This window comes from Aplidium turbinatum, chromosome 5 (assembly GCF_918807975.1).
Source record: "Aplidium turbinatum chromosome 5, kaAplTurb1.1, whole genome shotgun sequence".
In the NCBI taxonomy this organism is placed as follows: domain Eukaryota; kingdom Metazoa; phylum Chordata; class Ascidiacea; order Aplousobranchia; family Polyclinidae; genus Aplidium; species Aplidium turbinatum.
In genome coordinates this window covers 32,390,888-32,446,674 of record NC_137476.1, presented here as the reverse complement: position 1 = coordinate 32,446,674, position 55,787 = coordinate 32,390,888, and the positions used below count along the sequence as shown (strand labels likewise).

Sequence of the window (55,787 nt, the reverse complement as noted above, 5' to 3'; positions counted from 1 at the left end):
TTCCACACGTAAAAACTGATCATTATGCGCCATAAATCAGAAATAAACATTGACGAGTATCGAAGGTGCACTTCTTTTGTGAATAACTCTTTGATTCAGCTGTTAGCTGTACCTCCACTTATTCTTTTTTCCGGACGTGAACTATTGATCGTAGGCTATATTCGTATTATCGACAAGACACAGCGAGAAACAACCATTACTTTTCTACTGTAGTTGCAAGTCCAAATTTTGCGACACTGCTGGAGAAATTTGAGGGACCGTTTCGGTCCCCAAAGACACCTTAAAAAAACACTGCACGCAAAAGATGATTAAATCTATAGCCTAGGGTGGAAAAGCAGGGGGTGGAAAAAAGAGACCACCCCTAGGGGTATAAATTTATACACTTTGCACTTAACAATGTAAACTTGGAGATAGTCTTGATTTGTTGCATTCTACAGACTTTTAAAGATTTTGCCAACGTTTGGCAACTGTTTGCATGAAATTGTCTAAAAACGATATTTTAACGTTTTTTTTACTATCTTTCTAAGGTGACAAATTGAATTTTAACATCACCAGGCTTTGAAAAAGAATGACAATTTGATTAAAAAAAATTTAGTGACAATTTAATCAGACAGGAGTAGTAGCGGTAATCAAAATATGCAAAATGCAACAAATCAGGTCTCACCTCCACGTAGCCATGACACGTTTCTTCAAATAAACAACAACTCACCTGCTGTTCCACTATTACTTCCGATATTCAATCGATAGTTTGTGCTGGCATCTCCTACAATTATGGTACTGAGAAAGTAAGAAGAGTGTCACTGTATAGTTCTACTACCAAAAATTTGACAATGCAATAAAATTTAGTCTTGTTTTGGAATTGCAAGTTGAACGCTTCAAGTTCATTGAAATTATTATTATATCAGACGTAATGGCATACGAGGAACATCAACAAGTGTAAAAAAGTTCAAGTGATGTGTCATATGTGTGTGTATTGGCGATAGACAAGTTCTGATGGCTTTCCATTTTTACGATTACAGTCTCATGTTATCTCTTAAATGTAGCGTGTCCAAAACTAAACTTCGACTTCTTGCCAACTGATATAAAAAAATTCAGGCTAAGTTAACACAGGAACATGATTTATGGAGCGGTTTTAATATTGTTGGTACAAACATTTTAGTCGAACGTCAGGCGCCAATGATGTACACATTTTACAGTGTAGCTTACACCTTATTTACGCATGTACGCCAAACATTCAGATTGCACTGAAAAGAGCATTGTATATCTAACCACAACGTAATATTACGCGCTGTATGAACAAATAAGTGTACAACACTGGCAACACATATGTTATCGCCGTATATCTACGTTATGCACGGCAGTCAACGTGTGAATACTAATATTTCATCAAATATAGTCCTTCGATAAAATACCGAACTGTGACATTTTGTAAAATAAAAACTTTATCCAAAGTTATATAGCGTCAGACTAATAAAATAATGGCGTAACTCACTTTTTGACGAAATTGAGATATTAGTGTTTTGTAGGTCCCTAAAATGTAGCGCATCTGCCACATAATTTTCTAAGACCTACGTTAACGGGAAAGCGGTATTTTCGTAAAAATGTCAAATGGCCTAACTCAAACGCATGACTTAGGCCATTTTACCAATCTTTTTAATCGTTTTCTGGAAGTAAAGCTTTCCTCCAACAGAGCAGATGGTCAGAAGACGACGATCTAAATTGTATAGAAATAGAGCTTCCACTTTATCACAAGTCAAGACGATTAATTTAACACAAAACAATTATGTTTTTTCTATTCTATGTATCGTAATCTTAGCCATTTTTCAGTAACCACCCTACTTAAATCAATCTGTTTTCTCTCTGTTCCTTTGAGAAGCTTCATTTTCCTAGCACTCTGGTTGTGCGACTTATCACCTCACACTGTGATACTGTTCAGATCTTCTCAATGCGCCGTTTCTCGGAGTCTTCTCGCACCCATGGCAGGTTTTTGTAGCAAGTCATTGTTGGATACGGTACCTAATTAATTCTCAGCTTAATATCACACTTAGCGACTTCATAAGCTCGTTGCTGAGTTCTTCGCCATCATTCTTGAGTTTCACAGATGGGAGAAGGAGAACATAGGAAAACATAGATTTTAAAACGTTTGAATTGACTTTTATGTGTAGGTAGCTTAAATGTGCCAAAGTGGGAAAAGAGGAAAATCACTTTTTGGCAAAATTTCTCAATGACTTGCCTACTGTAGATTCCTATTACTGTAGAAAGGTCACAATGTACAGAAAGAAGAAATTCTTGTACCCTGGAACTATACCATAACCCAACTTCATCGGCAATACAAAGAGCTTGCTTCTTCTTCTCTCGTTTGACTTGTAGTAGCTTAGATTGGCAACGCCTCATCGTGCAGCCATGATACGGTAGTTGGGTCCAGTTTTCGAATACCAATGATTCCACTTGGGGGCCGTAAGATGGGGCATTCGTGGAGTATGTGTTGCATTGTTTGTTCTACCGCTCCGCAGACACATATCGGCGTATTATGCAACCCCCACCTAAACAGATTAGCTCCAGTGCAGCCAACGTCACATCTGATCCTGTTCAATGTGACCCATGCCTTTCTTGCGAGGTCTGCTCCAGGAGGGATGGAGAGTGCTGGTATAACTGAAAACTGGGGAGGGATATGTGGCAGCTCGTTCCATTCCTGGGCCCATATCTCCATGCAGCTGAAGTTCTTATCCACAAGCTAAAGAGCTTGTGAATCATCAGGAATACTACCATTGAGCACAGCCTTTTTTAGGGAAGTATTTCATAATGAGAACTTCTACGTTTTCATCGTCGGCTCCAGCTCGTGTCCGAGCATTGGTTGATCTTCAAATTGAGTTTAGATGGTGATGTCGTATGTGGCTTTGGAGGCCCAGTCTGTGATGGAAAAGACGTGGGCAAAAGGCACTGGGAGACGATCATCATATATCGGCCGCCAATATGTGAAACCAGGCTGGAGGCTTCCAACTCTACCAAGCCTGTCCCCGTTACCCGTGATATCATCGCCATTGGGCTTTGCTTGGTCCAGGTCCAAATTGAAACAATTTAGGCCATTTGATTGTATGTTTATATACGGTGGTCGTAACTACGCGAGGGCCACGCACACACTCTTGGCCAACTCCATGTCCACTGCGGCCCAATAACATCAAAACGTGCAGCTTCAGGGGAACTGGTTGCGACGGGCTGCCGAGTGCTCTGTTCATACCACGTAAGGGTCAGTGCGACGTGCGTGTTTCATTCAAATACAGTGTTATTACCAAGAAACAATACGATGACTATATCAAGTTGAAGATTGAAGCTTGAGATGAGAAGACGAAGACAAAGAGTCCGCTAGCACAGTAAAATCCGTATGGACAATGGATTTACAGGCTGTACTTCTGTGTCCTAAAACTAAGGCAAGCAGTAGCCTATTTATGTAGCCTACTATAAAACCAAGCTGCAGGTACACAATTTTACACTATTCAATCTTGAATCAAAAGACGCTTATTGCTCTATTTGGAATGAAACAGAAAGTGATTTTTGCTGTGAAGTATTCGCTTTCTTGCAGTTAAATCATTTCGGGTGGGTAATTTGTGGAAGCTCCGGTCTGGAGGAGATAGTTATTTGGAGTGACGGGTGTGGATATCAAAATAGAAACTCTAATGTCTCTAGTGCCTAATGTACCCTTGCATGGAAGCATGGCATCACTATTACTCAGAAGGACCTCGTGGCTGGTCTCACTCAAATGGAGTGCAATAGCATGCACAGTACTATTGAGCGAAAATTGGTAAACAACATTTTTACGACGCGAGATTACGAAATTATCATCCAGAATGCCAGGATCAGACCGCATTCCAACAATGTACAGAGGATGCAACACAGTGATTTTATGACAATCGATGGATGATGCTTGTTGAGTATTAGGCCTGGAAAGAAAGCTGGAGATCCCACGGTTCATGATCTTAGAGGCCGAAATCATGAAAGCAGTGAAAAGGCATTGTACAAGGTCCCATTATGTGAGGCTGCACAATGGGAGGATCTGCCACAGCGGTCAAAAACAAACTTAGACGACACTACATGGATTCCTATTTTTTCAAGCCATCATCCAATCAAATTGAGGAAATACAATGATCTCGAATCTATGAAACATGTTATGCCAACATTGTGCCACTCCTTTTTTGATAATTTGCCTCATTCCTGATAATTTATTCAGCTTGTCTTGCCAACTCTAAACTGTTTTTGGGCGAAATATGCAGTCTAGCATGAAATATAAATTGTATCGTTAGATTAGAGTTGCTATTAGGGATTTTCCTATTAATTCTAGTCGTATTATCACTGTTATTATGTCACCGTTAAAAAACTCATATTGATAAAGTCAAAATATCAAATGGCCTAAGTCATGTCAGTGCATTCAGAAAATGGCCTAAGTCATGCCAGCCCATTATGGGATGCAAAATGAAACAAATCAAAGTATACATGCTCACGGTACTTGTGTCGACATGCTATCTTCGTTTAACTGTACAATAAGTATGATAAAAACAACCGTGTAGACAGTTTTTTTCGATTATCTCAAAACAAGAAAAAATAAGTTACGCCATTATTTTATTAGTCTGACGATAGAATAGCCATGCAACATTGTAATTTTTGAACCAGGTTTTTGATTACTTGTACTCAGCATATGCAATGTTTCCTTCCCAGTCTTCAAGATCAATGCGAAGTTTATATGAACCAAAACTGGTAATGGCATGGAGATTATCCAAGCCTAATGAAAAAAAAAGCTAGAAAAAATTGTGCTGTAGCTAAATTTATTTATTGTGATGCTGGAATTTAAACTCAAAGTAAACCACTTCTAGAAACTTTGTGTATTGCGATTTTCATTCATTTTTTTCACTTTTGCACTTACAAGATCATAAGTGATAAAATATTCTGGACTAGCCTACTTCGTGTACGATGTAAGCTAAGTAATCGATTAGTGCTATAAGTGTCACAATTTTTAGGTTTTGATATTGAAAGTTTTAGTCTGCAATTCTTTTGAATTTTGTTGAGATTGTGCTGTGACATAACTTGCTTTAATAATAATAATATAATAATAATAATGTTAGTTTTTATATAGCGCTGTATCCAACGCAGAATGCATTGCTCCTCAGCGCTTTACAAAGCAGACAGTGTCAATGCAGCCGTATAGAGGCGCAACTGAGTACATTATTACCCGAATCCACTCCATTGCTCAGTGCCAAGCGGTAGCCACTTTAACAAGTGGAAATTCTGCCACTGAAATTGATTAGAATGAAACCGCCAACCAATCATAAGCTACGGTTTAAGTGACGTAAAAAATGGCGAAAAGAAGATGATAGAAAGCAAATTAAGTGATGGATTTTTTGTCAGCTGGTTGGCTTACCTTTGGAGGTTAGGGCTAGAAAGTAGCCATTTAATTGACGCGGGTTCGATTCCCACCACTGTTATTGCTCTTTTTCTTCTGTAATTACCAAATAAAGTCCAAAACAAGCATTAACTCTCTGGCTGAGTGCTAGAAGGGTCACAATTGGACGGTAGCCTCTTATAACCTGTTCTGATTGGTTGGCGGTTGCATTGTAGTCATTCGCAGTGGCAGAATTTCGACTTGTTAAAGTGGCTACCGTGCCAAGCAGGAATTAGATTCAGTACCATTTTTAAAAAGTCTTTGGTATGACCCGACAAGGTATCGAACCCATGCCTACCGATTCAGAGGCGGGCGCACTAACCACTAAGCCACCGAGCCGGTTTACTAGGATTTGATATGCATTTTCATGCATTGCGAATACGTTTTTTCTTTTACAAAATGATTTCTGCTCAATGCAACCACAAAGCCTCGTAGGCCTACCCATGGTGTGAGTAAACCTTAAAACGGAAAAACTACATCTTGAGATCTTCTTCTTGCGTTTGAGGCCGCCACAGATCACGTTGTTACATCCAGGCGCAGCAGCCAATGGATTGTATATTCATCGAGCGTTGTTTGGTCCACATGTCTATCTTGTGGTCGGTATACAGGACATTGATAGATAATGTGGTGTGCAGTTTGAAAATCTGAGCCACACGCACAAGATGGTGAATCGGCGAGGCCCCACTGGAACATGTTGCTACTAAAACGGCCCATTCCAGTCCGCAGGCGATTGAGCTTCACCCATTCCTTCCGGGGTAGTTCTGCTCCAGGTGGGGTGTTGGTATTGGGAAGGACTGTGAATTTGTTTGGTTTCGCAACTTCTCTCCATTCACGGTTCCAAACTTCGGAAATGTGGAAGTTCGATTTGCACATAGCAGCAGCATGTCGGGAGAACGGGCGTCGAGATTTCAAGCGCTGGGGCTATAGACTTGTATTTTGAGATTAACGTGTAACTCGTGACAAAGTCGGGTGTAGTGGTATCCGTCTTGAACTCTGAGCGTTGTGCAAAAAAACAAAGAAAAAAGTCGGGCAACCTACCAAGCCAAAATTCACCACTTTTGTTTCCAAATCCAGCTTGATATTCAGACCAACCCAAGAAAAAATCAACTTCTCCTGAGTTTCTTCTTTGAAACACCTGGAACAGTGGAGATGTGAACACCTAAACTGTGCATTTTATTTCATTTAAAATGCTTAACAACAATAGGAGTGTATTGTTTAAGCAAAGTCATACAAAACTAATTACGAAATAAATATTCAATTATTTTTTTTCTGTTTCAAGACAATAATGCTTCTATCTATGTTTTGAAAAAACCTGGGAATAGGGATTAGAAACGTCTAGCAAATGCTTTTAAAGGAAGAAAGTAAAAACGTGACGCAATTGAATCAGAAAAACCACACAGTAAACAAAAAATACAAATTTCTTGTTCAAAGGTGGATTATTACTTTAGAATGGCGAGCTTCAAATTGTATCAGTTGAATTTCCTAATTGCTTCTGGATGATTTTAAATTGTTATCTTGAAACATTATAGTAAGCACTTTGAACCAACCTGAAAGCAAATCTATACGCAATACATCACAATGTACATATGTCGCACCCAAAAAAAGAACCTTTTACTGCCTCATCACATTTGAAACAAACAGTTAATTTAGAAAAAAATTAATGGACAAATTGAAGATTAACCCTTTGCTTTTCAACGTTTTTTTGGAAGTTAACTGCTCAAGGGGGGGCCTTTTTTGGATCAAATTCAATCAGCTGTTACGTGTTATCTGCTGATGCTATTTCAACAAAAGTTGCACTGGTGTGAAAAAAAATCATTTGTCTATAAGTTTGAAAAGTCATTATTTTAAAATTTTGTATGTTAAACTTGATATTTCAATTTTTGCAAAGGTACCCAAAAACGACAATTTTGATTTATCTTGCCGCTATTTAATTACCGTGCTAATCCGATTTCATGCAAAGTTCTGAAAAACAATGAGCTCGATCGAACGCACGAAGTGTGTGTGCGGTGTGCCAAATCATTGCATTGATAAAGATTTACTTACGACTTGCGAGCAAATCTTATTGTAAGCTACTCATTGATTCTAAAATAGTTACAATCAGAGTAATATTGTTACACGAATTTGAAAAAAAACAAAACTGCGTTTGTTGTCTTACATTTTCGTCCTAAACTAATGCATTCCCAAACTCATGGCTAGCTTCTAGTTTTATGGAACCAAATTTCTCATAAGTAACACCTTAGCCTGCTTGAATAGCTGTTTACATCTTCGTTTGTGTATTTTAGGTCTACAATTGAGTTTGTAGTATGAATATTTTTAGTAGAGAGAAGACAATTGAACAAGTTGTTGAAATTATCTGAAATTTCTAAGTTCAAATTAGGTGCTTTTGAAATAGTGGATTTGTGTCAAGTCGCATCACAAATATCATGCAAGCTACATCATAAGTCATTTCGCTTACGGGTGTTTATAAACATGACTCATAAATTACATCCACCAACAATACAGCATTTACATCAACAAAGCTAAGTTCGAAGCTAAACTTTTTATTGAAGATTGTGTCAATCAATTTGAAATAACATTTTTAGTCCGCCAGCGTCGAAACAATGCAACAGCGAATTGAGGAACATGCGTAAACAAAGGAAATGTGAAATAACCCACAGTCAGCAAAGCTACATAAATTTAACGTTTACAAATGTTGAATCAATGTAAAAGGAATGGATTGCTGCCTGGGTCGTCATTGTTTGAAGCACAAAAAATACGCGTAAATGCGACAACATCAGCAAGGCAGCGATTATGTTTCTGGCCAAAAAAAAATTAACATTTGAATTCAAAGATAAAAATGATTATAACGAAGCTTCAAAGTTTGTCGTAAAAAATATTGCAGAGATACAATAAACATAATCATTTTGTGCCAGATTGTGAGAAGACTTCCTAGATTCTTTCCAAACATTTGCAGGATTGCAAATTATTTTTTATAATTTTATATTGCCAAAAAATGGCTTCTTTGTTGAAACAACGTGGCTACAATTCTATAAAAAATTCTTAGGCCTACTACATTGAAGTAATGAAATTTTTTTTTGTGATTTTGCTGATGACGTTTTACAATATCCGAGAAGTAAAAAATAATAATGATGAATTATTTTACAAAACCGTGGTTTGCAAGCGCTTCACAAAAAATTGTTGGGGGAAAATTTACCATTAGACGTAAAACGTTTGTAAAAGAAAATTGTCGGTTTACGTATTTATAATGTTTATTGCCCTGTTCGAATTATAAACTGCCTGTATTGTCTACCTTTGTGGTTGCCGGCCAGCTTAGAGCAGCATGCAAACTACGCGTTTATGGTATTTGCATCGTGTTATGATTCTCGAAAATTTCCCACAAGGTCTTTATTTTTATCGTGACATTTTTGTGCATTTTCTGTTCTAAACTTGAAGTCATTGTGCAGCACAATCCACATCGGTTTTTAGACTCAGTCTTCATTGAAAATCTTTTGTGTGGTGCATCATTTCAAGTAGTGTCTTCCCCTAAGCTGTTACACAAACCGCCCAGAACCAGGTTGATTATTATGTATCTTACAGCCGTTGAGAGCCCGTTATTGTATGTGTGGAATTATTACTGAAGATGTCTGACTACATTCATGCCAAAGTCGAGCAAATTCTGCTTTCGGGATCCTTGCCGTTATTTACGGTATTTTTTGTTGATAAGTTTAGGCAGCATTTTTCAAAGATAAATGAAGACATCGGTATTGTTCATCACTTAGATTTAGTTTTCTCAGCATTGTTTATTCATTCTTTGATCCACTAATTTGTCCCACTTTTGGTATAATCGGATCGTTTATAAATGGCGGGTCTTCACAATAGCCGGCCTCTTATACATTGGCGCAACGTATTCAGATGTTGAATCAATGATGAAAAAAGCTGATTTGTTGTTTGTCTGATGTGACGCCTAGCTTTATGCCTCTTCTACATTACAAAATATTTAGTAATGTAGATGAGGCATTATCATCTTCATTTTGCGCTCTTTGGAACAACACACAGTGCACTGTGAAACAAAAATGCAGGACATAACAACAAGTAGGCGACATAAAGCAGGGAAGGGACATATTGTAGCCATCGAGTTAGCTGCTACGTGTAAATGGAGCCTATCTCATAATTTTGAATGTATCTCACAATTACTGTTTGCAAAAACGCCATTTCTTCGGCCTCTCCCAAAAGCATTTGCAGTGATACATTTCCTCAATTGCAAGTTTTGTCAATGAGAGCATTTCCATAGAACGTTTATTTCGAAACCAGGTTTTCGTGCATTTACCCAAGAGAAGATTTCTTATTGTAACGTTTTTTATTCGTCAATGAATATTATCTGCTTGAAACAACTGTTTTGAATAGTTTGTGGCCTACATAGCCTACTATTTTGATCGTGGATTGTTATTCTTCTTTGTAGAGCTGATAACGCAAAAAACGTTTGCTATTATTGTTTCTAATTAACAGCTTTGTGATCACTGGCTTTTCTTTTGTGGCATAAGAAATAACGCGCTTTGTATTATTGAGGTCAAACCAAACAAAGGAAACCAAGAGGATGTTTCTCTCTGCTCGCGCATATCGATGCACGAAGCAATTATGAGCTTATGGCTTGTTATCGCAATGTAATCCATTTCACGCTTTGCTGGAAGTGAGCTAGAAATAGCAAAAATTCACCAAAATCTTGAATTTACAAGAAAACTACACAACTTTTAGCATCAAATTTAATATCATCAGATCCGCCTGGCAATTTTAGGAAAAGTCAAGAAAAACCAAGTGCATGGCGTTACTGTGCTTCAAATAATCAAAGGAAATATGAGGGGGGGGCCAAATCTGGCCTCCCTTTGAGGAGCAAAGTGTTAAGAAGACAAACTTATTGCATAGGATAATTTTGGAATTATTCATCAAGAATGGGATGCAAAAATTTAGCTTTTGCCTCTTACCCAAAGCCTATCTCATGCGATCCTAGATGCCTAGATCAAAATTAAGTTTCCTACTCTTTTTGTAGACTCATACAAAAGCTACTGAACATGAAATACGTGTCTGAAATGTAAAGCAAAGAAAGTAAAATCGAAGAAAAGATGAAATTGGGTTAAAGTTTTATTTACCAACCAGCTTCCTTCATCAGATTCTAAATCGCAGTACACATCTAAAAACTTTCCTTTCACTAAAATTGTGTAGACTCCATTAGCTGTGTGTCCTTGCTTGGCTACATCATTGCAGTCATGTCTTTGAAAGGAAGTCGCTTTTATTTAAAAACAACATAATTAGACTCATAAATAATAATTAAGTTTTGAGCAAACAACACGTTTGAACTAAATTGAGTTAACCATGTAGTTAACTTGTTTAGCCCTTAAGTTATATTCATTTTGAAAAACCAAGATTAGGGAAGTGGTAATAGGGGATGTCCGATGACCCTGATGTTTCTTCGGTTAAATATGATCTGAAATGGTCACCACTTTTCAATGGCACAAGTTGAATTTCCAAAATGAATGGAAACTGATGCACCCCAGTGCAAATCATATTCCGAATCCGTGTGTTATTCTTGCTTGTTATTGCATGATTCTAATTTTTAAGCTTAAAGACCAAATTGGTGTCGGAAAAAATATTTTCGTGTAAGGATTGAAACTTTTACATCTGTACATGCTGTACAGTTTTAACACGTACTGTTTTAACACGTACTGCTTTAACACGTAACAATTAACTCAAATGAGTGTTTTTATTTTATACGATGTACCTTTTGGCCTGTTTTTCTGACTGGACGTTTTGTAGTTCTGCATCTATTTTTTTCCATTTGTTTTGTGCTGATAATGCAAGTTACAAGAAAAATTAGCTCTTATTACCATTAACGGTCAACTGATTGTTATGGTAGTTCTAGGAATCTAGGTATATTCATTACTTTTTCGAAATTTTCTTTGGTATAAAGCGATTACCTTGATTGAGCTCGTTGTTCATATATAACTAAAGGTTTAGACGGAATATCAGCTAAATGCGGTTATCTATAGAAAATATCGTTAACACAAAATTCCCTACCGGTTAATTGACTTGTATGATAGTGCTGATGTTAACAAAACCTGCATAATTTTCTACTTTCCGCTCCAGTGCAAGTAACTTGTTTTGCAACCTCTCCAACCCAGCACTGGTGTCATCAGCTTGTCCTCTTTCACCTTTCATACCTTGGTCACCTGCATTAGAAAAAAAAGTTTGATGTGTTACAAGTGAAGTGACAGATCCAGTCCCTATGCAACACAAACCATCATGATGACTTTCCAATTTCCTTTGCAGAGCAACAAACTTCTTGTACATGCCCAAGCTGAGAGTAGAGCTTACTGATGTGTGTACATACTTGTACTTAGCTTAGGTACATAATGGATCAGATCACAAAACCTAAGCATGAAGCAACTTTGTTTCCTATTTGACGTTTTAGTTGAAATACGAATAGGCTAGCTCAAACAATCTCTACAAGAATAAATTTTAAAGGATCTTTTAAGAATCTGAATATGTTCATGTAATTGATAAAATTCCAAGGCAGGAACTTGTCAAGCAGATCAGTCTTTTCATTGAATAAGCGTCTACTCTACAGACGTTAAACCAATGTAAAAACGAACTGGTTTTCTGGCTTAAAATGGATGTCATGAATATGAAGCTGCAAGCCAGCCCAAGTAAATACCTCATTTTACATCTAATAAGATGCACCAATGCATGCATTTATTGAGAAATGACAAACTGATACCTTAGTAAGCTCAGTCAAAGGAAGAAAATAAACCTACCTTTCAAGCCTGGCAAGCCCATTGGACCCTTCTTGCCAGGGGGCCCTGACAATACCCTTTCATCTCCACAATTGTCGTCCGGTCTAACTCCACAGGAACAAGTCACTTCTCGCGTAGCCTTGACAACCAGCCAACAAATGGTCAAGATGTTCACGGTGATGAACAATTTTAATGTTTTCATGTTTTTTGGAAATCCAATGGCAGTGAAGAGAATGTTAGTATAATTATTAAAACAGATTTTTTTTAACAATAACAATATCTTTACTTTGAACCCTTTGTAATATCACAGTGTTTGCTGATTCAATGTAAAAGACAACAGGAAGCAGCAAAGAAGCATATAGTTATCGAGTATGCAACTCTTTTCTATTTTGACGTTTTTTTTTACTGTTTTGTCAAGACGCAATTGCGTGCTTTGGAGCGGTATCGAACTGACGTTCTTTCGAACTTCGTGCAGGAGATCGATTTTATTAGCATCGCAAAAGAAATCATAGTCATCAATTGCGAAAGAAACGAACTTGACTATAAAATTTACAATAACCGTTTTACACACGCACCAAGATAGGTGAGATATCGATTATTAATATTTCAATCTAATTCTTAGAAGATAAACTAAACTTTCACTCGTAGCTTAATAAGCTTTTTAGCCTTTAATATTCCTTTTCATACTAAAATAATTTAATTAATGAAGAATGTTGCTGAAATGCATTTTATTCGAAAAACACATTCAAATATAAGAATCGGTGCATTTAACAGTCTGTGCGAAGATTGTGATTTTTTTGATTCAACAACTCATGAATGTGGTGGAAGAGTATTGGAAAGAGCACAGCGAATATCTGTTTTGTTTTCATTTGCAAGACTTGATAAACCTGATTCGCATAGATAAGTGGAATCAAACGGAAGGATATTTCCAATAGCTTTCCTCTGCCACTTTGGGATAAGAATTACACATTAATAGCCAAAACCCAGTGATTGATTTTTCTCTGAATAAGTCCCTTGGGCGAGAATCTGTTTTGAGTTCTAAAAATTCATCCTGCAATTTATTGGGAAGTTTTTTTCATCAACAATGTAAATGAATTTCGTATTAAATCAAGCTCATCGTCATAAATTTCAGGAAAATATCGTATGAATTCCAATTCTAATGCTGCTAGATGTTGCAAAATCAATTCTTTTTCCAACTCTGGAAGAACTAACTTGTTCTTTGCTGTGAACAACCAGCACCGATGATAATTCTTTAAACATGGCAACATGTTCAATTGTTCATTCTAATTTTTAATTCTCTTTCAATTGCCAAGCTTTCTGGTGAAAGCTTCCAAAGCATCTTTAAATGCTGAGGGGTATGCTACTGGCATCTGCTCCTGGAAGGGCCACCCAAGCCAGGCTGGTCGAAAGGTAGAAGCCAGACAAAACGTCGTACCCCGCGACCAGGACAGCAGAGCCTTCTAGTACCTTAAGAAAATCTCCTAATGACATCAATATGTCAATGGCTCATAGATACAGATAAGCCGTGTTGATGTGCAATCTGCTTTAAACGGAGGTGGCGATTGAATATATACCATATATTGGTGTTATTCCCTTGCAGTTTCAGATTTAGTTTATACAATGGACCAAACATATCAACCAAATAAGCAAGAAATCTAATCCATCTGTCATCACTCAGCAATCAAACAAATTCCAATTTTATTTAACGGTCAAAAATAATTTAAGCTCGTCTCTGAGCTCAAACACTCGCTTGGTTACGTTTCCTCTTGAAAGCCATCGAATATTTGAATAAAATAGAAGTAGACCTATGTGATGGTCTGCATCCATGTCAGTGCACAGTTGCGTAAATAATCGGGAGTTAAACTAAAAATAATTTCCTCGTTAACGCTCTAGTCTAGGCCAACTTACCAGGCTTAAAAAGGTTTACAATCCTAAAACCAAATTCCCCTCTCAAAATTCCCCCCTAGTGGGGAATTCCCCCCGGTTGGGAACCACTGCTCTAACCGGTATCCGGACAATTGCCCACGGACAGTTGCCCCCCGGAAAATTGGCCCCATAGAACAATTACCCCACAGAAAATTGCCCTCAGATAATGAATATCACATGAATAATAAAATTTAAGCATGACTTGGTGAAGTTTATTCATAGCTCGATGACGATTGGTGGCAACATCGTTAGTTGTTACACCGAACAAAGGAAAGGCAAGCGGAAGCATTGCAAAGCCAACGTCAGCCAGCTGCTGACTTTGGTCTGAAAATTCGTATGCTTCCAGCTCTGGCTTTCATTCGACCAAATAACGTAGTTAGTGCGTTTGAAACACTTCAGGATACCATGCAAACAGAAACTGACTTGACCGTAGATTACTTTGAAGATGTCTTCATCGGAAGAAGGCTACGCATCAACAGACTATCACTCTGTTTTCCGCGATCAGCATGTGGAGCATGCATGATCGTGAAGTGGAAGATCTTCCCGCACAAACAATTCATTGGAAGGATGGCATATCACCCTTCAAGCTAACATTACTGCATGTTATCCAAATGTTTGGAAGTTTATGGACGCATTAAAGAGCGAGCAGGTTTTAGCAACGGTAACAATTAACGAAATGGTTGCAGGATTTCCTTCACCACTACCAAAAAAACGCAATCAAGACTGTTCAGCTCGCATTGCACCCATTGTAGAAGACTATGAAAATCGCAATGTACTTGACTTTTTAAGATAAATCCTTCATAATTTACATTTCTAGTGGCGATGTTTATATATATTTCTGTCGCAAATAAAAATCAAACCATTAGCGCTAATTAAGAAAAAACTTTACTGCACTTTTTGATGGAGTTGTGCAATTGCCCTAGAACCGCTCTAACCGTAATCAGCTCCTTTGAATCGCTGGTCCACAAATATACTTCGTTTAAACTGATTAGATTAGTTGACCAGACAATTAAGTTTATCACCTTCTTAAAAAATTGTCTGTTGGTGTCACTAACTTTTAAGCGTCAACGAGCTAGGCCTTAATGTTGTAGCTTTACCATCATGTCGCAGCACGTAATCAATACCTTTACTATAATTGTTACAACAGTTGTTAATTCAATTCCATGCTGCAAATTAATTGGAACAAAGCAAGAGAGCTCTTATGCTCAGCCGGGTTAATTAAAGTAGGCTATTAAGTCTCTGTTTGGGATAAAACGTTCACGCAATTTAAATTGAAAGCTACTTCAAACGTTCGCATTAAAACATGTTTTCTTTAAAGGCTAAGCGTTTTGTTTGCTAATGTGACAATTATAACCCAAAAATTAAAAGAATACAGCAAACTGTATCGTATTTTTGCAAAGCTAATTACAATTCTATTAATCCATCACGTTTGCCATCAAATTTAATGATTATTGGCATCAAGACATAGAAATCATAATTAAAAGCAACAAATTATATGAAACTAATTAAATTGTAAGAAAGATTTTAAGCTGTAATCTATTATATTCTTATCTGTTGAGTTTTTAAGCTAAAACATTCTCCTTTTTAGGCAGATGTTCCTGATGCTAGAAAAGCAGGTACATTTACTTTTATAACAAAAAGCTAGTTTTATCAGAAATGTCTACGATTTTTCACTACACCTGTCATAGCTCATAGAATTCTTTCATGGTCTTTCGCTGCCATCGTTGCTGTGCGAATTATTTGTGTTTTGTATATATATTTTTTTATTCGTCAACAGAACAAAATAAATTGAACTGATGTTTTTCTATAAAGTTGATTGAAAATTAATAAAATCTTAGCGACCTTTAAAAGGAAGTTTCTTTGTTTTCATTTGTAATCAATATTTCGTTGTAATCACAGCCATGGCAAAACAATGACTGCTGATAGACTGCTGACTAACGTTTGCATTTCTAAGGTAAGCATTGATCAACAATCTTCTGTCTCAAAACTAGTTGAACATACATAGCCTTATAAAATATTTAACTTTAAGCCGAACCTTTGTGCGATGTACTTAAAATTTTCAAACGGCGCATAGTTTAGGGATCACTGCAGCACACAAATAAGGCACAACCAATATTTAAATATCAATCATGCTGTAAACTCGGAACCTTTCACGGACTTTGAAAACGTTTCGTGGCCTCCTTACGGGCCTGCTGACACCAGGTTGAGAACCGCTGTTGTAAAGTGTTAAAATATTAAGTTGTTGTGTTGGTGCCAGAGAAATACTTGTAAAAAAATCGTGTCACCGTTCTCTTGTTTTTTTGACAACGCTGTTTTATTCAATAATTAAGAAAATGCGTATCAGAACAAAAAATTGTCACGACATTGACTTGTTATAAAATGATTTTAAACAAACAAATATATATTTAACATCAATAGATATAGCACGTCGAAGATGATAAATTAAGACGGCTCATGATTATATTGCATAGATTTAAAGAACAGAACAGCTAAAGATCATGGATACGCAAGAATAAAAAAATAAACAAACCATTCCTTTTATTCACACACCACTGTTATCCGACTGTTCCTTCACAATCCATATTTCGAAAGTTGCATCGCTATCAATGATGAGTCACAAAATGTGATTGTTTCAGTGATAGATAAACTTAATAAGCCTACTCGAATTCCAACAGGACTCAGTATCGATAGAACTGTTCGATTCTCTACTAAATGCTACTAAATGTCTGCTGAATCAAGCTTGTAAATCACTTAATATATAAATTCCGTTGTGAAATTAACAAAAGAAATGTTATTTAAACAGATATAAGTACAGGTTACTCCTTGCAAAACATAAACAGAACACTCCATCCACCAATTATTGTAAACATTTTCATATGATCTTTAGTTATATAATCCAACCAAAGCTACAATATCACTCTTGAACATGAAAAAGTCAGTGAAGATATACGTCAAAGTGAGTTTAAATTAGAGAAGTACCAAACGGTCTCTATAAAACAAGTATTGTTCATTACATTTCTACACAGTACAAGCTCGATTTAGTTGTTTTTATGTTTTCATCTGCAAAGTACGTAATAAATTTTGCCATTAATTAACTAATCAATATTGCAAACAATAACAGCCATCAATTGAGAAAGCCATGGAATAAGTCAAGTGTTCTACATCACCAAACTGCACTTCTCGCTGGCATTTTGTTGCTCAACAGCACACTTCGAGAGTTAAACAAATAAACAATGGTTACTTGATCTTACCGCTTTATCATTTGAAGGATCGATTGTTTACTAAAAAACTTTCTGAACAAACAACAATCGTTAAGGCCAATCGGTGTTTGCTATGAAAATTAGATGCACTCATCTCAAAATATAATAAAAGACCTATTGCTTTTCTCTATATCTTTTGACGTCTCGCTAAAACAAAACTAATACACCTACATAAAGCTTGCATACCAAGACATCTTTCATGAACTCTTTTAGTTAGAAAGCTCTGGAGATTAAATTTGAAAAAAGCAAATATATATTGCATAATTTTGTTTGGCTACAGATTGATTTCATTTGCAGATATGCCACAAACAGCAATTATTGAAAACTAATATGCAAACTCTTCTTCCACTCACAAGTGTATGATTTGAACAGAAATGCTGAATATATCACGATCATAATGTATTTCTGCCAATTTACCCACGTACGTTTCTTGGAAGATATAATTTAATACGCTTATTCTGAATATGTTTGCATGAGAAAATGATTACTGGCTTGACGTTTTTATAACGTTAGCTTAAATCGTTTTAATCGTATAGTTTTTTCAACGATCGTTAGCATGCGGATTATCTTCTTTACTCTTAGCTGTTAGTTTTAAACAACAATTCTTAACTTGCAGTTTATTTCTGGAGGTACATTTGCTTATTCTTGATTCATGAGGGAAGATCATTTGCAATAAACCATCAGTACCGGCAAATAATGGCAATCTTGCACTTTTCACTAGTGCCGAAGCTGCTTGTACCACAGTGAAATAGGATTGCTTTTTATGTAATCTTTTTAAGTGCATTTGAATTAATCTGGTGACCTTGATTGATAAAGAGTTCAAATGTCCAAAAAGGCTAAAGAACCTTTTGTCTGCAATGTTGGTTTGCTTCACTTAAGTTCCACTATTGATTTGTTTGTTTGAGTATTTTATAAAGGCCATCCCATTGTCGGAGTCAGATGACAGCTACAATGGGAAGATTTTTTGATTCGTTGTCGTTCCAAGAAGGGTTATTGGGCAGTTTATGAAAATATGTTTTACTATCACGATATCAAGTCCTCATTTCCACATCAGGTCGGGAACCATCTTCTAGGGCTGTTCGAAACGAGCGTTTTCAAGTTGAACCGAAACGAAATCAACCTGTTTGTGAATATTTCTGTTCCGTAACGAAATCAAGATAAATAATTTTAGGTTGAAACGAAACGAAATTAAGTCAAGAAATTTCTCTTCGAAACGAAACAAAATATTCTTGTTTCAAAGAGCCTTAAAGCGAATTCATTTTGAAGTATGTGTTTTTGTCACTTTTAAATTCTTAAATTCTTGTACGTTTTGTTTCGAAAGCAGAAGGAAACGAAATGGCTTGGATTTTGAATTGAAACGAAATTCTTCATTCAAAATTTATTTTGAAGGGAAACAAAACTAAGACCAGGAATTTTGCTTTGAAACGAAACGAAATATTTCGAAATTTTGAAATCGTTTGTTTCAAACAGCCTTACCATCTTTCAATGGAAAAGGTTGTTTTGTATGATATTCTTGATCTGCAACTGTTTTTGCTGTGATTTATGAAGTTCTCTGCTCTTTGCTGTAAGAAAGTTTAGCCAAGGCTAAGCGTTTAAAAAATTGCAACTCGTATCTTTCTGACGTTTCTTCCTATTCGATATGTTGTTTCAACGACAGTTACCATTGAACAATTTATTTTGCTTAAAAAATAAAAGTAAGTTGTATCTGATGCCATTGCAGCTGAGCCTGTTCGACCATCAGCGAATGATCGCGTTCAAAATATTATGTTTCTTTTTCATTCGAATTATATGTAAAAATGCTTCTTTTCCACCACAGCACTTTAGTGGTTCTTAATTGTTCCAATCCGAAGTCGCCGATTTCGATGAAGGTTAATCTCGGCCTCTCTTGATCTCAGAGCACACAAAGGAGGCACGTGTTGAAAGTGTAACCAACATTAAATATAAAAACCACTGAAGTCCCGTCAAAAACCGCTGTAATAATTAAATATCCTTTAAAAGTATGTTAATGATAAGCCTTTCATTCACCTTGAATCATATGTAATACAGTTTTCAAAAGTTATAGCTCTTTTTAGATTATGCAATTTTCGCATCCACATAGTCATAAATTCAGTGTTTTTTAAACGCTGTTGTGATTGTGTAGTTCAAACATGTTCTTGTTAAACAGTGGTCGTGGGTATCAGTATATCTTGCTGTATAACCGCCTTTCGTATCCCCCGGGAGAGGGAATAGGGTCACGGCTGCTTAGGGCCCCTCTTATTTCAATTTGTTTAATGTTTTTTGGTTATTTGAAACTAAAAAAAATGTTGTTAAGGAAGCTCGATATTCAATAACTTAAATCACGCATAGCCCTGTTTACCACTTTCCAAACTCCGGTTAGTGGGCCCACATCTCTGTTTAGGAGCTCACGCATATTTAGTTGGTGGATTGTTTGCGTTAATTTTAAATAAAAAATGTGACAATACTGCTAAAAAAAAACACGAATTTTGTAGCTTAAGCAGCATCCATCGGGTTTGTATTGATCATCACTTGGAATGACTGTTTTAAGGGACTACCTTTACCGAAATTACACATTACTCCTTGCAAAAAACAAAACTCTGGTCTACCAATTATTATAAACTTTCTCAATGGGCCTTCATTTATAAAGCTCAACAAAAGCTACAGTATCCCTGCTGAACATAAAAGAGGCAGTGAAGATACATGTCAAAGTAATTTAAAATCTGATAAACACCCAATGGCTTAAATGTTTTTTTTTTTCTTCTGCAAAGCGTGCAATTAAACATTGCCATTGATCTAGATTTACATAATTACAATCAATAACAATGAATCAGAAAAACCATAAGAAATTCAGTATTTTGCTCTCCCAAACTGCTTTTTTCGCCTGCCATTTGTTTCTCAATAACACAGCCTGGGGGTTGAATACAATCATTGCTTGAATTTGATGTTTCATTGTTTGAACAGTTGTGTTTTACTGAGCTCTGCGGACAAACAATAATCGTTGATGTCAATGAATTTTTTTGCAAGGAAATTTAGATATATATATTGTATATCGAAATAAAAAATGTTTTTTCTTTCACACAACATATTGCTCCTTGCTATATCTTTTGACTTCTCGTATAAACCTAACTAATAGCCTATATCTACATCAAGACATCTTTTGTGAACTCTTTTTTGGAAAGATCTGAAAATTAAATAAAAAAAGACTACAGTGCAATGTGACATAAATACTTTATTTTAATTTTTTGTTTATCTAGAGTCTAGACGTTGGCTTCTTTTGCAGCGATGCCACAACAACAATTCCATTTTTTGTGCAGATGTTTCTCACGCTCAAAATATCTTCTGGCGAAATTTTTCTAATTTTATTTATATCTAACGACAAAGTTAAACTGCAATTGCGTATGGTTTGAACTAAGATGCTGAATATATCACGATCGTAATGTATTTCTGACAATTTATACACGCACGTTTCTTGGGAGATATAATTTAATGTGCTTCTTCAGAATATGTTTGCATGCGAAAGTGATTGCTGGCTTGACAGTTTTACAATGTAAGCTTGAATAGTTTAATAGTTTAGTTTTTTTGATGATCGTTGGAACACCGCTCTTTGATCACAGAGCTAGCAAAGGAAGCACGTGATAAAAGAGTAACTAGTATTAAAGTTGTAAAATTACTTTATGATGAACGAATGTGATAAGTCCCATGAACCTCACACTGAAGACCAATCTTTTATACTTGTGATGTGTTTTATTATCACTTGTCACAGATTAATGATTTCACAGGCTAATGATTGTAAGGCAAAAGCTCTTTGTTTTATCAGTTTGGTGCGACACTTTCTGTTTTTTTGATCGTGTAATATATTTTATAAATACAGTTTTCTGTGATGGAAAAACGAAGTACCAAAACCCTCGAAAGTATATAAAAACATCGAAGCTTCGTTGTCAAATATATACAGAAAAGACAGTCTACAAATGTTGACAACAATTAGGCTACAAGTGTTGACAGCAAGTAGGCTACAAATGTTGACAGCAATTAGGCTACAAATGTTGACAGCAAGTAGGTTACAAATGTTGACAGTAAGTAGGCTACAAATGTTGACAGTAAGTAGGCTACAAATGTTGACAATAAGTAGGCTACAAATGTTGTCAGCAATTATGTTACAAATGTTGACAGCAAGTAGGCTACAAATGTTGATAGCAATTAGGCTACAAATGTTGACAACAAGTAGGCTACAAATGTTGACAACAAGTAGGCAACAAATGTGGACAGCAAGTAGGCTACAAATATTGACAGCAAGTAGGCTACAAATGTTGACAGCAATTAGGCTACAAATGTTGACAGCATGTAGGCAACAAATGTTGACAATAAGTAGGCTACAAATGTTGACAGTAAGTAGGCTACAAATGTTGACAATAAGTAGGCTACAAATGTTGTCAGCAATTATGTTACAAATGTTGACAGCAAGTAGGCTACAAATGTTGACAGCAATTAGGCTACAAATGTTGACAACAAGTAGGCAACAAATGTGGACAGCAAGTAGGCTACAAATATTGACAGCAAGTAGGCTACAAATGTTGACAGCAATTATAGGTTACAAATGTTGACAGCATGTAGGCAACAAATGTTGACAGCAAGTAGGCTACAAATGTTGACAGCAATTAGGTTACAAATGTTGTCAGCAATTAGGTTACAAATGTTGACAGCAAGTAGGCTACAAATGTTGATAGCAATTAGGCTACAAATGTTGACAGCAATTAGGTTACAAATGTTGACAGCAATTAGGTTACAAATGTTAATAGCAAGTAGGCTACAAATGTTGACAGTTATGTAGCCAACTAAATCAACAATAAAAGCGAATTTATGTCGAATCTTTTGTTTGTGAATTTACTGAAAATGAAGTTTTTTTATTGAAGCATCAAATCAATTGGATCTTCATTTCTGTCTTTTTCATCGAATAGCTGTCTCCCTTCCAATGACGCCAATTGATTCCTTTATGACCACTCGTACGCCCTCCATCGATGTATTCTCCATTCAAGTTTGAATATATGCAACCATTATACCACCACCCACCAGGATAAATCAGTGCACAATTGCTTCTATGGCTGTCATTATCGTTGTCTTTTGTGGTGAATGGCTGATTATTGTGGTAGGTCAATGAATCACCTTCAACGATAAGAATAAATGTAGATGGAAATCAAAAGGAAATAATTTTTAATTTTTATTAATTCATCATAAAATAAGAATTAATTTTTATTTCATCAAATAGCTGCCTTCTTTCCAATGATACCAATAGATTATTTTCCCCAAGCACTCGTACGACCTTCATTGACATATTCTCCATTCAAACTTAAATAAAAGCAAGACTAAAACCACAACCCTTCATGATACTCCACAGCAGAATTGCTCGCCCACACACAAACTGTCGATTATTATTTTGGCCCTTCATCGAATTACGTTTAATTGTACGAATTAAAATCGTTTGAAATCAAAATGAATTTAGCTTGAAGACACGAAGTGATGAATTACTGTAACACTTGTTAATGAGTTCAAACATTCGCTAACAAAACTTATGTTTGCAAAAATCATGTTTAAGAATGTTTGAACTAATATAATAACAACAATAAAATAATAGTAATAATAATACAATGACAATAGTTACATAACAATACAAATATAATAGTAATAATATAAAATGGGTGGAATTAAAAAAATAGCCATGATATCCAATTTGACAATTGACAGGGCGTTGTTTACAACGACGACGAGAAATTCCGAACTGAATGCCTAACATAACAACAACAGAAACGGTTAAAGAGTATTTTTATATACTGTATATTTATTTGAGTAAAAAGCTTGGTTCCATATTTACTTCAGAAACTATATGCTGCTGTTGCTATTTTTAATGACCAAGTTTTCTGCTGACAATTCTTATGACAGGTAACTTTAGGTTGTGCATCATGTTTTCTGGAAGGTTTATGTTCTTGATATATCTGATTTGTATATTACTGTATATTTATTGGTAACTAACACAAACGTATATACACATTCAATTATTCATTCTAGAGCAGTATGAAGTTTTTTAATTAATTGAAAGGTTTTTATTTTAAACGTAACTACAATTAATACTTATTACGTTGTTCTTTGTTAAATATATTTTTATTAGGTAGTCAAATAATTTTGTGCAGTCATTGCTTGTTTGGTTGACCAAAATAGATCAGTCAATGACTAAATATCTGTAAACAAATAACAATCTTTCTCTAATAGTTAAAAAGATTGAATACTTTAAAACAAGCAAGCATGTACTGTACCACTTTATTTATAGTTGTTAAGTTAACTCTTACAAAGCAGTAGGTTGCCTACACAATAAAAAACTGTGACTGCTTGACTATGAATCATGAATGCTGACGCTATGGGGAACCGATTTGTACGTTTACAATTTATGATTGAAGACGATTTTGACAAATTTATTTCTCTTTTTGGGTTTAAATATAATCTTGTTTGAGAAAAAAAACATTCACCCGTTTATCCCGGCTTAGAGGTCAAACCAGTTATTAATTAAAAATGTATCTATCAACAGTTAACACCAATAAAGATAAAATTCACATTTATTTAGTCAGCTTGTGGAAGGAAACCCTACCACAGTTGTTTAACGCCGAAAACATAAATGTTTTTAACCTTTTGGAAAGATATACACAAAACTGTAATACAAAAATAGCCTATGACATGTTTTGCCTCTCACTACCCTAGATACCTTATTTGATATTTATAGTTTGCTTAGTCATAGGGATATGCAGTTTTAAAAACATCGTAAATTTAAATACAATTGAGCACAAGTAAAATAAAATAAAACTTGACTTGGTTTTGGACCATTATTGCTTCAATTTCGGTGTTCTTAGCAATTTTTACTTGAGAGAAATAAAAAATTCTCGACGAAACAACTTTACTCAAAACATAGCCTAACCAAGACAAAACAATTTAACGCTGAAACAAAGCGATGTTTAGGTGGCTTTAAATAATTTCTGAAATAGCCTACTTTTGTTTGCAACACACACTCTCCACATCTTATTTCAATCACTAAAAACATTTTGTTCACTTGTAAATTTTTTCAAAGTTTGCATAACACAACTTTCCATAGAATTTACTTATGTAGGTATTGTAAGCGTCATTTAGATTATAAAATGTAACCACCAGTGACCATAACTATAAATAGTTTCAAACCCTTGTGCCAAGCTGCCATTAGGTCTAGTAATAACAATTGTGTTATTTTTGATTCGCAAAATGTTTAAAGTGCCTATGATCAATTATCACATAAAAGATGATTAAGTCTATAGCCTAGGGTTGAAAAGCATGAAGAGGAAAACAGAGGCAACCACTGGGGGTGGAAACTTATACATTTTTCACTTAACAGTGTACACTTGGAGATATGAAAGTGTACACATGAAAAGAGTGTACACATGCAAGATGATTAAGTTTATAGTCTACACATGGAGATAAGCCTGATTTTTTGCATTCTACAGACTTTTAAAGATTTTGCCAATGTTTGTAACTTTTTACATGAAATTGTCTAAAAATGTTATTTTAACGTTTTTTACTATCTTTCCAAGGTGAAAAATTGAGTTTTAACATCACCAGGCTTTAAAAAAAATGAAAATTTGATTCAAAAAATTTTAGTGACAATTTAATCAGACAGGAGTAGTAGCGGTAGTCAAGCTATGCAAAATGTAACAAATCAAGTCGCACCTCCAGGTGGTAGCCATGACACTTTTCTTCAAATGAACAACAACTCACCTGCTGTTCCACTATAACTTCCGATATTCAATCGATAGTTTGTGCTGGCGTCTCCTACAATTATGGTGCTGAGAAAGTAAGAAGAGTTTCACTGTATAATTCTACTACCAAAATTTTGACTATACAATAATAAAATTTAGTCTTGTTTTGGAACTGTAAGTTAAACGCTTCAAGTTCATTGAAACTATTATTATATCAGACGTAATGGCCTACGAGAAACATCAACAAGTGTAAACAATTTCAAGTGATGTGTGTCATATTATGTATGTGTGTGTATTGGCGATAGACAAGTTCAGCTGATATCTATTTTCTGATTTTCTGAAATAATTGTATTATAGTTTATTTCACTGACATAACTTTTACATTCTGCAAGACATGGTCCACACGTATTTGCCCATGATGGCTTTCTATTTTTACGATGACAGTCTCATGTTATCTCTTACATGTAGCGTGTCCAGAACTCAACTTCGACTTCTTGCTAACTGATGTAAAAAAAATTCAGGCTACGTTGATACAAGAACATGATTGGTGGACTTGTTTTAATGTTGCTGGTATAAAAATTTCATCATCTTAATTCAATTAATTTCATTTAATTGAGCATTATCTTCTTCTTTCCAGTCAGTAAAGTGTTTGTGGAGCGAGTGTTCTCTCTTGCTTCCGCTCAGTGGATCAAGGAAAAAAACGGACTTAGTGAAAAGTAAACTTAAACCTGAGCTGTCGTGAGATGTAGCCTACAAAGTATTTTCTACGAACAAGAAGTTGTTGGAACAACTTGTTTTTGGCAAAAAATCAGGCTAAGCTGATACAGGAACATGATTTTTGGACATGTTTTAATGTTGCTGGTACAAGCATTTCAGTCGTAACGTCAGGAGCCAATGATGTAGGCTTACACATTTAACAGTGTAGCTTACACCTTATTTGCGCGTGTGCGCCAAACATTCAGATTGCACTGAAATGAGCATTGAGTGTCTAATCACAATGCAAACACTGTCAACACATATGTTATACTGGCGCCCACAGGAACATCACCGTATATCACATAATGTACGCCAGTCAACGTGTGAATACTAATCTTTCATCAAATGTAGTCCTTCGATAAAATACCAAACTGCGACATTTTATAAGATAAAAACTCCGTCCAAAGTTAGATAAAATAACTATCAAACATTGTAGTTTTTGAAACCACATTCTTGATTACCTGTACTCAGCATATGCAGTGTTTCCTTCCCAGTCTTCAAAATCAATACGAAGCTTATATGAACCAGAACTGGTGATAGCATGAAGATTATCCAAGCCTAATGAAAGAAAAAAGCAAGAAAAAATTGTGCTGTAGCTAAATTTATTTATTGTGATGCTGGAATTTAAACTTAAAGTAAACCGTTTCTGGAAAGTTTGTGTATTGCGATTTATATTTATTTTTTTCATTTTTGCATTTACAAGATCAAAAGTGATAAAATTTTCTGGAATATTTCGTGTACGATGTAAGCTAAGTAGTCGATTAGTGCTATAAGTGTCACAGTTTGTAGGCTTCGATATTGCAAGTTTTAGTCTGCAATTCTTTTGAATTTTGTTGAGATTATGCTGTGACATAATTTGCTTTACTAAGATTTGATATACATTTTCACGCATTGTAAATACGTGTATTTTTATTTACAAAATGGTTTCTGCTCAATGCCACCACAAAGCCTCGTATCTATGGTGCGAGTAAACTTTAAAATGGAAAAATCGCATCTTGAGACAAACGTGCAACTCGAGTCAAAGTCGGGCGACCTACCAAGCCAAAATTCACCACTTTTGTTTCCAAATCCAGCCTGATATTCAGACCAACCCAAGAAAAAATCAACTTCTCCTGAGTTTCTTCTTTGAAACACCTGGAATATTGGAGATGTGAACGCTTAAACTGTGTATTTTATTTTATTTAAAATGCTTAACAACAATAGGAGTGTATTGTTTAAGCAAAGTCATACAAAACTAATTACAAAATAAATATTTGATTAATTTTTTTCTGTTTCAAGACAAAAATGCTTCCATCCATGTTTTGGCAAAACACGGGAATATGGATTAGAAACGTCTATACTCTAGCAAATGCTTTTAAAGGAAGAAAGTAAGAACGTGACGTAATTGAATCAGAAAAATCACACAGTAAAAGAAAAGCACAAATTTCTTGCTTAAAGGTGGATTATTAATTTGGAATGGCGAGCTTTAAATTCTGTCAGTTTAATTTCCTAATTACTTATGGATGGGATTTTAAATTTTTAACTTGAAACATTATTGTAAGCACTTTGGACCAACCGAAAATCAAATCTAGACGCAATACATCACAATGTACATATGTCGCACCTAAAAAAAGAACCTTTTACTGCCTCATCATATTTGAAACAAACAGTGGATTAATAAAGAAAAAGTTAATGGAGAAATTGAAGATTAAGGAGACAAACTTATTGTATAAGATAATTTTGGAATTATTCATCAAGAATGGGATGCAAAAATTTAGCTTTTGTCTCTAACCCAAAGTCTATCTCATGCGATCCTAGATCAAAATTAAGTCGCGTACTCTTATTGTAGACCATAAAAAAGCTACTGAACATGAAATACGCGTCTGAGATGTAACGCAAAGCAATAAATCGAAGAAAAGATGCAATTGGGTTAATGGTTAACTTACCAACCAGCTTCCTTCATCAGATTCTAAATCGCAGTACACATCTAAAATTTGTCCTTTCACTAAAATTGTGTAGACTCCATTAGGGGTGTGTCCTTGCTTGGCTACATCATTGCAGTCATTTCTTTGAAGCGCTTTTAATTAAAAACAACATAATTAAAGTCATAAATAATAATTAAGTTTTGAGCAAACAACATGTTTGAACTAAATTGAGTTAACCATGTAGTTAACTTGTTTAGCCTTTAAGTTATATTCATTTTGCTAAACCAAGATTAGGGAAGTGGTAATAGGGGATGTCCGGTGACCCTGATATTTCTTCGGTTAAATATGACCTGGAATGGTCACCATTTTTCAATGGCACCAGTTGTATTTCAAAAATGAATGGAAAATGATGCACCCCAGTGCAAATCGTATGTCAAATCTGTGTGTTATTTTTGCTTGTTATTGCATGATTCTAAGTTTTAAGTTTCAGGACCAAATTGGTGTTGCAAAAAATATTTTCGTGTAAGGATTGAAACTTTTAACACATCTTTCCATGGTGTATAGCGGTTTTTTATCTTTACGAACAAAACACGTAACAAACTCAAATGACTGTTTTTATTTTCCACAATTGTCATTTTGGCCTTTTTTCTGCTGACTGAATGTTTTATAGCTTTGCATTTACTTTTTCTCCGTTTGTTTTGTGTTGATAATGCAATTTACAAGAAAATTTGCTCTTATTACCATTTACCGGTCAAATAATCGTTATGGTAGTTTTAAGAATCTAGGTATATTTATAACTCTTACGGATTTTTTTTGGGGTTAGGGATAGAGCGTTTACCTTGATTGAGCTCATAATTCATATATAACTAAAGGATTAGACGGAATATCAGCTGAATGCGGTTATTTTTAAGAAAATATTGCTAAAACAAAATGCCCTAGCGGTTAATTGACTTGTATGATAATTCTGATGTTAAAAAAACCTGCATAATTTTCTACTTTCCGCTCAAGTTCAAGTAACTTGTTTTGCAATCTCTCCAGCCCAGCACTGGTGTCATCAGCTTGTCCTCTTTCACCCTTCATACCTTGGTCACCTGCATTAGAAAAAAAGTTTTATTTGTCACAAGTGGAGTGACAGATTCAGTCCTTATGCAACATAATGAGCAATTTATGATGGATTTCCAATTTACTTTGCAGAGCAACAAACTTCTTGTACATGCCCGTGCTGAGCGTAGGCCTCCGATCAGTGGCGTAGCTAGGGAATGTGCCGCCCGGGGCGGATTCAGATTTTGCCGCCCCTTCAAGAAAAAGCATGTGAAAATGAAATTTTTTTAATTGACTTAAAGTGGAATTATTGTATGTTTTGAACCAGTAGCGTAGCCAGTAATTTTGAAAGGGGGGGTTTTAAGGGCCGGCGGGCGAAGCCGGACGGCGTCCTCGCCAAAGACGACACCCAGCGGCGGGGGGTCTGGGGGGCCTCCCCCAGAAAATTTTGAAAAATTACTTTGGATTTGGTGCATTCTGAGAGCATTTTCAACAAAATGTGGGTATAAATCCCCTAGTATAAATATTCCTGTAAAATGGTGCTGTCCGGTGGCATAGAAAAAGGATAAGATCATGTTTTCTTGGGAATTTTTCGGTAACTTAAAGCTAAGTATGTTTTCTTGTTGCTAATTCCTGGCTGAGATATTTGAATGTTTGGTATTGGCAAAACTCGCTCTTTTAATGGAGTTTCGTTTAAAATTAGGCAAACTTTGTTTTAGAGACATAGAGACTGAAAGCATCATTCTCAATATCGTGACGTCACATGCGTGCCAAAGGGAGGGTTGTAACCCCCAAACCCCTCCTCCCCCTTGGCTACGCCACTGTTTTGAACGTTGCCATTTTGTTGCTTTTATTTTCCGTGTACTTTTGCATTATCAACAAAAAAAAAAAAACGTCCTGTCTGAAAGTGCCGCCCCCCAGACGTGCCGCCCGGGGCGGTCCGCCCCCCCGCCCCCCCCCCTAGCTACGCCACTGCCTCCGATGCATGTACATTATACTTGTACTTAGCGCTGCTGTGATTGGGTTATCTTTTTCAACTTTTAAACCCTGCTCAATGCTCATTTATAAGCAAAAAAAAGGAAAAACGGATATTTGAACAAATAGAAAAACTGGTCATTATGGATCAGATCACAAAAACCGAGCATGAAGCAACTTTGTCTTCTATTTGACATTTTAGTAGAAATACGAATAGGCTAGCTCAAACAATCTCTAAAAGAATAAATTTCAAAGGATCTCCTAAGAATCAGGATACGTTCATGTAATTCATAAAAATTTCAAGGCAGGAACTTATCAAGAAGATCAGTCATTTTATTGAATCAGCGTCTACAGACGTTAAACCAATGTAAAACAGAACTGATTTTTTTGGCTGAAAATGGATGTGATCAATATGAAGCTGCAAGCCAGGCCTAGGTAAATAGCCTACCTCACTTTACATCTATTAAGATGCACCAATGCATGCACTTACTAAGAAATGACAAACTTATACCTAAGCTTAGTCAAAAGAAGAGAATAAACTTACCTTTCAAGCCTGTTAAGCCCATTGGACCCTTCTTGCCAGGGGGCCCGGACAATACCCTTTCATCTCCACAACTGTCATCCGGTCTAACTCCACAAGAACAAGTCACTTCTCGCGTAGCCTTGACAACCAGCCAACAAATGGTCAAGATGTTCACGGTGATGAACAATTTTAATATTTTCATTTCTTATGGAAATCCAATGGCAGTGAAGAGAATGTTGGTATAATTATTAAAACAAATCTTTTTATCTTTTTTAACAAAAGCTTTGCTTTGAACCTTTTGTAATATCACAGTGTATTTGCTGATGCAATGCAAAAGACAACAGGAAGCAGCAAAGAAGCATTACAGTTATCGAGTCCGCAGCTCTTTTTTATTTTGACGTGTTTTTTAACTGTTTTGTCAAGACGCAATCGCGTGCTTTGTAGCGGTGTCGAACTGACGTTCTTTCAAACTTTGTACAAGACATCGAGTTTATTGGCATCGCAAAAAAAATCATAGACATCAACTGCGAAATAAACGAACTTGACTATAAAAGCTACTATGTAGGCCTACCTTTTAACACACGTACCAAGAAAGATGTGATATCGATGTAACAAACGAATAAGAAGTTTATCTAATTTTAACCCTTAGGCGGTTGGGCTCCTGGAGTCTTGCTCAGTTTGGGGGGGGGGCTGTCGATTCTTCTTATGCTTTAGGAGTGATATCTCTGTTATTTTTTAAGGCACGGTTTCAAAATTTGGGATTCACTTTGTAAAACTATTCACGCAGAGCATATCCGAAAATTAAAACTATGCAAATTTTAGAACTGCTTATATACGTTGAAATGTTGATGTGACTTATGACGTTTGAATTATTTGGTATTTTTTGATAGAGTAATGAAAAACATGCATTGCAATGTTGCGATGAAATTTTTTTTACATAATCTCAATTTAAATCATTTGATTAACAAGACATGGGCCAAATTAATTGCTTTCATCAAGCTGGTGGGAAAATTTTGAACAATAGAATTAGAAATATTTCAGAGGATGTGCTGAGAAATGCCTTATATCTCTCAATTTATAACCTTTATTCGCTCAAAATTTCAGCTCAATAGAGGTGAATAAAAGTTAGGAAAAGTCAAGAAATCTCGTAGTCGCAGCCTCAGTGGTTTTAGAGATACAACTGTTGATACAAAAAAGTTGAATTGACAGCCCCCCCCCAACCTTCAAAGGGTTAATAGCTGAATGGCTAAAATCGCCAACGTTTTTAATAAATAAAAAACAATATGCGATTTTTTCTAAAATAATAACTTAGTGATAGAGAGGACATCAAATTAGATTAATGGTTAAAATTCACAACAGCACACCATCCACGGATTAAGCAAATCGACCGATTAAGAATCGAAATTAGCAGACTGTTTTTATCATATGCGCAAACCGTAATCAGCTCCTTTGAATCGCTGGTCCACAAATATACTTCGTTTAAACTGATTAGATTAGTCAACCAGACAATTAAGTTTATCATCTTCTTAAAAAATTGTCTGTTGGTGTCACCAACTTTTAAACGTCAACGAGCTAGGCCTTAATGTCGTAGTTTTACCATCATGTTGCAGCACGTAATCAATAACTATATTACAATTGTTAAAACAGTGGTTAATTTAATTCCATGCTGCAGATTAATTGGAACAAAGCAGGAGAGCTCTTATGCTCATCCGGGATTAAAGCAGGCTACTAAGTCGCGGTTTGTGGTAGAACATTTACGCAATTTAAATTGAAAGCTACTTCAAACGTTTGCATTGCAACATGTTGTCTTCAAAGGCTAAGCGTTTTGTTTGCTAATGTGAAAAATAAAAAACAGTTTATAACTCAAAAATCAAAAGAATACAGCAAACTGCGTCGTATTTTGGCAACGCCAATTACAGTGCCGGCAAAAAGTTGAGAAACTTTTGGAAAAAACTTAAAAAGCAAATTAATATATATTTTATTATTTTTTATTATTAAAACTTCAACAAACTTTATCACATATCGAACACCTTCACTACACACCAAATTGTATCATATGTACTAATATTTAGTGTGATAACCTTTGTTTTTGATGACATTTTGATTGGGCGGGGCATTGAGTCTGAGAGGTTTTTGAACACATTTTCGACAATATCCATGCACCAAATCTCTGTAATAATTCGTTTTAATTCGTCCAAATTTCTTGAATTTGATCTAGAGACTTTCTGTTTTATCAAAGTCCACAAATTCTCGATTGGATTCATGTCAGAAGAATTTCCTTGCCATTTCAGCACATTTACATCTTTGGTCTGAGACTACTTCATAGCCGCCTTAGCTTTATGAAATGGTGCAGAACCTTGTTGGAACATCGTACATCCGGGAATGTTCTTAAAGTCAGAAGATGAGCATCTAGGACACTGATATAGCGTATGGCGTTCATCGTTTGACCTTTAGGTAAGAATAGAGGCCCCTCGGCCCTTACTGAAAACGCACCCCCAAACCATGACAGACGGAGGGTGCTTGACAGTTGCTTGGATGTACCGTGGCTTCACTGGCGAAGAGCCAAGAGGTCTTCGGACGTAAGGTCTACAGTATAAGAGGAAAACTGCAAAAAGGTTGACTTATCCAAAAATCCTTGTCTTTCGGAATTAAAACGAATTGTTACAGAGATTTGGTGCATGGATATTGACGAAACTGTGTGCAAAAACCTGTCAGACTCTATGCCCCGCCGTATTCAAAAATGTCATCAAAAACAAAGGTTATCACACTAAATATTCGTACATATGATAATTGATACAATTTGGTGTGTAGTGAAGGTGTTCGATATATGATAAAGTTTGTTGAAGTTTTAATAATAAAAATATGAACAAAAACATATTAATCTTCTTTTTAACCTTATCTGTAACGACACGGGGCTTTATGAGGACGCCCCACTCTAACAGTGAAATATTTCACAGAAAGAAATATGCTAGAAATGTGAGATATCTTGACTTTTAGTTTTTATTCTTTGCGAATTTCTAAACCTAAACTGGTTATTTCATCAGAACGTGTTATAAGAGGCTACCGTCCAATCGTGACCCTTCTAGCACTCATCCAGGGAGTTAATGCTTGTTTTGAACTTTATTTGGTAATTACAGAAGAAAAAGAGCAATAGCAGTGGTGAGAATCGAACACGCGTCAATGAAACGACTACTTTCTAGCCCTAACCCTAACCCCTAAGCCAACCAGCTGACAAAAATTCCATCACTTAATTTGCTTTCTATGATCTTCTTTTCGCCATTTTTTACGTCACTTAAACCGTAGCTTATGATTGGTTGGCGGTTGCATTCTAGTCAATTTCAGTGGCAGAATTTCGACTTGTTATAGTGGCTACCGAAGAAAGCATGGTGATGAGGTGATCATTAAAAAGTTGAAATAGTCAGAAAATGATGCAGCTTCAGAGCACTGCAGATGTGTTTATTTGAAGAAATAATTGCACTTTTGTGTGTTTTCACAAAGTCTTATCAACAAATAACTAGTCTAAATACTTTAATTTTAAAGTTAACGTTTTTAATCTTAGTTATGTTACCCGAAATTTTGATGTAGCCAAATGGCTACATTGGACATAGAGAGAGTCCAAATTTCATGGAATAGAATAAATATCTGAATTTTTTTTTTATGCAGATAAGTTCTTCTTCATTACGCCGCCTGAATCATTTACAATTGATGAAAATAATGTAGTTTGGTGTTAGATGGGATATTGGGGGATATTTGTGCCCGCTGGTGACATTTCTGAGTGTGAGGATGAGTCCGATGAAGATGCGGAATGTCTACTTCTTCATCAAGGTTATCTTCTGCGAGACAGCCACAAGTTGAAGTGGCTGAGGAAAGTGTGAAAGAGGTTCAGTCGACAAAACGCTCAACCAGTAAAATCACAAAACGCCAGTGAACGTGGAAGAAGGAGGTATTTATACCCAGTTTGGGTGTTCAGTGGGAGGATCAAGGGTATACTCAATCTGAATATGAAACCCCTATGGAGTATTTTGTAGAGTTTTTTGATGATAAGCTGTTTGGAAATATTGTCCGTGAATCAAAACTCAATGCTCATCAAAAAGACGGACGTGTCTTGATTACATCTATTGCTGAAATGAAAGAGCTTATAGGAGTGCTCCTATACATCAGTATTGTAAAGATGCTTTCAAGAAGGATGTACTGGGAAACACGAACGAGATACTCTCCAATAGCTGACTGCATGCCACGCAACAGATTTGAAACGCTGTTGCGTTCCATGCACTTCAATGATAACACAAACATGAGGAAAAGAGACGAGGAAGGCTATGACAAACTATTCAAAGTGAATCCCTTGATAGAGCATCTGCAATCGAAAGCTCAGCAAACTCCTCTGGAGGAATATAATATAAATAGCAAATAGCCTGCTAAAAAATCTTAAAGCCATTTTAGTTTTCTGGTTACTCTTTGTAAATTGAATATAACATATCTTCTTCGGTTTTTGACCTTCAGCAATCGAACTTACAGGATAACTTGTATTTAAGAATTTTCATATTTGTGCATTCTGTATGCCCAATGTAGCCATTTCGCAACATTTTTTTAATTTTTTATATAAAACACAAAAAATAAAAATTTTTGATAAAAATGGATTTATTGGGTCACAAATGTCACTAAAAAAAAAAATTTTTTTTTTCGTTTGTAGAAAGTAGTCCGGGCATTAAAGGGGATAGGATTAATTTTTTTTACAAAAGGTTCTGAACTTTTGCCGGCACTGTACAAGTCTAGTAATTCATCATGTTTGCTATCAAATTTAACGATGATTGGCAGCAAGACATAGATCTGATAATCGAAAACAACAAAATGTTTGAAACGAATTGAGTTGTAATTGAAAATAAACAAACCATTCCTATTATTCACACACCGCTGTTATCCGATTGTTCCTTCACAATCCGTACCTCTAAATTTGAATCGCTATCAATGATGAGTCACAAAATGTGATTGCTTCAGTATAGGTAAACTAAATAAGCCTACCCGAATTCCAACAGGACTCAGTATCGATAGAACTGTTCGATTCTCTATGGCAGGGGTCACCAAATGGCGGCCCGTGGGCCGCATGCGGCCCGCCACGCTGTATCGCTGCGGCCCGCGGAAGGTATCAGCGTACAAGTATAACCAAAATATACTTTTCTTGAGGAGTTAAAAAGCACGAAGGCAAAAAATACTTTCCGGGGAGCATATTTTCGCTTTGCATACGATTCCACAAGCCGACCAATCAGATTATAGTTCTAGGGGGGGAGTGTTTAAAGTTATTCCAATGCGATGTCCAGCCACACTGTTCCAGTGGTTGATTAAAACGTCTGTTTTCGAATTTCGAAATTGTCTGTGAGCATAGGGTTACTTATTTTAAGTTTGCAAATGTCATGTAAACACTAGTGTGCGTTTCACCATTATTGGATTTCACGAGCAGTGTTCCTTTATGCAAGTTTGTGTTGGCAAAATAGGTCGGTGTGCCAACTCAATTTATAATAAATTGGCAAAATATTATATATAAATTTAAAGACTTTTTCTGATTGTAGCCTATTATGAAAATATTTAGCTTAGTACTGCAAAATGTTTTTTTTTTTAAAAGAAATATGGAACGCTTCACGATTTTGCGTGTCATCCTTGCGCAGGAGTCATGCTAATTTTCTCTGTATCGTTTCAATTTTAGTGTATGTACTGCCGAAGCAAGTACTGCAAAATGTTGTTAATCAACAAATTCTTGCCACGCTAATAAGCACCGCAAGTGACAGTTGTGTATAATAAAAGAAAGACGGTTTTATAGACTCTCACAAAAAGGATGAAAAACCAACTCATTGCTTCTTTAGAGGGAAGACTGTTCATGAATTAGGCTACGATAGAATTACGATTTTTCGGTGATTTCCACAAGCGTTTGTTTCATGGTGCCTGGTTTCTTTTTCCCTGTTATTGGAGCCTATTTTTCGCTGATAGGCCTATGTTTGCAGGTCACTATTGTTGCCTGTATTGCAATGTGTCAAACGTTTCCTTGTTTACTGAAACTGTTAATTGCAAGATATCTTTTGTGAAGCGAAGTGACCACGCCACTCTTGCTTGGCGATGAGTATTCTGATGAAACCGCTCGCCTCGCTATAAATGCGCAAAACAAGTGGCCTCGTTTATTAGGCATTGTTAAAATTAAGTCAAAAGTGTTGTAAAAGGAGCTTGGCCTGGCAGTAGCGTTGTTCAATTAATTTTGTTGCTGCGGTATACTAACATAAATATGAACAACATGTAACGTTGGATACTGGGTACGAAATGCGTTCTTTTCTAGCATAAGAGTCAACCTACATAACATTTTATTAGTGCGGCCCGCCACAGCTCTCCTTAGTGCCAAAGTGGCCCGCATGCAAAAAAGGTTGGTGACCCCTGCTCTATGGCTTCTACATGTCTGCTGAATCAAGCTTCGAGATCACTTAACATACAAATTCCGTTGTGAAATTAACAAAAGAAATCTTATTTAAACAGATATTACAGTAGTACAGGTTACTTCTTGCAAAAATAAACAAAAACTAATCCACCAATTATTGGAAACATTCTCATAATATGGTCTTCTGTTATAAAATTGAATCAAAGCTGCAATATCACTTTGAGCAAGAAAAAGTCAGGGAAGATATACATCAAAGTAATTTTAAATTTGGAAAGTACCAAACGGCCTCTAGAGAACAGGCATTGTTTGTTGCATTTGTATACAAGCTCGATAGAGTTGTTTTTATTTTTTAATAATGCAAAATAAGTAATGATTTTACCGCTTTATCATTTGAATGGTCTACTCTTTACTAAAAAATTTCTGGACAAACAACAATCGTTCAGGCCAATGAGTAGTTGCAATGAAAATTAGATCAACTCATGTCAAAATAAAATAAAAACTTATTGCTTTTCTCTATATCTTTTGACGTCTCGTCTAAACAAAACTAGTACACCTGCATAAGGCTTGCATACCAAAACATCTTTCTTGAACTCTTTTAATTAGAATGCTCTGGAGATTAAATTTGAAACAAGCAAATATATGTTATATTGCATTGTTTTGTTTGGCTACAGATTGGTTTCATTTGCAGATATGCCACGAACAGCAATTCTTGAAAACTAGTATGCAAACTCTTCCTCCACTGACAAGTAGGCCTACTGTGTAGATTGTCTAACTATTTAAAAACCAAGCTAAACTACAATGTGTGTTATTTGAACTGAAATGCTGAACATATCATGTTCATAATGTATTTCTGACAATTTATACACGTACGTTTTTTGGAAGATTTGATTTAGGCTAATACGCTTATTCTGAAAATGTTTGCTTGCGAAAGTGATTACTGGCTTGACGTTTTTATAATGTTAGCATAAATCGTTTTAATTGTATAGTTTTTTCAACGATTGTTAGCATGCGGATTAACTTCTTTACTCTTAGCTGTCAGTTTTGAACAACAGTTTTTAACTTATAGTTTATATCTGGAGGTAAATTTGCTTATTCTTGACTCATAAAGGAAGATCATTTGCAATAAATCATCAGTAGCCTACAGGCACATAACGGTAAGTTTGCAATTTTCACTAGTGCTGATGCTGCTTGTACCACAGACCACAGTGAAGGAGGATTGCTTTTTTTTTGGTAATCTTTTAAAGTTTATTTGGAAAAACCTGGTGGTTTTGTTTGATAAAGAGTTGAAATGTGCAAAAAACAGGCTTAAGAACCTTTTGTCTGCAATGTTGTTTTGCTTCTCTTAAGTTTCACTTTTGATTTGTTTGTTTGAGTAATTTTATAAAGGTCACTCCATTGCCAGAGTCAGATGACAACATTGCTGGAACATTTTTTGATTCGTTGTCGTTACAGGAAGGGTTATCGTGCAGCTTATAAAAATGTGTTTAACTATCAGGATATTAAATCCACATTTTTGCATTGGATCGTGAGCCATCTTCCCTTTGAAAAGGTTGATTTTTTTCTTCCGTATCTGCAACGGGCTCTGTTTAACGTTATTTATGGGCTTCTCTGCTTTTTGCTGTAATGAAGTTTTGCCAAGACTAAAATTTTGCCAAGTTGCCACTCATATTTTGTCGAGGTTTTTTTCCTATTCGATGTGTACTTTAATCACAGCTATAACTGAAAACTTTCAACTGAAATTCAAAGCCCCGGGCGATTGATTGCGAACTACATCACACAACCAATGTAATGAGTCATGTCATCAAAAAAATTTTCTGACCGCTTCACTCAATCGAGTACGCAAATGTATCAATCCCGAAATCTCAGATGTGCAATGCGGATTTGTGAAAGACAAAGGAACTAGAAACGCCACATTCCTAATCAGGACACTTGCTGAGAGGTCGATAGAACACAGGGAAGACCTGTACCTCTGCTTTCTGGACTATAGCAAAGCCTTCGACCGTGTTAGACATGGGCCACTTATGGAGATGCTTGACAGCTTAGACACAGATGGTAATGATCTCCGACTTCTCAGAAATCTCTACTGGGATCAATAAGCAGCAGTTCGGATAGATGGCGAGCTGAGCAGGTGGGCACAAATTCGGAGAGGTGTTAGACAGGGGTGCGTAGTCTCACCCGATCTTTTCTCACTCTACGCCGAAATGATCTTGCGACATCTAGATGAAGAAGAAGGCATCTCGGTAGGCGGACAACATTTCAACAACGTATGATACACGATACTAATCGCCACATAAAACTTCAGTTTACAAAACTTACTCGACATAATCATTAAGCAGAGTGAAAACCTTGGCTTAGTTTGAATGCAACGAAAATCTTCGGCATGACTATCTCATCAAAGGAAATAACTCCGGTATGCACAATCAAAATACAGAATACAACTGTTTCACTAAAAAATAGTTTCAACTATCTGGATTCTATAGTTACTTCGAATGGTTGATGCTTGAGCGATGTAAAATCAAGAATTGCACAATCAAAACAAGCTTTCATCAAAATGGTTAAAATACTGAAATCTAACTCAATCTCTTTAAACACTAGAATAAAAATTTTACATGTGTACGTTTGATCAGTTCTGCTATATGGCTGTGAATCCTGGACTCTATACCCGCAGATAGAAAAGAACATAAGCAGTGCTTAAATTTGGTTCATACGGAGAATGCTGGGAATTAACTGGATGGATAAGATCACTATAACGAAGAAGTGTGGAAACACTCTGGGTGTAGCTCTGGCTTCCCTATCACAACTATCAAAAAAGGCAAATGACATTTATCGGTCATGTCTACCGCAAACGCATATTTGAACATTCGGCAATGATGGGGCGACCTCCTAGTCAGAGGCACTGGGGGCGTCCACGTTTGAAAATCTGCAAAAATCTTTCAACATGGACAAACCAAGATTTTGTAAACTTAATAAGAACTATAGACAATCGATCGTTGTGGAGACTCACGGTAGCCAACGCCTTACTCAGGCATGGCCGAAGATGATGATGATGAGCCTACTGCTATAGCAGCTAGGCCTGTTCGACAGTTAGAGAATCATTGTGTACGAAAAAATTAGATGCCTTTTTGATTTGAATCTTATTTTGTAAAAACTATGCTGCTTATATGCAAAATTACTTTTTATGCACCACTTGACACATCGATAATTCCTAAATCTTTCCAACCAGAAGTCCCATATTTGTATGAATGTTAATTTTGAGGCTTCCTTTGATCGTAGAACACACAAAGAAGGCATGTGATGAAAGTGTAACTATAACTAAATTTGAAGACCACTGGACGTTTTTGAGACCATTAAGAACGACTGTAGTAGTGTAGTAGACAAATATATTTTAAATGTCACATCAACCCATGGACTCCTTAAGTAAAGGACTGGAATGTTGTAATCTCGGGGTTTGTAACTTGAGTCTGAAGGATTAACTTCACTTCTGGGCTGAAATGACTTCTAGAGAAGCTAGAAACATAATCTTGGATTCCGTATTAGGGATTTTGGGGATGGTGAGTTCAATAGTGTTACTTTCAAAACCATCTGAGGTCCTTTTCAAGGTCAAAATATTATATTTTAAGGTCAAATTACAGAATTTTGGTCATTCTTGCCAATTTTTGCGTCTAAATCGTAAAGCAAAACTGTTTGAAAGATGTCTGTGACGAAATATGCTATTACATAAAGATCATATGTATATTTCAACACTATGGCTATTATCTAAAGGAGTCTATGATTACAATATAATTCACAAATTGACAATACATAACAAGATGACACAATAATAGACAATGTCTATCACTAGTTGGAAAGCTTTTCTTGCCTCCAGAGGCATCAAAAAGACTTTTCTTAGTCACGTACATTGAGGACATAAGCTTTCAATAGAATGTTAGCTAAAGTAGTACAAGCAGCATTATTACTAGCTAAAGGTGCATCTACAAAGGATAACAACTCAGCAAAATTTATGGCATTAATTTATGGCATTCTTTTATGGCATTAAAGCTAGCGAAATAGGAGCTTATTTGAGCACAAAAGTGGTCAAATCTTGGATCTTGTCTGCAGCCTCTTCAGCTGTCTACACCTTTTCAGCTATTGCTTCTGCCGTAGATGGTGACGTTGGGCGTCGGGCTGATGTCACCTGCTTCAAAGCTGATTTTGGTACTCCAGAAAATATTGAAGGCGGTTCTTTGGGTCGTTTGCCGCCCCTAACTGACACCCATTCACCGTTGAAATGTGTCTCACAAACATATATCTCCTTCAAGCGCCTCAAGCTTTCTTTCGCATTTGGCATTGCCAATAGCCATCTCTCTCTCTCCTCAGGATCTTTTGGGAAGGATACGACCTTTACATAAGGCGTCCCTTCATAGTTGCCTCTGCAACCAAAGCAACTGCAACGACGTGGCATATTGTCACCAAAACAGAAAACAACACAAACACCTACGAAAACACCAGCCATACAGCTTCTGAAAGAGAAATAAACAAAATGTACATTACTAAACGATGACAAATATCAACCAATATGTGATATTATACTATAATTCAGCTATAACAAATGAAAATAACGCGTTACGATGCGTCGAAAATACGTAGGTCATGCGCAATAAAATTTTGTCATTAAGTAAGCCTTTTCCAAGTGCGTTTAACCATGCGTTTAACATTCAGATCATTCAGACTCAAGTTACAAACCCCGAGCATGGGAGGTTCCAGTCCTTTACTTAAGGAGTCTACGCATTAACCCCACTTTGAAAATTAATTTTAATATCGTTGACATTTTTTAATTTCACTTGTCGCAGATTAATCGTTTTTATAATATAATTACACATTCCAATGCACATATGTAATATTTTACATTCTCTGGTAGGAATTTTCTGTCAATCAAACACTTTAGCTGTGTTGCTCAAGAGCACACCCTGAGAGTTGCACAACCACTGCTTGAGTTTGATGTTTCATCGTTTACAGAGTTGTGTTTTACTGAGCTCTAAGGACAAACAATAATCCTTGAGGCCAATGCGTTTTTGCAATGAAATTTAGATTTATATACTGTACTGTACATCAAAATAAAACATTTTTTTCACACAACCTATTGCTCCTTGCTATATCTTTTGACTTCTCGTATAAACTAACTAATAGTCTATATCTACAGCAAGACATTTTGTGAACTTTTTTAGAAAAATTTGAAAATTAAACGAAAAAAGTCCAATGTGCAATGTGAATTAATTATTTTATTTGTTTTTTTAATGCAGATTGGATTCTTTTGCAGAGATGCCACAAAATCAATTCCATTTTTTATGCAGATGTTTCTCACGCTCACAATATCTTCTGTCGAGATTTTCTTGATTTATTTTTATTAAACAACAAAGCTAAATTGCAATGTGTATGGTTTGAACTGAAATGCGGAACATATAACGATTATAATCAAATATAGTTATTACTATCTGAAGCCTTTACAGACTGTTTCACCTAACCGATCATCAGAAGGTCTGAAAAACATGCAAAAGTAATGAATCGATGATTCCTGAAAAGATATTAAATATTATAACTGTAATTTAATCTGCAAAAAAAATTTAAACCTGTAATTCCTGAAAAGATATTATAGGTTACAATATTTAATATCTTTTCAGGAATTACAGGTTTAAAGTTTTTTTTGCAGATTAAATTACAGTTATAATATTTAATATCTTTCCAGGAATTATAGATTCATTACTTTGGCATATTTTTTAGACCTTCTGATGATCCGTTAGGTGAAACAGTCTGTAAAGGCTTCATATAGTAATAACTATATTTGATTTAATTTGCTCTGCTTTGCCTTTTAGCTTAGCATTGAGCACTTTTTGTAATATTAATAGTTTTCATTGTTTTATCACGATTATAATGTATTTCTACCAATTTATGCACGCACGTTTCTCGGGAGATATAATTTAATATGCTTATTCTGAATATGTTTGCATGCGAAAGTGATTGCTGGCTTGATAGTTTTGCAATGTTAGTTTGAGTAATTTTAATCGTTTAGTTTTTCGATGATCGTTGAAACACGGGCCCTTTGATCACAGAGCAAGCAAAGGAAGTACGCGATAAAAGAGTAACTAATATTAAAGTTGTAAAATTACTTTGTGATGAACGAATGTGATAAGTCACATCAATCTCACACTGAAGACCAACTTTTGTGATGTGTTTTATTATCACTTGTCACAGACTAATGAATTCACACACTAATGATTGTGTGGCAAAAGCTCTATAATATACTTTTTTTTATCACTTTGGTGTAATGCTTTCTGCTTTTTTAATCGTGTAATATATTTTATAAATACAGTTTTCTGTGATTAAAAAACAGAAGTGTCAAAACCCTCGAAAGTACATAAAAACATGAAAGCTTCGTTTCCAAATATATACAGAAAAGATGCATAGGCTACAAATGTTGACAGCAATATGTTTCTAGCTGAATAAACAATAAAACCACATTCATGTCGTATCTTTTGTTTGTGAATTTACAGAAAATGAAAAGTTTTTTATTGAAGCATCAAATCAACTGGATCTTCATTTCTGACTTTTTCATCGAGTAGTTGCCTCCCTTCCAAGAATACCAATGGATTCCGTTACGACCACTCGTACCCCCTCCGTCGATGTATTCTCCATTCAAGTTTGAATCTAAGCAAGATTGAAACCACCACGCACCACGATGATTCACAGCACAATTGCTCCCCCACGCGTCATTATCGTTGTCTTTTGTGGTGAATTGTCGATTATTGTGGTTTACCAATGCATCACCTTCAATGATCAGCATAAAAATAGTTTAAAATCAAAAGGAATTAATTTTTAATTTTTATCAATTAATCATTAAATAAAAATTAATTTTTATTTCATCAAATAGCCGCTTTTTTCCAATTATATCAATAGAATGTTTTCCAAACACTCGTACGCCCTCCATCGACGTATTTTCCATTTAAGTTTGATTGAAAGCAAGATTCAAACCACAACGCTTCATGATGCTCCACAGCAGAATTGCTCGCCCACACACGAATTTTCGATTATTACTTTGACCTTCATGGAATCACCTTTAATTTTAAGAATTAAAATCGTTTGAAATCAAAATTAATTTAGCCCGAATACACAGAGTGACCAACTGCTGTTATATTTCTTCATGACTTCGGAAACTCGACAAAATGTATGTACGATATTGACAAGCCCAGCCTCATGAGCGAAACACGTGTCTATAGCTGTAAATGTTTGCTGCAATTGCCTACCGAGAAAGATGCAGAAATACAATTTGAGAGTGTTTGAAGTATAATAGGAAATGGGTGAAATTAAGACACAGTCATGACATCTAGTCTGACAATTGATAGGGAGTTTATTATATCGACGACAAAAGGTTCCGAAAGAAAGTGTCAGAATACAATAACAACACCATAAACTGTTGTTTGAAGACTATCGGTATTTTATTAATAATTTGAGAAATGAGCTGAATGGCAAATCTATTTCAAACACAATATGCTGCAGTTGTTAATAAATGTGTTTAACGCAGCAAACATAACCAATAATATAAACAGCACAAGCAAGCAAGAAAAGTTATATCCTACTTAAAGTTTCATGAACAATTGTCGGAAGCAAACTTGTTCAAATAGAATATTTTTGATTGAATGTATTTATTGAATACGTTTGCTTCTGACAGTATTTTTCTTTTGATTATTACTTGGCTGATTACATAGATATAAACGTATGTACCTTAGCAAAGTATTTTTTAAATTTTTATTTTTTTTTATAAAGTAAGTTTACAAATATTATTGCAAGATGAATTAATTAAAATCACTTCAGAATTTTTTTTGTTTAAGATGAAGTTTAGAGTAGTTTTTAACGGATAACATTTGGACAACCACTGCTTTAAAATGGCATTTTTGCTTGAAATTTGAAAAGACATCTGGCAACACTTTGTCTTAACACACCAACTTCTTGGCAGTTAACGTAGCTTGGTTAGAAATCCTGTTCTTCTGAATCCCTGGTACGTACACATATTTATTCTAGAACAGTATGAAAAGTTATAACTAAATCAAAGAATTTTTTATACATTATTTCAAAAGTATTTATTATGCTGTTTTTGTTTTTCTTTAATTGTTTGTATTGGGTACTAATTTTTTTGAGATATTGCTGGTTTGGTTGGACCAAAACAGATCAGTCAAAGACTAAATAGCTGTAAACTACTAACCATTTTTCCCAACAAGTTAAATAGATTGAATTATTCAAAACAAGCAAACATCAGCTTACTAAAGTTTAAATTAGGAACTTTAAATTTAAGCGTAGTACAACATATCCTGGTACGTACAGGATCAAACAATAGTGACTAGTTGGCTTAGAATAATGAATGCTGTCACTATGGAGAACGGATTTGTCTTGTACGTTTACATTTAAGGATTGAAGACTATTTTAACAAATTTTCTTCACTTTTTATTTGTAAATATAACTTTTTTTGATAAAGGACTAACAAACTGACCCGTTTTATCTCCACTGGGAAAATCAATCATTTAATTTTTTTTGAAAATGTTACTCTAACACCTGTTTAAACTATAATTCATATTTTTTTCAGTTAGCTCGTTAAAGGAAACTTTACCAGAGCTTTCAATTCAAAAAACTTTAATCATTTTCACCTTTCGTAAAGATATAGACAGTAATACCAAACTGCAGTGGCGTACCTAGGTATGGCAGGCATGGCTCGAGCCATTGGCGCCAAATTGATAGGGCGCAAAAATCTGTTGGTAAAAATTAAAATTTGTGACTTTCTTCGAAATCTAACTTGAGCCCATTACAATACAAAGATCAAAAAGGAATCTTTCTTTTACTGTAGCCATTGCTAAACAATAGAATTGTGACGTTGCAAAAGCAACATTGTGCCTCTCCTGGCACATCTTGTGTTCAGTCAGCAACGATTGGAACTTTAGGAAAGTCGCTAAGTAGCGATTAGTTGAAGCTTAAAAGTAGCACCAGAACTTATTTATTCATTTTTATAAGAATTTACAAATCTAATCTGTTGTATGACTTCGATTTGGCCTGACCAGATAAACTTGGCTTGACCTGATAAAAGCCCATACGGACATTACTACATCATAGATCAGACAACTTCTAACGACATTTATTCTACGCTGATTGTTTTTTTGAAAACCCAAACGAAACTGACACCATAAAAGTAATCTGCTTTGTGTTTTGTATGAGTTGTTTATTATTCGGCCTAAAAACACTAATTTTATCACTGCACAATTCTGGTTTATCACTGCACAAAATGGTTAACACTGCGCCTTAAAATTAGGTATGCTAGAGATTCACAATTTACTTGATCATGTACATATGCAATTTTGAAAACATCGTGAATTGAAATACAATTAAGCACAAGGAAAATGAATAAAATTTAACTTTGTGTAGGATCACTACTCCTTCAATTTTGGTATTTTTAACAACTTTCGTGTTGCATTGATTCATTTATCAAATTTTCTTTTCTTTTTTAACTTTTCCGAAGTTTCAAAAATATGACTTCCAATATAATTTATTCATGCAGCTACAACAGCATCATTAAATCGTGGTGTAACCACCAGTAATCATAACGATAAATAGTTTCAAACCACTTTTCAAACCCTTGTGCTATGCTTTCTATAGGTGTGGTAGCAACAATTGTATTGTTTTCGGCTGATGAATGTTTTATTCTTCATCAAGCAAAAGATATACACTTCACACAAATGAACAGCAACTCACCTGCAGTTCCACTATAACTTCCGAAATTCTACCGATAGTTTGTGCTTGCGTCACCCACAGTTATAGTGCTGAAAAAGTAAGAAAAGTTTCACAATCTAGTTCTACTATTAAACATTTAACCATACAATAATAAAATCTAGTTTGGTTTGAAATCGCAAATTATATGTTTCCAGTTCTTCGTTCTTATCATACCAGATGTAATGGCCTACGAGAAACATCAACAAGTGTAAACGAGTTCATTCGATAAAATACCGAACTGCTGCATTTTATGAAACAAATATTCCATTTAAAGTTATATAGAATATCCGCCAACATTGTAATATTTAAAACTAGGTTTTTGACAAGTAAACTGAGTTAAAACATTCGAAAACATAAAGTAGTGATGGTTGTCACATGTGGACCAAACGCAACAGAGGTTGGCTATATGAGACAATTAAAAAAATCAAATATTCACCTGTAGCCTACTTAGCATAAGCAGTGCATTTTGTGAAAAAAATATTCCATCCAAAGTTATATAGAATATCTACCAACATTGTAATATTTAAAACTAGGTTTTTGATTACCTATACTCAGCATAAGCAGTGTTTCCTTCCCAGTCTTCAAGATCAATACGAAGTTTATAGGAACCAGAACTGGTGATGGCATGAAGATTATCCAAACCTAATGAAAGAACAAAGCAAAAAAAAGATTGTACTGTAGATTTATTTATCGCGATGATGGAATTTAGATTTAAAGTAAACAGTTTCTAGAAAGTTTGTACATTGCAATGTATTTACACACTTCGTTATCTGGGACTTCATTTAAATGCTTGATTGATTATGCAAGCTTTGAGGATTGTACTGTTTATTCTTTTTTTACACGTGCGCATTAGCATAATCAATTTAATCATTGAATAATTGGAAAATGACTAAACAAGTGGAAGTGATTAATCAATCTGGACTACTCCGTGTGCGATGTAAGCCAATTAGTCGATTAGTGCTTCAAGTACTACAATTTGTCGTTTTCTACATTAGAAGTTTTAGTGTGTGAACTTGGTTGAGAATTGTTCTTTGACACATTTTGCTTCACTAAAATGTGATACAATATTTTTTGACTAAAATTCAATTGGTAAAGTTCAAATTTATATCTTGAATAATTACAAAAGTAAAAGCAAGAGTTTTAGCATCTCAACCTCATTTTTTCCTTACCAAGCCAAAACTCTCCATACTTGTTTCCAAATCCTGCTTGATATGTCACCCAATCCAAGTAAAAGCTTACTTTTCCAGAATTTCGTCTTTGAAACACCTAAGATAAGCAGATTAATTTTTGTACTTCATCAACTAGATGTGCATTCTAGCCAGGGATATCTAGAGAAGGGGATGTGAGGGCTCACAGCGATTGCCTTATTCTTATGACACTACCAGGGCGGTATTTGTAGCGCGTTAAACAAGCAGTTCTTCTCAAAATTGCAGAAAGTGTTTTATAGTGTAGCTGGTACAGTCAGCTACAGAAGACAGTTAGTAAATGTTACATAGACCATATTCAAACAATATTTCTTTAAAAAGACAGTTGAAAAGTTACCAGTAAGCTGTTTTTCTTAACAAAGCCTTTGCAGTAGGCTATATGTAAAGCAAGTGTACGGGTAGTTGAATTAACAAGTATCCAGGAGCATGCAATTAACATCAATGGCTGCTGCTAATAGCACAATGCAGGTTATCATAACAAGATTTATTAAACTACTCTATCGGTGCCTATTGTCATATTACGGTAAACAGAGATTATTTACGATAAATAGTAGCCCTTCTATTGTCAGACTATTAAAAGCCTTCATATCCCCTTCTTTAGATATCCCTAATTCTAGCTTATGCATACATGAAAATGTTTTTTAAACCAAATATCGATCAACTAGAAATTGATGAATAATTTTAAAGAAGCGTTGCAAAAATATGCAAACAACGGTTATGGGTTTAATGATAAATGTGTTTCAAATTTGCAGTCTTGAAAAGTAGTTTTCGAATTGGTGAGCCGACAAATGATATATTTGTCTTATTCAAACTTATATTCCCTTTATCTTCACAAATAGCCTGAACATTAACTAACGTTGATAATTCCCTTACCAGCCAACTCCCCTCTCCAGATTCCAAATCGCAGTACACTTCAATAAACTTTCCTCTTGTCAAAATCGTATAGACTCCGTTGGTTGTATGACCTTGCTTAGCAACATCATTACAGTCTTTTTCTAAAATTATTTTTGTTAAATAATTAAATCCAGAAAACAAATCAGTTGTTGCAGAATATGGTTTTGCGATTATTTAAAACAGCAGTAATAGCCCCAATGTTATATGTGCGTACATTTTAAAGAAATACTTGAGGGATTACAAAGGTTTTATTTTGTAAAATTTTTTAAATTGTAGCTTGCAAAAAATTAATATTCAAAGCAAGTAGCATCATAAGTTTAGTATTATTATTACTTTCAATATTTAGCATGAGGATGAATCAAATTTTTGAGAAAAATGCCTGAAACAGTTGTAAGGAAACGATGGAAAACAAAGATAATTTTTTCCTAAAGATTGATATGTGAAATATAAGATGCGATATTTCAATGGGAAAAAATATAAATGTTTTAAAATTTTTTTTAAATAAAGCGTACTTTCCAATTTGTTTTCCAGTGCTTGTAGTTTATTCTGAAGCCTTTCTAAGGCAGCTTTGGTGTCATCAGCTTGTCCTTTTTCACCTTTTAAACCTCGGTCACCTGCAAAGAAATGAAAGCTTACAGGTAGATTGTTCATAACGATTTGATAAAAGTTGAATCTTTAAACGCATTAGATCATATGTCCTGAGTATTGTAAAGAAATTTTTGACGTCAAAAATCTGTTGAACAACGCGAGAACCAATAACGTAATTGGAACGTTAACGTATCGCTAATAAATATGAAAGAAGCTTCATTCCGTTACTGGTTAAAATGAGTACAAAAATATGTACAAATGAAAACGCATTCATGACATTTATTGTAATAAATTTAACAAATTAAATTTAGCTTATTCACAAAAATGTGAATTTAAAGCATACAACAGAACTTTAAAATTAAACTGAATATTGACTAGAACAAGAGAGGAAAAACATACATACATGTCGGTACATGATGTTTTAAGGTAACGTTACAGTGATTGATACCAAAAACAAAACATCATTAAGTCCCCTTAGTTGGTTAAATAAAAACAGAATACAAACCTTTAGTTCCTTGCAAACCCTTTGCACCCCTCTTGCCAGGGGGTCCAGGTAAACCCTTTTCACTGACGTCATCACCATCTGGACCAACCCCACAAGAACACGTCACTTCGCGAGAAGTGACAACAATCGGCCACAAAATAGCAAAGATGCTCATCACAATTAAAACTACTACTTTGCTCATCTTTTTTTAGATTGCTGCAATAACAGAAATATTCAACTTTTTAAGCTGCTGCATCTGATGTGAAATGAAAATAATTAAATATTGCAAACACTTTACTCAATATAAACTCGTTGATAACAGTCTTGACTTTTCCAAGATAAAATGAAATAAGGCTGAGTATATTCCACACAGTTTACTATAAGCAACATAGGCTATTTCTTGCATAATTAGAAACATTATATAACATCGTTTTTCTTATCAAGAATAAACTAACATCTTCGCCAGAAATTAAGTAAATTTATAAACAGAGAAATCTGGGTTTGTGACTGTAGGCTATAGTTACTGAAGGAGTTACTGTGAGCACTATTATACATATACGTTATATTACCGTCTTTTCACTATAACTCGTGTAGGTTTGTATGTATGTTATAAAATAAATAATGTAAAGTTTCCTGCTTGCTTCCTGAGACCTCATATTTCAGAGTTATGAGTAGGCTATGCATCAAACAGGAAAAGTCTCCCACACCAATTATGCCTCATTGTACTAAACTTATACAATAACTGTTTGTGCATGTTAAATTGAAAATGGCCACACTTGCATTAAGAGTTACTATGACTTCTTGCCTGCGATATAAGTTACAGCAATTCAACAGGCATTTTACTATCTAGTGGCGAATGCAGAAGTTATCAGAATATATTATTATCTTTCGTTTATGATAAGTAGTAGTTGTTAACTTGTTTAATTCTTAAACTTCAACTCAACACAAGTAAAAACAAAATTTCACTTTTATGTTATGTGGAAGTGCACTGACGATGCACTGACGATGTAGTAGTTTGTTGTGTGCCTTGTTGTTGAAAAACGTGCTTTGTTAAAAGCAAGGCACGCGATTTTGGTGTAGAATAGGCTAAACTATCACAAAGCATTGTAAATGATTGTAAGTGCTGCAAGTGATTACCAGTTGCAAGGCCTGTTGATGGTTTAGCTTATTTTTTGAAACAGAAGAGCCTACTATTTTTTCTCTAAATTGTCGAGGAATTGAAATTTTTCAGGCTTTTGTTGCAAAACGAACACATCTCAGGATGATGCACATTGAGGCACAGGTGCATTTCTGCAGTATAGACTGCTATGTCGCTTCTGTGAAATATACGCATATCATGCTATGCTTGGAATAATCTTCAAAAGATAAAAGAAAGTCGAGTAGCACTAACCAGGCATGAAGTATAATAAATGTTATTTCATCAACTTAGTAGATGGAATAGCGCTGACAACACTTCAGCAATCGAAAACTTCACTCACTAAAACTCAATGATCAAGTCTGCGTCAGTGGTGCAAACCTCTACAAGTATCCAAAAAAATGTCAGGATTAAGCTCGCAATGAAACTTTTCACTTGGAGGATAAAGATTCCATCAATGAATCGACATGCTTAGAAATTACAAAACCAAAAGTTCTAAAAATTTGTCTAAAAACCGTTAAAACTAATTGGTAGTTTAGGATCACGACAAAAACACACAAATTAAAATTACTTTACTGGTTGTTTAAAACACACAAGTGTTTGTCGGCAGTCGAGTGTAGCAAGAATTGACAGTGATAGACACGTATTTCGCCATGTAACTGGCTCATCAGTATCGCACTACTAATTCATGCCACATAGTTCTCAACCGCAGTCAATTGAATCCTTACCTTTGTGGAAAGAAAACAACTAAACTAACTGTCGCCAAGGATATGCACAGTTGAGAAGGAGCGATCGTCCTGGTGTCAGCACCACCTGACTACTCACTGGTTGTTCTGCTTTTAATTGTTTTTTGTTTAATTTTGATCGTTATTTTAAAATACATCAGACTTGAATATTGTGATATCTGCACTCCTCCCAGCAAACATTGTACTTCGGCCCAACGTAGTGTGACAGTTGGTAAAATAATGCTCCTCCGTTGGCACTACGTTGTGGCTGAAGTTGACCCAACGTATCTTGCACCATTCGTCGCAGTTGGGACAACTTCTTTAAAATATTTGGGCCAACGTTGTCCCAACTCTACACCCAACGTAGTTAATCGTTGGTACCCTACGATGGCCCAACGTATTTTGCACCATTCATCGCAGTTGGGCCGACTTATTTTAAAATCTTTGGGCCAACGTTATCCCAACTCTACACCCAACGTAGTTCATCGTTGGTACCCTACGATGGCCCAACGTATTTTGCACCATTCGTCGCAGTTGAGCCGACTTATTTTAAAATCTTTGGGCCTACGTAATCCCAACTCTACTGCCAACGTAGTTCATCGTTGGTACCTACGCTGGCCAAACGCACTTTGCACCTTTCGTCGCAGTTGGCCATACATATTTTGCACTAATCGTTGTAGTTGAGCAACGTTGGTTACACTTAACCTGCAATTTCAAGTTGACACTGTCCTGATGATCCATATGCCAATACGATGACCATCTTCTTATACTGAGCAAATTTAAGTCAATGATGTAAACAAACGTAAAGTTGTTGAAAAATACATTTATTCGAATGGTAAAAACCACCACCCATGCACAATTCACAGCTACGACAAGACATGCATAAAAGTCTAAAAACACAGTGGACTGAGGTACTTCATGCCTCATCAGAAGACTGCGCCTGGATGTAACAACGTGATCTGTGGCGGCCTCAAACGCAAGTACCTATAAAACAATATGCAACATATGTAAAGAAAATATACTGTACAGTGCAAATTAGATCGTGTTTACAGCACCGTGAAAGAACAGACTCTAATTGCTACATATCTCATGGATATGTGTATGCAACACCCGGTTATTTTACAATAACAAGCATTTTTTTAATACATCCTAACATTCCTCAGTATGTTCTAATTCTGTAATTCGTAGCCTATACGATGGGGTGGGGAATGGGTATACCGTTATGTTCTATTAACCTCTAACATTAATGCACATTCGTTAATCGTGTTAATGCAGTTTGCCTTCTCTAACCAGTGCAAATTATTATTGTTATCGTTTGATAGATCTTCGAAGTCAAGTCTTAAAATGTGTGCATATTTCTTGAAGTTCTGCTCCAGTAATAAACTAATCGCTGGTTTAGTAAATAAAAATGCTTTTATTGCCCTTATTGAGAGAATAGTAACGATTTGTCAGTGACGGAGAGAACAAATGAACATACCCGCAGTACTTTTTTTAGCAAGACGTTTAAGCCGGCCCCCATCGCGGTCTTCCCACGTCTTAAACCAGTCGCCAAGTTTGTGGTCGATTTCTTGTAGAGTGCATGATTTCGTATTGCTCTGGACAACATCTATAAGCAAAGCAGTTTTGTAAACAAATAATGTTACATCGATTTTTATTTTTGCACAATCATCTACAGCAGTGGCCAGCGGCTCTTAACCTGTGGGTAATTACTCAATCTGGGGAAGTTTGAGGTCTTCCAGAAGGCAATGAGCAGGACAGTGCAAATTATTACCAATTTTTAATCAAACTTAGATCATTGTTGGGTTTGGCTATTCCATTCAATTGATTGCCAAAGACTAATAAAATTGGTACGAATGGAATTAATTTTATGCTGCTGTTTGGAAGTCTTCACGAGAAGATGCAGAACAACGTGTTCTTGTCGAAGGTTGCTTATTTGTGCGACTTTTTCTCTGACATAAACGCCTTGAACTGCTTGCAGGGCAAATGGACAAGGTTATGGGATTTAATAGACAAATAATAGATTTAAGATGCCCAACATGCTTAAGTGGGGTAACGGGTCATAAAAGGTTAAGAACGTTGCTCTACAGTCTGTTTCACGTGTGTGGCACGATCATCAGGAGAGCTGTAATGAAAATAAAAGCGAGGACATCACCATAAGCATAGCCGCCGAACCCGGGAAGGTCGGCCTTCCCGACCTTTTCGCAGAGAAGGCCACCCTTCCCTGCGAAATCAGCAAGATCAACTATCTAATCTCATCTTTTTTATTGCACACGAGTAAACAGCAGGTGTTTTTCAACTGGATCTAGACTGAGGCATTAATCAGGGATAGTAAACAGCAAATTGACAAAAAAGATTACGAAAAAGGTAAACTTCAGATGCTGCAAAACTTATGTTATATCCAAGGTTGTTATTTCATTGAAAATTAATCATGAACAGTAAGTATTCTTTCTGGAGACGATATCATACCAACAAAAGGTGAATACAAAATTTAAACAAACTACTTACCTACGACCATGTTCTTTAAGTTTTGCATGGAATCAAAAGAAAACTTTTTCTCTCCACTTAATTTATTTTTCCCCTTCCCGGTCCGCGAGACGTAACTTGCGACTTCGTTTAACAGCACCTGAGGCATCAATCGATTAACCGTGTCGTATAGGCTTCTTCCTCCTATACGACACAGTTGTTTGAACTGCAATAGAACAGATGGATGTTAAAATGCATAAGCCGAGATCGTTAAAACAGCCCCATCAAACAGTCGCGGTGCGTACCAGGCTACCAGCGTACAATAGCATGAATTTTTTTGTATATTGGTGTGTACCATGTGATTATGTGCGATGAATTGTGCAATTAGCCTGTTGAGGCAGACATTAAATCAACAAACAAGAAATTTTTACAGAAGCAGATAATTCTTTATATCCGCCTTATCCGGGTCAGCCGTTTTCTTCAGGACTGCAGACTGTTAGGGGAAAAGCACTTTGTTTTTTAGGAGGGCAATGAAACAATGTAATCTGTACTAAGTGTACTAATCTGATTATGGTCTAACTTGTTTCGTATCGTAAAACCCTATAGGAAGTATTACAACAGTTAATCGCTGTTTCATGTTAACAATTATGTCAAACATTAGATAGACATACCTGTGTTTTCTCTTTTAGTGCAAAACACCTTTGGATGAAGATTGTGATTCATTGTCATCTGTTGATGACAATTCAACATCACTTCGTAATGTGTATTCTTTACACCATCTTTCAGCCCTTCGCAAGTCATCTAATATGTATCAAAATATATGTTAAAGCTATCATAGATAAAACTAAGTCTCATTATAAGTACTAAGTTCAGGTGTCGTGAGTGGTCAGCAAAGCCCATCGCCGCATGCTTTGTATCCGGGCCGCACAGCTACTTGAGTAAGATTACTGCAGCAGTAGCAAGTCACTGGCAGCACGATGTGTGAAACTTACCCTTACTTCATTCTAACACCACACACCTAGCAAGAATGAAGTACCAATTTATCATCTTGGTGTGACTCAGTCCGAACTTGAACCCGATACCTACAAACAGAGGGTGCGCGTGCTAACCACTAGGCCAGACAATCGGTATAAAAATGCAGTTAATTCAACTGAACAGCAGTGGACACTGGAGAATGTGCAAAATAATGGTAAATCAAGCATTTTAACACAATTTGCTATTTTATAGAAAACATCAGAACATAGAGTTGGCAAATTGAACTTCAGTCATATAACATGTAGTAATATATTGAGATGTAGCCCACCTGTTTCATAGAGAATAGTAACACTGTATTCTGCCCAATCACTTTTAGGGGTGGCCATTGATTCAAACAAACCTTTGTAGCGCAATTTCAATGCACAAGGTGGCCATTTTGACAAATGTTTTTCACGGTTTGACCAAAGTGAACATATTACTTCAACAGGCATGTTCCGCTCTTTACAAAATTGCACAACTTGGTACATTGCATTAGTAATTATATAACTAACACCTACAGTAAGTTCTGATATAAACTGAAACACAATATGATGTAAAGCAGTGGTTCTCAAAAGCCGGTCCGCGGACCGGTCCGCAGAAGATCTTACTTTCTGCAAAGCTTATTTTAATATGGAGTCATTAGCATATTGTAAAATTGTGATCGTACTGTGAAACATGCACAGCTGTAAAACTGACATATCTCCATGTAAAATTGTTTGATAATATAGGTGAACT

The 55,787-nt window shown here is 35.6% G+C and overlaps 1 protein-coding gene, 2 long non-coding RNA genes and 1 other non-coding gene across 4 annotated transcripts; all 4 read right to left on the bottom strand.

Moving 5' to 3' along the window:
• Positions 1–21,125: 21,125 nt before the first annotated feature.
• LOC145770727 (microfibril-associated glycoprotein 4-like) lies at positions 21,126–30,574 on the bottom strand. Its single transcript, XM_082582425.1, has 7 exons — positions 30,365–30,574; positions 28,785–28,895; positions 27,826–27,956; positions 26,938–27,034; positions 26,362–26,458; positions 25,164–25,231; positions 21,126–22,538 (listed from the first exon to the last, which is right to left on the bottom strand). Exons 1-7 carry the CDS (start codon positions 30,543–30,545, stop codon positions 22,291–22,293), a joined length of 933 nt encoding a protein of 310 aa, XP_082438551.1. The 5' UTR covers positions 30,546–30,574; the 3' UTR covers positions 21,126–22,290.
• Positions 30,575–35,958: 5,384 nt separating this feature from the next.
• LOC145771416 (U6 spliceosomal RNA) lies at positions 35,959–36,065 on the bottom strand. Its single transcript, XR_014289208.1, has one exon. It is a non-coding gene; the product is annotated as a U6 spliceosomal RNA (small nuclear RNA).
• Positions 36,066–52,447: 16,382 nt separating this feature from the next.
• LOC145769900 (uncharacterized) lies at positions 52,448–54,258 on the bottom strand. Its single transcript, XR_014289112.1, has 3 exons — positions 54,081–54,258; positions 53,053–53,181; positions 52,448–52,559 (listed from the first exon to the last, which is right to left on the bottom strand). It is a non-coding gene; the product is annotated as an uncharacterized LOC145769900 (long non-coding RNA).
• A 455-nt stretch (positions 54,259–54,713) lies between these two features.
• LOC145770367 (uncharacterized) lies at positions 54,714–55,457 on the bottom strand. The gene is made up of 2 exons (XR_014289144.1): positions 55,342–55,457; positions 54,714–54,839 (listed from the first exon to the last, which is right to left on the bottom strand). It is a non-coding gene; the product is annotated as an uncharacterized LOC145770367 (long non-coding RNA).
• Positions 55,458–55,787: the final 330 nt, after the last annotated feature.

What these genes read in the sequence shown, in the direction of transcription:
- LOC145770727 (XM_082582425.1), bottom strand. Translation starts at nt 30,545, where the DNA reads ATGAAAATATTAAAATTGTTCATCACCGTGAACATCTTGACCATTTGT. An exon ending in GAAAGTAGAAAATTATGCAG is followed by an intron (nt 27,957 to 28,784) that starts GTTTTTTTAACA and finishes TTTAATTAAAAG; the next exon opens with CGCTTCAAAGAAATGACTGC. An exon ending in CTGATGAAGGAAGCTGGTTG is followed by an intron (nt 27,035 to 27,825) that starts GTAAGTTAACCA and finishes CCAATATTCCAG; the next exon opens with GTGTTTCAAAGAAGAAACTC.